Source organism: Mytilus californianus, unplaced genomic scaffold (assembly GCF_021869535.1).
Source record: "Mytilus californianus isolate M0D057914Y unplaced genomic scaffold, xbMytCali1.0.p SCAF_5, whole genome shotgun sequence".
In the NCBI taxonomy this organism is placed as follows: Eukaryota; Metazoa; Mollusca; class Bivalvia; order Mytilida; family Mytilidae; genus Mytilus; species Mytilus californianus.
The window spans coordinates 44,741,043-44,813,131 of record NW_026262701.1 but is presented as its reverse complement, the minus strand read 5'-3'; the positions used below and the strand labels follow the sequence as shown (position 1 = coordinate 44,813,131).

General features: G+C 32.1%; 1 long non-coding RNA gene across 1 annotated transcript; it reads right to left on the bottom strand.

The window, feature by feature from the left end:
- Positions 1-35,225: 35,225 nt before the first annotated feature.
- LOC127702306 (uncharacterized) lies at positions 35,226-45,128 on the bottom strand. Its single transcript, XR_007982364.1, has 4 exons — positions 45,075-45,128; positions 38,228-38,314; positions 36,488-36,622; positions 35,226-35,889 (listed from the first exon to the last, which is right to left on the bottom strand). It is a non-coding gene; the product is annotated as an uncharacterized LOC127702306 (long non-coding RNA).
- Between the last annotated feature and the right edge of the window lie 26,961 nt (positions 45,129-72,089).

Genomic DNA, 72,089 nt, shown 5'->3' with positions numbered 1-72,089 from the left:
ATTGAAATCAAAGAGAAACAAAAACCTGAAAAAAATAAACAACTAATTTGACGTATTTGACATCAATACAATCAGACAAATATTATTCACAAAACTACAAAACAAAAAACATGCTTCTCCTTTATTTCAATGTTTGAAGAAATTAACAGAAAAACACAAATTAAAAAAAAAGAACTTAAAAATCCAATTTTTTTACATGTTCACCTATTTTGTCTGTTTGTTTTGCTCACATATTGTTGTCAATATAATGGATTATATGCAACAATCGTACAAGTGAGAGGTTTAGCTATCTATAAAACTAGATTTAATTCACCATTTCCTACATAAGGAAATGCCTGTACCAAGTCGGGAATATGACAGTTGTGTTCCATTCGTTTGATGTGTTTGAGCTTTCGATTTTGCCATTTCATAAAGGATTTTCCTTTTTGAATATCCCTTGGTGTACAGTATTTTAATTATTAAGGGTCGTCAAGGGGTGTTACTACCTTTGATAGTGTATATTAAATTGTTTATTAAAATCGCAGTACTAGTTGGATTGCTAAAGATTTAGCGATTAGACGATATACAGGTAGTAAAAGAAACACCAAAATGACGAAACAACTTTACACGTTAAAAGGTTATTCTAAAATTGTCAGAGTATTGAAGTACTCATGAGTATATTAACCAAATACACCAGCTCAACCATAAACTGAAATCCCTAGTAGATGTAGTATAAACATTATATGTCGATTTACCTGAAGGAAAATAAATAATAAAAATTGATGTTATATTGGCACTCAGTTACAATTATTTCTTAAATTGTCATGCAAGGTTACTCTTGTTATATTTCAGTAACTTTAACATAGACAAATAGTCATTTATGTTTGCACTCAGTTACAATTATTTCTTAAATTGTCTTGCAAGGTTACTTTTGTTATATTTGAGTTACTTTAACATTGACAAATAGTTATATTTAGTTTCCTGTAGAATTGTCGACAACAAGAAATTGTTGATTTATATCTTCATCAGGTGCGCTTGTAATTAGGTTTACCAATGGCTGTGCGTTAATGTTTCGATATTAAAATTAAGAATGTGTCAGCCAATACTAGTTTGTATCTTTAATCCTAACAAAAATTATACTTTTAATCTCAAACGTGAGTACGTTGAATATTTACAAATAAGCAATCGTTCATAATTTATGCGGCAACACAGATTTACATTCAAGTCATTTGTTATTTATTCCTATTTTGTTGTCAACTGCATGCTAGTCATACTCATTTTAATGTGTCCATGGTAACGTTAGTCCGATGCCATTTATTGTATTTTGTTACTGTGTGTTAAATATATCAGTTTGTTTATCTTTCTTATGTTAGGGACTGATCTTTGAATGCTGTTCAGCCGGATTTTACATTTGGTAACGAGATGGTTTTCCCGTGTAACCTCTTGCATTTCGTTATTTATATATTTCAAACAATAAAATTAAAAGTACCTTTATTTCTTAGCTATTATGATGATATATTTGTGCATATTAGACATCTTCATAAAAAGACATTTGCGGAGACTGTCATATACCTACGATTAGGATTACAATTACACTTACAGGTAGCATTTAAATCTTGGGACGTTTCAAAGTGTAAATATAAACCCTCGGTTCAAAACAAAGACTAACTCCTGTGATTTTTGTCTGTATTTGAACAAAGGGATTTCAAAGAACATGAAAAAATATGGGTAAAAAATGTCAACTTAGCAGCTGGAGGTGGAATCAGGACAACTCGGACAAAAGGCAAATCGGATTAAGACAACTCGGGCTAATTTAAAGACAACTCAGACCACTTTTAAAGACAGCTTGGACTAGTTTGAAAGACAACTCGGACCAGTTTGAAACACTTGTCAGACCAGTGGCTCTTCGTGCTTTTTACGTTTAATATGAAATTTGTTTGCTTTTATCTAGATTTTTTTCTGCTTAGTTTAACCCTTACTGACCATCTTACTTTGCTGTGAAAACTTGTCAGTTTGAAGCATTTCAATACGTTCTGTTTCTATGAATTGTTTTATGACGGCCTAACGAGATCAACTAGAAAACAAAACAACAAATATCTTTCAATGCAATGAAAATATAAAGCAGAGATATATTCGTCTTTACATATACGAGCCCGTGTTGTAATAAGCTATTATAGAAATCTTTCAAGATGGTTGAAATGCCTTTTACCGTTAGGCACCAAATGGTAATTTTCGGCTATCGGTATTGTCAATTTGATTCAATTTATATTGTGATGTGTCAAATTATCCTTATTTGTTAGAGTACTCAATTATTTAAACGTTGCTGTTATAATTGGAAAACATATACCATGATTCGCCAAAATCAGTCGATTTTTTTGATCGTCATGGATAAATGAACTCAATGTTTCTTTGTGGATTTTTTGTGGACTTTCGTTGGTATTTTTGTCGTGTTTTCTTTTGATCATGGTGGAGACTTTTTTCTTCGACTTATATGGGTTCTTAATGCCCCTTTGCATCGTTTCCTCGTTTTAAAAAAAATATAAGTACCTCAAGTTGCACTAAACATAAACATGCATTACATTTTGAATTAAATCATGCATTTTCAAGTATAGACCGATAGAATTTCATTATATATACTAGTACTTAAAGCACTCAAGTTGGTTTTTAAAGTACTCGGATGTCTGTGAACCTAATTTTAGATTTAATGAAAGTCATACAATTTTTTAAACGATAATTTGTTTTTAATATTTCTTAAGAAATAAAGTAGTTATATGTTATCAAATAAAACTATATTACATCATTCTAGACTTGAATGCTCTTTGCTTGTATAGATATTTGAGTACACACAAATAATAATTGGATCCGAATCTTAATCAAACACATGACACATCCTTTGTAACGAAATATTTTTATATTTCATTAGGAATAAATCATAATCTAGTATTTAAGAAAAATCGCCAACTCGATATTTACTACATGTAATGTATCTTTAAGGTAAAAAATAGTAGAAAAATACCGTTTACATTATTTGGCAAGATTTAAACGTTATTGTTAAAAAAATCACACACTATTTAAGTCGGTTAGGGAGCAGTTGCGGATGCAAAAGTGTAATCGTATAAAAGATGCACGACTCCCAATTACTATATACCGCCCGCTTTTGTAAAGCGAGTGGAACTTTTAATACGAAAAACATGAACAAATGATAAATGTATTTCGTGCATTTATTTTATTTTCCCCCGTTAATATGGATGAAGAACACAGATTAACCATGGTAACATTACATTCCTGATGCAGACTCCACCAGATGTCATGGTACGCATTTCCTTCGTCATCTGATTCTAACCCAGGTAGTCATAGCTTGACCACCGACAAACAAATCTTTTACAATTTTATAGACAATGATGTACACTTTTGAAATGATAGAGATGTGTTCTCTTGTTTTGCAAGCAAACGGTATTCCTTTTACAGGTGAAACTCCTGAACAGTTACTTGAAGTTCTAGCCGATGTTAATGATCTATTCAGCGAGAAAACCTATCGGGATCATAAGCTTTCATCAGGGAAAAGAATTCTTCGTTTATGTTATGGTTACAATCGTACCCGTCTTATCGTATGATTTCTGAAATAGTTGACGTTAGTGCTTCGACTACCAAAGATGAAACACATACATGTATACATATTTTATATGGTGGGTGGCCAAAACTTTCGTTTGCAATAGGGCTATCGACGGAAAGTTTGTGGCCTATAACGGACCCACACAAACAGTATTTATCAGGACACAGACATTGTCACTTCATTCACACTCAAGTTGTTATATTGAACAAAGACAGGATATGTAGATATGTTTTATTCGATGCGGATTTCTTTGGCATGGGCAATATATGTTGATGAGAAATATAGGACAAGAATTACTTTTCCTGACTGAGCGGTTTTTGCTAGGCGACGAAATATATCCGAGCTGCTATCCAGTATTGACACCTTACATGAGACAAACTCCAGAATTATGCAGAGGAAATATAGAAAAAAATAGACATATTACACACTATAGAGTAGAGGTTGAACACGCCATCGAAGAATTGACAAAAACACAACGTTTTGGATACTTTGTGGCGATTCATATTTGTTGTGACCATAAGTTTCTGCATTTGTGTGTCGTCCGAAAAGACTTATTTACATGAAAAAAAAATATCATTTCATTTTACTATGTATCTCAATTGGGTTTATTTTCTTTTATTAAAAGATGACCCCTTGTTTTTCGTCAACTGTAATCGTAAGTCTAGGTGTAATCCTAGGTATAGACCTAGTTTCCGCAAATGTCTAATAAGCCATACCGAAATCGAAACATTTTTTATATTGCAACCGAAATCAAAGATAGTTCAGTAAGTTGAAAATTGTAGGTGTTAATGTTTGTAAGTTTCAATGAACTCAAGACATCTTTTAAGAAGATCAAAGAAGCCAGATCATTTTATTTCACATTCGGATATATTGATGGTGATCTTTCATTTTTGCGAATGTGCTTTGTTTATAGAGTGTATATATGCCATTTTATTTTTATTTTGTTGACATAGTTGTTTGTTTTTATAGTGTACCCCAATTTTTGACATTTTATCTATTATGTCGTTTTCGCTTGCTCACATTGTTGTCAATGTAATGGAATTCTTTGAAACTGTCATACACGTGAGAGGTTTAGGTAGCTATAAAACCAGGTTCAGTCCACCATTTTCTATACAAGGAAATGCTTGTACCAAGTCAGGAATATGACATTTGTTATTAATTCGTTTGATGTGTTTGAGTTTATGATAAAGAACTTTCCTTTTTTAAATTTTCCTTGGAGTTAGGTATTTTTGTTATTTTACTTTTTAACGAATAAAAGGTGCGGATGTCGAAAACGGAATTTTTACTAGATTGTATGGAAAAAATAATCATATAAATCGTAAGAAACTTGAGGGTTTTTTTTTGCGATCAAAGTATGGACTTACACACTCTACCCTCTTATTTTAAATCTTAAATCAAATGTTGCTAAAACATCAATTATACTGAACCTATTCGACAAAAAAAAATGATTTCACTGCATACACATATACATAAGATGTTTACAATTTCAGATGTCGATAGAACTTTATAGCTGATGTACATTAAACATGAAGCACTAGAAGATAAATTTAACACAATGGTTCAACAAGTCCCGGAAAATACAAATGTCAAGTAAGATGATTCAGTGCTGTATGAGTTAATTCTGTGTCTTACAGCTACCCGAATGCTATACTTTTCCCTCAATTCCAGTCTAAAGACCCCCCCCCCCCCCCCCCCCACCCCCGAAAAAAAACTAAAACAAACAAAAAACAAACAAAAAACAAACAAAAGAATACTACAACGTAGTTTTGATAAAAAGCTTTCAGTTAATATATTTTTTTCTATTTCCCTTTCTGTATATAGAGATTATTATATTGATTGTTCAATATTACATCCGCGGACAAGCAATAATACGGGGTGCGATATTGAAAAGACTATATCATATACACTTTATTATAAACCTCAAACATATGGTTTGCACGTGATTCGCAACATGAATTAGTACAGATAAGGGTTTTGATAAAGCATTTCCATAGAATCGATGAAATGACTTCATAATTATAAGGAGTTTGATTTAATGAAACGTTTTGCACCTGTGACTGATATTTACATCATCACGGATGTCTGACACGGCATGATTGCCATTTGTTGAATTACACATGTTAAACATACATTTTACTTTTGTATTTACTACAAAGTAAATAATATCCATTTTATAAAATAGAGAAATAAAATTGAGAATGGAAATGGGGAATGTGTCAAAGAGACAACAACCCGACCATAGAGCAGACAACAGCCGAAGGCCACCAATGGGTCTTCAATGCAGCGAGAAACTCCCGCACCCGGAGGCGTCCTTCAGCTGGCCCCTAAACAAATATGTATACTAGTTCAGTGGACGTCATACTAACCTCCAAATTATACACAAGAAACTAAAATTACAAATGATACAAGACTAACAAAGGCCAGAGGCTCCTGACTTGGGACAGGCGCAAAAATGCGGCGGGGTTAAACATGTTTTTTGATATCTCAACCCTCCCCCTATACCTCTAGCCAATGTAGAAAAAACAAACGTACAACAGTACGCACAGTAAAACTCAGTTTAAGAGAAGTCCGAGCCCGATGTCAGAATAGGAAACAAAAGAAAATAAACAAAATGATAATAATACATAAATAACAACAGACTACTAGCAGTTACTGACATGCCAGCTCCAGACCTCAATTAAACTGATTAAAAGATTATGTCTTCATCATATGAATATCAGGCACAATCCCTCCTGTTAGGGGTTTAGTATTATACCGTCATAAAATATATGAGAAGAACATAACCCGTGTCATGCCAACAACTGGTTTTAGAATAAATATGCAACAGCACGTACCTGAACAAAAAAACAACCAAAAGGAGATAAGAAAATATTTAACGTATAACATGTGTAATAAATTGCCGCACGCATATACACTTTTGAGTTCTTCTCATTAATTTCAGATTTGAATTATACATGCTTAGTGACTGAAATTAAAATGTTGCTGTATTTAGTTTCTGTTTTTGTACATTCAAATATAGCCATTCACCTTTTTCCATGCTCTAACTGTGGTTTCGGCTGCGGTCTTGGTCTCAGTCTCAGTCTCGGTTTCGATTTTGATGTTGGCTTACTGTGAAGATAGTCAATGTTCAAGAAATTGACCTAGATATACTAACGAATATACTTACATTTCCATTAGAAAGCTTTGAACAGCAACAACAATTGATATGATGAATTCGACGAAGGAACATATAGCTAGGATGGTAGACATCTCAAAAACATTTTTGCGCCTGTCCCAAGTCAGGAGCCTCTGGCCTTTGTTAGTCTTGTATCATTTTTAATTTTAGTTTCCTGTGTATAATTTGGAGTTTAGTATGACGTCCATTATCACTGAACTAGTATACATATTTGTTAAGGACGCCTCCGGGTGCGGGAGTTTCTCGCTGCATTGAAGACCCATTGGTGGCCTTCGGCTGTTGTCTGCTCTATGGTCGGGTTGTTGTCTCTTTGACACATTCCCCATTTCCATTCTCAATTTTATTACTTGTGTTTGTAATCAAACCAACCTTTAATTAGTAAAAATGTTAAATTACACTTTACTTTTGATTCATTTCATCTGGTGTCTCTGCATGTGCACTGTTGGTGTTTCACCAAACAGCAGGTTATTTCTTCTATACCGAATGAAAATAACGATATTTTTATAAAATATTTACAATGATAAAACTAGGAAAACGATTTCAATTACGCAATTCTTCTCACAGATAAACATATCTGATTCCTTATCCTGGCCTGATGACTTTTATTAATATTATCATGTATATCGAATCTGCACCATTGTCATAAAGTTTTCAATTGTTAAATAATGTTGTTCAATGCATCATTGTAGAGACATTATACATCGTCGTCATACGTATCTAAGAATGTAAAAATAATACCATTTAAAGTTATCACATTATATATATTCTGAACTATACGCTCAATATCAATTGCTTGTAACTTAATCATTGGCTACTGGATGGATGGTAAATTGCCCTGATGGCAACAGTACTTGTCATACATTTACATGATTAACAACTTCGAAACACACAAATTCTTGATCAATTTTGAATAAGAGCTTCATACTGTGTTATTAAATGCTATGAACATTTGTTATTGGTACTAGTTAACAAATGTCAGTACTGTTATCACTGAAGGACGCCAAAATGTGTCACTACATTTCCAATGATTTTGATACATAAATTCGTCGCAAAACGAGACAAAACTAGAATGTTATTGACCTTCATGAAACAGTTCATCTGTAAATTTAATTATCTTCAATTTAAGTGTAGTAGTATTTTTTTGTTCATTAAATCCTAATAAGGCTAAATACATTTTTTTCGAAATGCTTCGCAGAATGAATACTTTGACTGTTCATTGGTTCATTGTTTGAAGTGCATTTTTCTAACAAAGAAGGCATAATTATTTTTTACTTTAGTGGTTCCTCTCAACATAATTTAATTATATCATAAACATACATGCACCGATTGGTGTCATTATTATTTTTTTTATAGTTTCCACATTAAATACACATTGATGTTATTCGTGTCTTTCGATTGATTTTACTAATTTGATTTCCCTTTCCGAGATTCGTTCACACATGGTTAACAGATATCAACGCCTGATATTAATAACAACACTAAACAGTACAACTCTGTGGAGCAGGATCTGCTTACCCTTCTAGAGCACCTGAGATCGCCCCCACTTTTTGGTGGGGTTCGTGTTACTTAGTCTTTAGTTTTCTATGTTGTGTTTTGTGAACTGTTGTTTGTCTGTTTATCTTTTTCCTTTTTAGCTATGGCGTTGTCAGTTTGTTTTCAATTTGTGAATTTGAATGTCCCTCTGGTATCTTTCGCTCCTCTTTGATAAAACAATTTAAAAGAAACAGTGAAAATAAACATATTACTAGAAGTATATATTGCATATCTAACTTTTCATAGAATTTGGAAACAAAGCTCTACAATATCATCTCTCTACTATTATATCCTTTTCTTAGAATGTTCAACTGTTAAACATTATTGTTTTTGTCAAAGACAGCATAAGATGATGTTTGAATTAACTCATTCATTTCATGATACTCAAAATACTTACAATGAGTGCTCCGGCAATTCCTTAGCCTACCATGGTGGATGAAAACACAGCTGCTGATATTATGTTGCAACCCATGTAGATCATTTCCTAGCAATAATGAAACACCCTCAATAGGGAGATGAGGACAAACATCCACAGCAACTGGTCCAGTCATTAAATGACTTCAAATAAATATGATTGAGGTGAACATTAATACAACTTAACTCCACACCCTGTAACAAAACGGAGGCACCAACAGAAGTCTCCTCGGGCAAAGGTAACACACTATCTAACAACAAATTTAAGAAGCTCCAGTGTCCTGTAAAGATCTTAATGGGTTCAGGAGTAGTATTATCAATAATAGTAACAAACCCATCAGACATAAAGGGTTTGTTATCCTCCATGTAATCACAAAAACTGGACTTGAAAGCCTGACTCGCAGGACATTCTAACTTAATGATTACACGGGGTGTTGTACAAGCACTAGACTTTGGGTGAATATATATTTCATTTTGTTTCTGGAGTCTAAAACAATTAGCCATCACATGACCAATTTTTCTTACAATATGCACAAGCCAGTGATTTCTTCTCAAAAGGATCAGATTTTGGACTAGACTTATTATAACTAGACTGACTCTTATTCTGTGCAACAGGCTACTATAAGTACGTTTAGTATTTTGATTTTTGTAATTTCCGCTCGAAGTATTAAAGTTTTGACCTTTGAAACTTCTTTTATGTGAAAGGGTATAATTATCGGAAACAACAGCTGCATCTTGCAATGTCTCAACAGTTTTGTCATCTAAATGTGTTTTAAGTCTAAATGAAGACACTGGTTGAACTCTTCTAATAACATGATTAACATTAAATGTCTTATTTTATCAATACTGTTACCTATTTTCTTTGACGTAATAAATTTATCAAATAAATCTTTTTCCCCCGCAAATTCAACATAGGTTTGTGATTCAAGCTTTTTATAAGACCTAAATTTCTCTCTATATGCTTCTGGCACTAGCTCATAAGCTTTCAGAACTTCCTGTTTTACAGTGTCATAATCAGAACTTTTCTGAATAGGAGCTGATTAAATTTCAGCGGCATTGCCCACAAAAATACTTTGCAGCATTGCAATAAGGCTTTGGCCATTTCAAATTTTGAGCAATTTTCTCAAACTGTGGAAATTATTTATAAACTGTTTTTTTCACAAAATTTTGGAACCAAACGTATATTTTTGCTGCCTCAAAATGTTCTGATTTTGACTCTACTTTAGTGTTACTTTCTACTTTGACCATTTCTAATTTATTTTCCCCATCGCTAACCTTTCCCTCATTTCAAGTTCTGCCTGTCTTTCTTTCTTTTTCCAATTATTTTAATTTAAATTCATGTTCTAATTCAAGCTGTTTTAATTTGATAGCATGAACATTTTTTACCTTAATTTTAAGAGCCTCTTCACCAAAAATTTCTGTCAACTATTTTGTCTATTACCAATTTTCTTATAATTTGTTTTCTCATAGACACTCTAAAAGCTTTTTTCAGATGTTAAGCAAGCAACACTAATTCCTCTTTCTTTAATTTATTCAATCCCTCTAAGTCCGGCGTTTAAAAAAAAATACTGGTTTTAAATGCCATTTTGTTGAATTTTATTGGCTACTTCTAATTCAATAAATGCTACACAAACTAGGCCTAGGTAAATAATTACAATCTCATAACGCTGTACCCTTTTTCTATCACAGCTAACTCGAATACTTCTGTGCATTTTTTTTACACAACTCACTCGAATGTAACTGTGCCCTTTTCTGTCACAATTCACTCAAATGTATCTGTGCCTTTTCTATCACATTTGACTCGAATGTATCTGTGCTCTTTTTTTACCACCGCTTACTCACTCAAATGTAATTTCCGACAGTAAAACAATAACATGAAACTTTCTTATGCTAAATTATGAACATGATATTAAAGTTAGATAGCAATTTTCGATACTGTTTTGCCATTTGCTGCTAGAATAATCACCTTATTATGCTATAGTTTACAATTTACGTTTAAGCAATTAATCCACAATTTGTTTTTACATTCTTTCTGTTCTTGCGACAACCGTTATGTCTTTTAAAAAATTGAATGTTTATTAGTTTGAAAAAGTAGCTGACATAATATATTGTAAATATGAATAGGTAATAGAAATATTAAACAATGGGTTATATGACTATTCTTAAAATTCAATAAATGTTTTATGTCCAATCACATGTATCAAGCTACTTTAAAATCGACATCTTTATTATACAATTGTTCTCTCTTTTAATGTACAATTGAGCGGATTTTTCTTGTAACTTTTGACACTTAATTCTAATGTTAACTTTTAAAATTTTAAAGAATAAAACAGAGGCCACAGATAACAAGGGGACATTAAAAAGTCATATGTAAACGCCATGGGAAGAAACAAAAGAGAACGTTTTCATAAAAAACAAGTCCACAAAACACTTAAAACAAACAAAAAAATAAACACAATCCCCAACAAAACTGTTGGTGTTTTCGGGTGCTCTGGAAGGGTAAATAGAGTATGATCCAGTAGTGGCACCCGTCGTATTGCTAATGGTAAGTGACAATTCAGTATACCAATACATGAAAAAGAGTTTGGAAGGCTGTAGGCTCTTAACTTTTAAAATACATACAGAGTGTACATTTATTCCTCACTGTAAACTGCGCCAGTTGTGTAACAGCACAACTTATTACAATGGTATCAACGCAAGTTTTTAAAAGGCTTGAAACATCAGTCAGATGGATGTAAAATTCAGATGAAAATATTTCTACACTCCTAGATAACCATTTGAGTCTCGAAATAATATAATAAGTTATCTAAGAATTTTGTTTTTGATTATTTTATACATTCCAATTTCAAAATATTATATTGAGATTATAGTTTGCTGACGAAGCACTTCATTTTTATAGTAACTTTCTTCTCTCAGTTATAACATGTAATACAGACTTTTTAATGTTTGTTTATACATTATACTAACCCCTACCTTGTCCACGTCCAACACAATCAAATCGCCAACATATAAGCAGTTGTAACAATATTAACGACGGATTAAATGATTAGAAATCATAACTTATTCATCAATTATGCTCTTTACATTTTTTTCTTAATTGTTGTTTTAATACATGTAAGAAAAACAATCACAGCTCATTAATAGTTTAAAAAGGCCTTACTCTAATACAAAAAAATATCATACGATTTTGATGCATTTAAATTATGATTTATCTACTTTATATACTACACATCCACAAAATGTTATCAATCAGACTTTTTTTCATTTGATAGAAATCCCATTAGAGAAATTAAGTTGCTATAACAACCAATGCAGTCTTTATAACAACCTTTCAATCTACGATCCTTTTCTGTAAAAGGTAATGGTTTTATTTAAAACTTTTGTTGTACAGCGTATCAAATAAGGGTTATTCTAAAATATGTATCTTCCGCACTGAATTACATAAAATATATGTTAATTTTATATATAAACCTATTGCCGTAATCATTGTTCTCTTGATAAGTATTTCCCTTGCACTAAATCTTTTTCTTATGATTGTTAACAATTTCTTCCTTCCCATAAAAATTGCGTGTTACATGATTTCCTTAGTCATAGTTATATATCATATATCACTGCCATTTCAGGTAATTTATTAAGTAAAGAAATATTGAAAAAAGCTTAACAATAGGTAATATTCTTTAGATATATATGACTGTTGATAAAATCGAGACAATCTAATAAATTGCGTAATATTGTGTCATATAACGAATACTATTATAAACAAATAACCTGACTTTTTCTTCACGCTTACTTTCACTGACTGCAGAATATCAAGAAAGAAAAGGTAATTTAACTATTTTTTTTCTTAGGATGTAGAAAAGAGGGTTATGGACTTGAATACAGGACAATTCCCCACAGATGTGGGTGTACTTCTATGGTTGAAATATTTCTATATACATTTAATTACTGTAAAACAGAACACAGAAGTATAGCTCGCTTAAAACACTAATGTACTGGCAATACTTGAGAAAACACATTGATTTATTTTTTTCCAATTAATCATTATTTTGTTATGATTGACCCAGAATTAAGAAAGAAAACAATCGATATATTTTGTTCCTCTCTTTTTGATAAGAAGGGAAGTTCTTCCGAACCATTGAAATCTCCTCACCAATAAACCAGTAAAGTCAGCGAAATGAATGGACAAATTTGACAATACAATTAGAGAACGAAATATAAAACATTGTCTCTTTAATTCTGAACAAACATAAATCAGTGTGAATCATATCAAAACACGTTAAAAAGGCATACTTGCTCTAACCCAAAAGACAAAATGAAAAATTTTGTACTTAAGTAAATGCGGTCTTCACACACAAAAATAAACCTAGATATGATATTTGACACTGATTTATGTTTGGTTAGAGCAAGTATGCCTTTTTAACGTGTAGGTTGACCACATGACAGACACCAAAACAAATTCATCGAAATTATTTTTTTTTATTTTTTCATATAGATAATGATCACCAATGCTCCAATAGGTACAAATCAAACACATCCAGTGCAACCGGATGTACGCATATCACGGATAAGAGCACTCCGGATCCTTGGTGGGGCACAGATCGGTCTAGGTGTTGTATGTGTTATCCTTGGTATTGTTGGAGTTATTCTAACTAATACCAAAACGAACAGTCATTGTGAAAGTTATAACTACTACGACAGCTACTATGGTTATGTGTATGAAAATTCGTACTATCATTGCAGGGATACAAGCAATATCATTATATTGTATTTAATTTGCATGGCTTTTTCAGGTTGGGTAAGTCATATTATGAAATTATATTGCTTCTTTCATCCTATATTTAAACATGTTGCAATGCATTTTTAAAATATTATGGTAACTAACTTAATCAGATACTTTAGCAAAATGTTTCAGGGAAACGAATCACAATTGGAAGGTTTCAGAGGTCATTTACTACATTAATAATTCCAAAGGTGTGTCTGAAGTCTTGTTTCTCTTGTTAGCGTCATGTCTAATAAAAAGACGTCTTCTACCAAGCAGTAGTGATCTTTCACCTGAAATAAGTTGAAAATATCTATTGAAAAGATAGACATATAGGACCCTATTTGAATATGAAATAAGTTTGTGATTTATTGCATGATTATTGATTATCGTATTGATCATTTCGAACGTACAATGTAACGAAAAAATCGTAAAATAATATCAGGACTGCAACATGTAAAATACTTATGGAAGCATTTTTTGTGTGTTTTTTTTTTTTTTTTTTTTTTTCCCATATATGGACAATACAGTTAACATTGTTTGCCGTAATTTGAAGTAAATACTATGCTGAAATACTCAGTCTTCAAATTCTATTACGTTCGTGCGTACAATTTTCATTGAAGGAGAGATCATAGAAGAATACGTGTCAAATAATTAATTCAAAAATACCAGGGTTATAATTTTGTTTTTACGCGCGTTTCGTCTAGAAAAGACTCATGAGTAACATTTTCCTTAATTATACTTATGAACGTTTTGAAGATAGGGTATATTGACATGCATTAGAAGGCAAAAAGACTTACATTTTTTTTTTCATCTAGGGACATGCCATGATATATAAGACTAAAATAAGCCCTATGCACAGCTCAGCGTAAAACAATGACCCTGTGATAGATAAAGTGGCACTGGCTTCTATGCCTCTGCTCATCTTTTTACTAATTGATATAGGGAGTTACTGTGATGACTTATGAAAGATAATTTGTGATTTACTCTTGTAGATTAAACTTCTTTCTAACATAACAATACCAAATGATAAATATTTTCAAGATATTGACAGATATTTGAAATGTATTCCCCTTAACTCTCTTTTTTGAAATCCAACGTTAAGATGATTGTCCTTTTTTCTATATATTTTTATTTCTTGTGGTAACTTCAAAGAAAAATCATTATGCGAAACCTGATCATAAGGATGACTCTTTTTTTAAATTCTCCCTCAACTGATGGTTGCTGACTATTGATCCTACCATGTCCGATAAAAATTCTAAGTTAGTTCGATGTGCGTATATTACAATTACGCGCTGATTTAAGTGTAAGCAATATATTCATTACAAAGGGAAAGGCGGGAAATAACAAACGGATATTCAAACGAACAAGTCGAAAACGAACTAACAATATCATGGTCAATATTAAAACAGCCAAAATATAAACAACAGTCTACAAAACAAAACAAAGAAAACTAAAGACCGAGGAACACAAACCCAACAAAAACCGTTGGTGATCTCATATGCTCCAAATAATTAAGCAAATCCTGCTCCATGTGTCCCCCGTTAGCAAAATGATATAAATGTGTCCAATGTATTACATGAGTTTAAAAGTAATCAAGATTTATTGTTGAAAAAGGACTACGTCGGCAGACATCCAACGGCGAATACCGAATATAAAAGGAAATTTGTACGGTAATGTTGTTTATAAGACCAGTAAATTTTAACACGATCATTTGCATTAACTTATTCCTAAAGGTTATCAAGTGTAAAATCTTTAAATTAGTTGTATGGGTACTAACATTGATTTTGTTTTTTTCTAATTAAAACATAATTAGATAATATATATTGATATGTATTTACAGTTATGCCAACTCATGATCATACAAAATGTTAATACTGTTACTTATATGTTGGCATTTCACAATGTCATAAGTTTGTCAGACTGTTTATGTCTTATTAGCACCAAATTAGTTGTATGTGTACTTTGATACTTTGGTCTGGGAGAACATGATTTGTTTATTAGTTGTAATTGGCTTTGCTGTTGCACCACTGATCCATGTTAGCGCTGACAAACATTTTTAACTCCGCCACATTCTTTATGTGCCTGTCCCAAAAAGAGAACTTGTAGTTCAGAGGTTGTCGTTTGTTCATGTCTCTCATATTAGTTTTTTTTGTAAATTGTTTTGTTATACATGTTATAAATTAGGCCGTTAATGTTCTCGATTGAATTGTTTCACATTTTTCGTGTCGGGGCTTTTTATAGCCGACTATCCGGTATTTGATTGTTCTCAATGTTGAAGACCGTACGGTTGCCTATAAATGCTTATATCTACTTCATTTGAACTTTGGTGGATAGTTGTCTCATTGGCAATCATATCACATCTCCTTATTTTTATTTTGAACTAGCTGTCAGGAACTGCGATTATTTTATTTTTGTTCACTCATCGTTGTAAATATAATGGAATTTGATGCCACTGTCATACAAGTGAGAGGTTTAGCTAGCTATAAAACCAGGTTCAATTCACCATTTTCTACATTTGAAAATGCCTGTACCAAGTCAGAAATATGACAGTTGTTGTCCATTCGTTTGATGTGTTTTATCATTTGATTTTGCCATTTGATTAGGGACTTTCCTTTTTGAATTTTCCTCGGAATTCAGTATTTTTGTGATTTTACTTTTTTTGGTGCTTTGTGCCTATTGTTTTTATGTTAGTTGAGTTTGTGCCAATTGCAACTCATTTGTACACTTTGTTCTTATCTTGTGCTTTTACAACAATGTCTTAGGTAAGTGGTCGTTGGGCACTTACAAACATGTTTTATCCCGCCACATTCTTTATGTGCCTGTCCCAAGTCAGGAGCCTGTTGTACATTGGTTGTCATTTGTTTGTGTTTGTCATATTTGTTTTTCGTAAATTGTGTTGCTATAAAAAAAAAGGGCCTTTAGTTTTCTTTTTTTTAAATTATTTCACTTTGTTAATTGTATAGCCAGCTATGTGGTATGGTTATTTCCCATTGTTGACGGTTGATTGATGGTCTATGATTGTTTATTAACACTTCATTTTAACTCTTGTGGGCATTTGTTTCATTGGCAATCATACCCCATCTCTTCATTTTTGTATTATAACATGTACATACAATGGTTTGTATAGGATCTAACGTTCACATTGTTTTCAAACGATCGCCTCTAATGAGTCTGGTTTCGATGATACGATCTTCTTGCGAACAAAATTATCAACTGTGTACATGATGTATCTTTGATGACTATTTTTATCTGTTAAGGTGGTACCCAACACCTTGACTAATATTAATTTGGCTCGTTTAATTTTCATAAAATTTTGACAAAATGTTTACTTTGACCCTTTGACAAAAATATAAAAAATTCAAAAAATTTGAACCAACCACTTTATCAGAAAAATTTCGTTGGTTACATAGCAGTTTGACAAACACTAATTTTGATCATTGAGAAGCTTAATATTTCCTTAACAATACAACGTAATTAAAACGTTTAGCTGATTTTTACAGAGTTATCTCCCTGTAGTGTTAGGTACCACCTTAATTTAAGATGTGTCTTTTTAAATATACTGCATAGTGTGGGTACATCTTTTAGTTGTTCATGTACATAAGGCATACAGATTTCAATATCAATTTGAAATATCCGCCATTTTGTATGTTGTGATATGTTTTGAAAGTCTTTCATATAGATAAGAATATCTGTACGTAACAGTTGATGTTATGAATTTAATGTTTCCATTACTTCGGAGTAAGAAAAAAAATTTCTTTAAAATGGAGTGAAATTGTTCATGAAATTTCATTTGATGCAACCACTTGATACCAGGCTAAATCAAGTACCATTTGGAAGATTTGTAACTGCATTTAATTTTTGCTCGTTCGTTAGATATTTATACGTTGTAGTTTCAATAAATAAAGTCAAGGAGGAACGATTTCTGATTTTTTATGATATCAGAATCATTTCATATTCTGTTTTTTTAATAATAAATTTATATATGAAAAAAAAAAGAAAATAAGAAAATCTTCAGATAAAAACTTAACAATATCCCTTTAAACGCACTTTACAATTTTCAAAGGGTATTTTTAATAAACAGCGACTTTCCCCCAATATATTCGGTTACTTTGAAGCTAAATATTATAAAAACAAAAGAATTCAAAAATAGTTAACATTTTACGGTGAATGCATTTTGTTTATAAAATTATTGTATGTCATCTATACAAACGTATTTTCGTTTATATAAAACTGAAAGCTTGGCCTAGAATTTTCAATTCATGTTAAATGCACACGGAGATTGCTGGTTGGATACACAATTCTTATATAACCTTTGTTATGTAAATAAAGATCTGGACAAATTATGTTTTACAGTTATAATTTGATATCTTAAATGCTACTTTTGTTTCATCCAAATTAACAATCAGGTCATCATCATACACTTAACAACAGAAGAAAAGTGTAGATTTTCTTAATTTCATATGTTTATTTATCGTTGTATTTTCATCTGTTATTTATTTTCAGTTTATACTAACAGGTTGTTTTCCGTTATGCATGACTGAACAACGTCAATCAAGCTGGAGATGCTTAGTATGTTCTTTATATACATGTATTGCCAATTTTATTGAGAAAATCTATTTTTTAAAAGACTTTTAGCGAAATCCCAAACCTTTATAATGTATATAACTGTTTGATGACCTTTTTTAAAATCAGGCTCATAATACAAAAAGTCTCCACGAACAGAGCATGTATTAATCACTGCTCTTTAAAAAGAAATTGTAGCTTTTTCGTTCTGTTCTTCTGATGGAAATCTGTTTTATATAGAATGTTGACCAATATCATGGTAGTATTACAAAGATTGTTAAAGGCTATATTTCCCAATCAATCTCCATTGAAATACATTGTACTAGATATTTAAAGTAATGTGCATCAGTCTATAAGCAGAAATATTATATAATGTTGGGGCATTTCGATCAGATTTTTAATTTGTTTCGTCAATCAACGTCTATCTCAGATAGAAATAAATATTGATATTAATTAAAGAGATGTGGTATCATTGCAAATGAGACAATTATCCGAAAGAGTACAAATGAACTGGATTTAAACATCTATACATCAATGTACGGCCTTCAATAATAAGTGAAAGTAATCCCATACCGTATAGTCAGGTTGAGAAGACCCCGAAATGCCAAATGGTGAAACAATTCAAGCGAACAAAACCATCGGCCTGATTTATAACAGACATCAACGACAACAACTTAACTTATAAATGACTTTTTTTATCAGTAACTATGAATATCGTCTGGTTTGTTATATGTCTGTTTTAGACAATGTTCGATCACGTCTAATCAGTCTATTAATATTATATTAAATTTGTAGACCGTAGCGTTTCTGGTTTGTAACATAATATCAACGGTTGTGTTTTCATCCACTGTGTTCAGCTTAGCAATTATCGGAGCCATTATAGTAAGTATTATGAAACAAAATGACGTAATACATGTAGTAACAAAATTAACATGATTAAAACAATATAATATTGCATTTAAAAAAATTAGTAATGAAAAACATGCAGTGTTATATTCATAAATCTTGTTAGAATGACAGTGGGATGATATTGTAGTTCCGTCAAAACAACTATATCTTTTGGTCAAACGTGAATTTTTAATAGAAACTTTCAATACTACTACATTTACATTGAAGACAATAATATTTACAGTTTATAAATTAACCATTTTCGTGAAGGTAAATAAGGCCCTTCTTTCGTCTCGCTTGCGACAAATATTACCAATCGAAAACTTGGAAACAGGAGTGTCACTTTTTTTTGTGGCGTTTGTGATAGGAGGATTGACATGTGTTATACTGTAGCTGTATCAATCGTTCGTGGCAGTTGTGTACAGATAATTTTGCTTTTAGATTGTGTTCCTCCCATAAAATACTTTGTATTGAAATTGTTAATCTATAGAAAGAAAGATTTAAATTTCTTGCGCTTTTTAACATCCATCAAGTTACTTATGCTTCAAAATTTAACAACTCATATTGACTGTAAATTACAGTCTAGGAATAATGTAGTACAATGACAAGTATTTTACGTTTCTAGATACACCTGTCGACTTATAATATCTCCTGAGTGATGTCCGATGCCTGACAAGTAATCAGAGGGATTGATTTGAAATTCATTCTTTAAATAGACTCGGAAGATTAAATTGTTAATGTATCTTAATACAACAACAGAGACATCATCTCTGTATTGATAATAACATTACACAGTACAAATAAGACTGCAACAGATGAAATGAAATAATGTTATGATTGAAACGCTGTTTTATTTCATATTTTCCTTGACTAATTATTTAGCGATTCATTTTAGGTTGATTTTGATACTGGAGGTGTTGTAACAGTGTTTGCCCTCCTAGCTATATTTTCCTTCGTCGAATTCATTATATCCATTGTTGCTGCATCACACTGCTGCTGTTGTTCACAGCTCAATACTGGAAATGTCAGTATATTCATTTTCTTCTCTAAGTTATATCATTTAACGTAGAGTGTTAAAATATGTAATATTCTAATATAACGTTTTTCTTTTGCTTTGGAAACAATGCCATGTTCTTATTCTTATAGAGTATAAGCTGCGCGTAATTGACGCCTCAGTTGTATTTTGAAGAACGCCGAAAATCTAATATACATTATTGTTGATGCTGATCCCTAGAAAATTAAATGCAATTATTTTAAAAGTAAATGTCCATGTATCTCCTAATTTTTTATCGTGACACTGCTAATTGTTTTATAACGTTTTGGCTTCATTAATCAAAATGGATGCTTTTCGAACGTGCATTATAGGTCCGTTTCGAAGTATAAAAGTTCTTAATTGTTTGCTATTAGAATCAGAAAAGTTATATCTTACCATGTTCTATGCTCATTTTAACATGGGTAGGCATTATATTTTACAACATTTCACACTTTGCGAACGCTCGATATAACAATATTGACAAATATATACCACTAAAGGAAGAAACCGATTTGATTGAGCTGCATGTTCTCTGAAACCATACCAGGTCAGAAATATTGTGATATGACGTATAAATGTAGTGTTTTGTACTTCCTAAATTTGTCTTTGAAACAATCTTTTATCCACAGAAAACGCCAATTTCCTGAATACATCAACATTTAAGTTAAAGAATTAATATATATATATATATATATATATATATATAAATAATAAATTGGTCACACGTGCAAACAATCATGTTACTCAATATAAAGTCATGTTGTTAAATCTAGATGATATGTCCCAAACATTCAATCGATAAACCATGTGCTAAACATAACAATTTCTCTTTTTTGACGGTGATGTTCATTTAGCACTGTCTTACGGTGTTTATATATCCCAACAAGTTCGCTATGCTCGTGTCCGTAGTGACGTTTTGGATTTCAATGTATTACTAGTAAATTATTAAGTCAGGGATTTCTTTACCACAAATTACTTAAAACCTTTTACAAAATTATTCCATAGATACAAAGATCTGATCTGCAAGTTTTGATGTACCTTAACTTATTTCAAACGGAATACCATATCCTAAACTTTACGATAATGTTGTAAACCGAGTCCGTAAATTTTGATACGATCCGGGTATTCTTATCAATCCTTTATATAAATTTGTTCTAAAATGATACCTATTCAATACTATAAATAAATCTTTGAATATTGTTTTTATCGGTATAAATATTGATTTTTTATCAGTTAATTAAAACCATTCTAAAACCAACAATCTGTCGATACCTATAGTTTGGCATTGCACAAAATCATGTTTTTCTCTGACGATTTATAACTTCTTTGCACTAAATCCATTGGATGTTGAATGTGTACTGATTAACATTTTAATCTTAGATACATGATTTTTTCTTATTAGTTGTTATTGGTTTTGAACTAGCTGTCAGTAACTGCGAGTACTCTCATATCTGTACTTTTTTGTGGGGATGTATAAGTACCCGTCCACGTCCACTGTGTTTTTGTTAGATGCATTTCTATTTGTATCGATCTGATGAGTTAATAAAATTGAGAACGGAAATGGGGAATGTGTCAAAGAGACAACAACCCGACCATAGAACAGACAACAGCAGAAGGTCACCAACAGGTCTTCAATGTCTTTTTCAACTGATTTTTATAGTTTGTTCTTATGTTGTACTGATACACCACTGTCCCAAGTTAGGGGAGGGTTAAGCGCTCACAAACATGGGTATCCCCTCCACATTCTTTAAGTGCCTGTCCCAAGTCAGTAGCCTGTAGTTCATTGGATGTCGTTGGTTCAGGTCTGTCATATTTGTTTTTTGTAAATTGTTTTGTTCACTTATAAATTAGGCCGTTAGTTTTTTCAATTGAATTGTTTCATATTTTTCATGTCGGAGCCTTTTATAACCGACCATACGGTATGGGTTTTCGCATTGCTGAAGGCTGTACGGTTGCCGATAATTGCTTAATCCACTTCATTTGAACTTTGGTAGATAGTTGTCTCATTGGCAACCATACCACATCTCCATTTTTTTATATTTTCACTAGATATATCTGTAACATGCGATTTAATGTATTCATACATTTTTTCAGCAACAAGGTGTCATATATATCCACACAGTACAATCTGGATTGATGAATAACATGCCAAACACCCAAATACCTACAGATAACCGGCAAGGATTCCATCAAATATGGAAGCCTGAAATGCAGGGATATAATGGTCAACAACAGGCAAATATGCCGTGTAACCAACAACAAGCAGGTCATTCACAAGGAAATCAGTTGCCAATACAAGAACACCAACCACAAGCATTTGCGATGACTAATCAGCAGCAAAACATAAATGTACAGCAGATGGTACACCCACCTGAACCTGCTGCATATATAAACCAGCCATATCCTATTGCTAACAATTCAATAAGAAGTTAATGAATTTATTCGTCAGTTATAAAGTAACTCAATAATTTCTTTTTTTAAGTATCTCATTGCTAGTTTTCATTCACATATTAAGTAAAATTTATTGTTTATGCTATTAACTCAGTACACAATTGAAATACTCGCTTGTATTCCAATACTAGGATAACATCGATGATAGAAGTTGTTAATTTCCTTGTCATTATGTCCTGTGAAATCTACATACCGTCAGAGTAAAAAAAACGTGTTTCATAATCAGTTATATGATTCTCAGCACTAGGGATTTAATTTTTGCCTATTCTGGAAACACAATTTGGTCAATTCGAACTCACCCCGCTTATCTATCAAGTGTAGAGATTTACAACGTAGGCAGTCATTGATTCGTTTTTACTATAGTTTTACATCACCTATTTTTTTGTGCTATCAACGTTGACAGCTGTGATCACTTATCATTAACGATTAAGGGAAATTATTTTTAAAACACCCCCCGGATATATTGATGAGGTGAAAATATGCACTTCACTGTTCCGAGCGAATAAAGGAGAACTTTAGTACTCGTTGCTACCACTAGCTTATATATATCGACAAACCACGTCCCTCACTGATGCATGTGATTTTTTAGATTTTTAAAACTTATTTCAAAAATTAAAATTCAAAGAGTAAAGGATGAGATTTCTAGTTCCAAACTTCTAGTTCAACCCTGTTGTATGTTCATGTGCTTGTCCTATATCATGAAAATTGTCCATGCTACTCTTTTGTTATATCTTATTAGAGTTTAGACATTTAAATACATGTAGTTTGGTATAATAGCAGATCTTTGATTGTGTGTTTAATTTATTTAAAACTGTTCTTGCCTAGGGCAATTACGATGGTGACTTATTGTATGAAAATTTGTCTTGACTGAATTTGAACATGTTGAAGCTTTGTTGCACACTACGAGCTGATCCCATACAAAGGTGTTCATTTTTTTTTTATAAATCGTACAAGTCGATGTCTTTAACTATGCACGTGGTACGACATCGGTACAATATGATTGTAATAAAATTGTCAAATGCATTGTTTTAACAAATAACACGGATAAGCGAATTTGTTCCGGTTTAATTTTAACCACGTTTTTTTTTATATAAAAAGGATACATTGAAATGTGAGACGTTCACAAGTACTCAAATACTCGAATAGGTTTAATTGATAACATATGTTTTGGTTTCCTGTTATAACATTGTTACCTTCTTTTCTTAATGTTAATTATAGAATTTAATCCTGTTTTTTTTTTTAATTTATTCTAAATGAAAGCAAGTGAACATCACATGTTGCATAAAGCATGGTTACGTAAAGCTTCCCTTTAAAAATATAAAAAATAGAAGTTTTTGGAAAATTTGGCACATGTCTATTATTATTGTACATATATATATATCCTAAAATGATAATTTATTTTTATTGTTTTCTATTTATTTTAATTATCCATGTTCCAAGATATTTTGGCTACTTTGTTTTCAAATGAATTAACTTTGTAATTATTTAAAAGCAAAATAGATGGCACAAAGTTCATAAACAATGTCAAAATATTGATTTGTTTTAATGAGGTAGGCGCAGTTATCATTCGGTAATCCATACGGCATGGGTTGTTTCCATACAAAATGAAAGCATGTGACAGAATATGACACTTACTCTAAATATTGTCTTGTGAACAAACCTCGAAGAATTTAATAGTTTCGACTGATTAATAATAGTCAAACTGTGACATATGCTAATTTGTTGTTTAAAATATCCCGGAATGCTTGAGTTTGGAAATACTTACAAAGTCCCGATATATGTCTTTTTATTGATCGGCTAGTCACAAGAATAATGTTCTTATACCTGCTCCTCTGGCTTAAAGGGGTTTTAGCAATTTCCATCAATTGGTACCGTCAGAGTGAGAATATTCGTCTACAGAACTGTTAGTGTCACAGTTACGTTACGAAAATGAATATCATCTAGAATAGTTGACACGATGATATTTCTTAACAAAAACAAATTCATCGCTTCCATACCTTCTGTAAACAATATGGTTGGCTTCTTCACTAGTTTCGCTCAGTTTATAACAAAAAAAAAACATATATTTGTGAAAACTTATGCTTCCATACCATAGTCTGTGACAAATGAACAATAAAATAGGCATTTCTATTGCTAATCTTGATTCTATCATCTTCTTATTGCAAGTTCATTCATTGGTTTGTTTTTGTGTGATTAAAATAAATTTCATAGATGTAATTGGACACTGAATCGTCAGAAGTAACAGTAACCTTCGAGTTTGAATATGTAGCTATCGGAAATTAAGACCAGGGTAACCCACGTAGTGATAGAAATTTTACGATCACATGTTTAGCATTTAACAATTATGTTGTTTCTAGCAGAAACAGAAATTGAGCAACAACTACATGTAAATTAAACAACCTTCCCATAGCTGGACAACACTAAGTACAGATCTGAGAGTACTCGCAGTTACTGACAGCTAGTTCAAAGCCACTAACAACTAATAAAAAAATCATGCATCTAAGACTAAATTATCAATCCCAATCCATACACATCCAACATCCACTGGATTTAGTGTAAAGACTTCATAAACAGTCAGAAAAAAAACATGACCTTGTGCAATGCCAAGGTACAGGTGTCGACAGATTGTAGATCCATGAATGTGTATATGTATATAACAATAATATTTAGTTTGCTTTTAATTTACTGATAACAAAATCAATAATGTTCATATAATGACCCTTAAGTTGTTCGATATGTTGATAGTATGCGTATTATACTTAACGACAAAGGGGAGAAGAGAGAATTAGACAAAATTCAAAAAGGAACAAAATATAACAAAAAAAATGAACTCCAAGGCAATTTAAAAAGTGGGAGTCAAAAACAAAATTACGCTTTCAGTCAACAGAACAAGTGAAAAACAACATATTCCTGACTTGGTACAGGCATTTTCCGAAGAGAATGGTTGGTTAAACCTTGTTTTTATAGCTAGCTATACTTCCCACTCGTATGCCAGTTGTCCAAATGAAAAACAACGACAAGACAGTCCACACATCACAACGTGAACAAGTAGGTTGATCATTACAATTACGTCAATGCACATTGGTTTAACACAGGTACTCATTCCGTAAACACGTTCGTGAGTTTTCATTGCATCCTAAACCCAATACGATTCTATAACAACACAGAATTTGACATGCAACATTCAGTTGAAAATTACTTGACTCAATAGATCAAAACTGGAAAAAAAAACAAGAAGCAAAATGACAAACACACAAAGAACCAATAGCTAAGTTAAAATATTTTATTGCAGTAATAGTTGTGAACAATATAAAATTATGCCCCGTAGAAAAAGGGAATATCCAAAATTGTCAACACGAAAATGTTATTTCACTGAGGGTGCAGCCCGAATTGAAATAATTTTTTAGGGTTGACAATTTTTGATATTCATCGCTTCTAAGGGGCCACAATCATTTATTATACCGAACTAGCAATGGAAGTGCCTTTAGAGCTATTAAAAAGCATTTACCTTACAGTAATAATAAACTCAAGTTAACGTTCAAAAACAAGTTTGTTTCTTTGAATTGTTCGTATGTACAACAAAGGTAGAATCGTTTTGTAAAATATGGGTGCCCTGAAAAGGGCCTTTTATAAGATGTATCCTCCGCACTAGATGCATTTCCAAGACTTGTTTCTGCGGAACACAATGGGTTTCCCGTAACGTTAACGTTGCCATTTAGTGTACTCATGTCTATGACGTCATTATTATTTGAGATAACTCGTGTACAAATCAAGAAACTCAAAAGGTTTCATGTTTTCTGAGTGTAATAACTAGCATAAAATCTGATCCAAAGACATGAAAATAAAACGACGTGGGATATATACGTGAATGAGAAAACAGTAAACCCACCTACACAAATACAAATCATTAAAGACATATAGAGGTCAACATGTACCATTTACAACGGTAAACAGCTGTCGGACAATACATGTACTTCTGGTTTTATAAACCACGAGTGCAAAGACGTTGAAAGTAATTAAACCGAAATGAAGAAAGAAAGTGATATGATGTATACGTGAACGAGTAGGATGAAACAGTATTATTTCGATGTTTGAAGCTCGTGGATCATTTTTAATAACAAATTTGAATAGACTGAGGAAATTGAACTCGAAACAGATCGAGATCTGGTTAATTGAGAGTTTAAACGTGCATGCATCACCAGTCATACTATTCCATATTCAGTCATTGGTTGAATAGGCAGACGACTTTTCTGACATTTAAAGTTCTAAGACCGCACTAACATGTTACAATTGGTTGTGATCAGCTTAGTCACTTTGGCCAACCAGTTCATGATGTTGACTGTAAAACTTATATATCATCGATTTCAGTCTTTCTTCTTCATAACCCTGCTTGAACCGTTAATTTTGTGTCAGGAACACATCCCAGGTAATAAAGTTTTCATAATGGGAACACGCACGCGCGCAGCGATGTACACACCTCACTATAAAGCAGAGGGCATGATACTGCTGCAAAATAAAAAATTAACAATTGGAAAGCTGAAATAATCACGTATGTTATTGAATATAGTTTGTACATACCATACTCACATGATACTATTAATCAGCGGCATGTTACTGCTTAGAAATAGATTGTTGACAATTGGAAAGCTGAAATAGTCAATTGTGTTGATGAATGTAGTTTTAAGTTCGTTCATTTGTGTCAACACCTAAAAATATCCAGATATGGAGTAAACTTCTAGTTTCGGTAGCATCCTTATCATCTCAACATACAATTCACTGGATATAGGAGACGCAAGTTCTGTATATATGAAATGGGAATAATTGAGGGACATGAACAGGACATCATCAATATATCTGAAAATGAAATTCAAGAATTTTCTAGATTTGTTTAATCCTGTTTATAAACATTCTGATTATATGAGCACAATAAGCAATTCGGTAAGTAGGGGTTTCCGGTAAGTATCAATTTGAATACCGATGTTTGGCACATCCTCAAAACAATCAGAAAATAAAAAAGGATAACACAATTAAGAAAATATGGTTTTTGGTCTTTGCGACAGCATTAAACCAATCGACACAAAAAGACATCGAAAGTTCGATAAATATCTCTTCAACAATTGCATTGTGTACAAAAAAAAATATAACGAAAATAGCGAACTCAAAACTGAACAAGTGAAAAAAATGCCATATTTCAAGCTTCGTACATATAATTTCCGAACAAAATGGTGGACTTAACCTGGTTTTTTTTTTAGCTAGCTTAACTCATCACTTGTATGGCAGGTTTTTATAGTTCATAAACAATAGGAAAATCTTTAAATCATTCCGAGTTTAAATACGTTGTAAATAAATTCAACAATGAATTGTGAAAACGGGATCCGTATTTCTTTTTTGGTTTTCAGTGACGACGCGACGCGATAAAATAACAACTTTGAGTACTTGGAAATTTGAGTATTGACTACGACTAGTGTCTTAGCATGCAAGTCGTACAAAAAATATACAACAATAAATTTAAGAAAGTGATTTAAATTAGAAATGTACCTCACACATCTATGTATCGGACTAATCGTCTTAATTGGGCTATAGTTTCTTTTTTTAATTATTATTACAGCTCTTTAACATGTTAATAGTCTTCAGATTTTCAAATAATTTGGCATCAACCATTACTGAAGAGACTTTGTTATGCCGACATGCACATAAAGAAAATTAAAATTAATACCAGTTAATTTCATTACATTATTTAGTGACATTATGCATTATTTGATACTGAATAATTATCTACTGTGTGGACCTAAAAAATAGTTATCTACAGTCCCATTCTAATTCTGGTGATGTCATTTTGACATTTAATTAATACAGTCGTATTGTAATTTCTAGTGATGGGATTTCTTCATTCAGTGAATACAGTCTTAATGTTATTCTAGTGATGTGAATTCAACATGTAGTGAATATAGTCTTATTGTAATTCTAGTGATGTTAATTCAACATGTAGTGAATATAGTCTTATTGTAATTCTAGTACTGCGAATTTAACAATTAGTGAACACAGTCTTAATCTAATTCTAGTGATGTTAATTTAACATTTAGTGAATACAGTCTTATAGTAATTATGGTGATTATAATTCATCATTTATTGAAGACAGTCTTATTGTAATTATGGTGATTATAATTCAACATTTAGTGAAGACAGTCTTATGGTAATTCTAGTGAAGTGAATTCAATATTTAGTGAAGACAGTCTTATGGTAATTCTAGTGAAGTGAATTCAATATTTAGTGAAGACAGTCTTATGGTAATTCTAGTGAAGTGAATTCAATATTAAGGGAAGACAGTCTTATGGTAATTCTAGTGAAGTGAATTCAATATTTAGTGAAGACAGTCTTATGGTAATTCTAGTGAAGTGAATTCATCATATCGTGATTTAAGGTCTTATTGTAATTCTATTCTGTTAGTTATACGACATGTTGTCCTTGTGTAAAGATTGCAAAATGATAACATACGTCAATGCGGAATCTAAATGTTTGAATACGGTATGTGTTTTACGTTTTATAATATGATATGTGTATTTTGGTTCGTTTGTCAGTGAAGGTTTTGAACTCAAGTCCGATTATAATATATAAAATTTTAAAATAAGAATGGTGGTATAATATTTAATATAATATTCTATAATAATACTATCAACTGCATGTTTCGGGACCCTTAAATGCATTTGCCTGGAGAGGTTTGGATTTGTGCGATGTTTCAATTATCATTCACATTGGGTTTGATTTGATTCGTTGATTTCGTGATGTATAGATATTGGACCAGCAAATTCCATCATGCATGTAGCAGCTTACACAAGACGTAAAACCATTTTTTGATTCACCTATCGTTGAAAAGTAATTTTAGTCAGGGCACTCGAGATAATAAGAGTCAAGGATTATCTGTGTAAATCATTTTTTACTGTTTCAAGTTAATGGTGTTTTCAAATAACTAGTTGATATGGAGATAAGTTTGAATTTTCATTTGTAGTGAAATAATGAGCAGCCGGATCGACATGGTTATAGATAAATGGTAACACATAAACTTCATCAGTCAGTAAAATCTTTGCTAAAGTTGAGCGTTCGTTTTTAGATGTATACATAAAAACCAAATGCAGGTTGTAATGGGGATGTTAACTTTAATGATTCGTGTACAGTTTGACTCTCTCTGCACATTACAGAATTCTTAGAAAAACTGTCTGAGACGTCCGTTATCATTATTTCTGCACCTAACCACCATGCTCTTATTTCCCAGTGTTAGTCCAAATGTCTCGCCCTTCATACTAATCCAGTTACCTTGGAGAACCTACCTATAGTATTAATTTTTGATATGATATGCATAAACCCCGAACAAGTATTTTTTTTTCTCTTATTATTTTTAGCTATAACAGCAAATATACACATCTTACCCTTCCGGAGCACCTGAGATTACCCCAAGTTTTTGGTGGGGTTAGTGTTGCTTAGTCCTTAGTTTTCTATGTTGTGTCTTGTGTACTTTTACTTGTCTGTTTGTCTTATTATTTATTAGCCATGGCGTTGTCAGTTTATTTTCGATCTATGAGTTTGACTGTCCCTCTGGTATCTTTCGTCCCTATTCTATAGTGTACATGTTTCAATTGTTGTTACAAGAATTTTTCCTCTTTTCCAGATGAGTTATCACCGATAAGACGTATTACGACGTGTGTCACATGTGGAGCAGTAACCGCTTTACCTTCCAGAGCACATGTCAATACCCAAGATGTTTGGTGGTCTTTGTGCTGTTCAGACTATTCTATGTTGTCTTTTGTATACTGTTGTTTGTATTTTGATGATTTTTCTTTTTCTCTATAACTGCATCGAAACGTGGGATGATCTCATTTGCTCCGGAAGGTTAAGAAAATCCTGCCCTACCAGTTGATCCTGTCGTGTTACTCGTAAATGCAAATTTCGGTGATAAGTCTCCTTCGGGAATGTCACAATTGACGAAAGAAAAACTGGGTTTTGGTAACGACAATTGTATCATATCCTTGGTCGTCTATTATACAGATATTCTATAATGGTAGCCTAATTTAGGATGGCGTCCATGAAACTCTCAAAGGAATAACGTCGAACTCCTGGATCCAAATTATTGACACATTTACCTATGATGTCTGTTTGGTGTGCTTACCAAGTTTTGTCAATATATCGGAACTATAAACCACTGTTTATGTAGATATAAAACCAGGTTAAACCAAACGTTTTCTTTAGAAAATGCTGTACAAAGTTAGGAATATGACAGTTACTTTTGACTCGTTCCGTTTATTTGTGTTTGGGTATTACCTTGAAGTTCGGTATTTTTGTAACACTTTTTTGACGAAGTAGATACGTTCACAGAGTTATCAATATTAGAATTAGGTACATAAATACTCTATGTATTTATAATACATTGTACGCCAGGAGACACAAAAACCTAACAAAATAAACAATTAACTTGACGTAGTTAACATCAATGCATGGGCGACGCATATTACACTTAGTCTTCAGATGTATATAAACTATAATCGTTACAGTACAAAAATATATAAGTTCTTTCAAAGCAAATATCTTGAACAATAAACTATTATTTAAAATAAATGCTGGATTCATGGCATTCAGAAATTACATATCAATTGATAACCTCATCAGAGTTATTACTTTCAGTTTGATAGCTTTACAAATCAGTAGTTAAAACAACACAGGAACAAAATGATAAAAAAAAACTTTTGACAATTATACACAGTCCGATTTACTTAAATACTATATACAGTAAATAACGATCATGTGTAACACTGCGATAGTATATTCAAAAACAAACCACACAATCGAATATATATTATTTACAAAACTGCTAAACAAAATACATAATTCTACTTTATTTCAATGTTTGGTAAAACAAACCGAAATATACAAATTGCAAAAATAACAACTAAAACACTAGATGTTTCTTTAAAACTGTTTAATTTGACAACAATATTAAACCAAGGAAACATGTGTTTTCCCCCTAATGATATCAGATTTAACACATCACGACAAAAGATTGGCCTTGATAGCATGCTCCCTCGAAACCTGTCTTTTTGAAAAAGCATCTTAGTTTTCCGTTCTCTAAGGTACATGTACTATCTGTTGTATCCTTTATCTCAAGTTCGATGAGATAGATGCGTTCATCAAATTTTGAATTACAGCCCTTGGAATTTTGCTAATGAATAAACGATTTCTTGTGGCCATGATTAAAAGACTCTTAAAAAACGTCAGTGTACTGCAACCGAACGACAAAAAAAGGAAATCATATTGTTTTTCAATACAAGTTAATATACAATATGTCAAGATCTAAATCTCCACAGTCAAGAAAAGTTATCGATAGATTTAACAGACAATCAAATATATGTTCTCATACCAAGCTATCTAAATAACGAAAAAGATTTAGCAAAAGACTAGTATATTGACGAGACTTGCGGTCTAGGGCATTCTCATTGTCATGCGGCAGGGTAAAACTACAATTTTGTGATCTCAACATCCCCCCTCTTAATTTAGATTAATTGAATCAGTGTGATAGCTTTTAAATGAACGCACATTTATCGATTAAGGACGTTTTGTATGCTGTTGATATGTAAAAAAACTATGGATGGCAACGACTACTTGAACTTAAACAGTACAAATTTACGTTAATAGCACAAATATCGGTACATTAAAACAACTGGAATTGACCGAATAGTATTTTCTTCGTAAAAACGTTAACAGAAATAATCAATGCTTTGTTTTATTGGTTTTTGTATACGTTTTTATATTCGGTAAACGCTTATGCTTATGTTTCAAACTAAGCAGAATTAAAATAAAGTCTTATGTATATCTGTATATCTACCTTTCTATCTAAATCAACTGAGGTGAGCCTCAATCGACTGACCATTAGAGACTATAACGGCGGTGTACAATGACAGTTAATGTGTATAAATACCTTTGACAGTGTGAAAATTCAATTGTTTAATAAAAAAAGCTTACAGTTATATTACTCAAGGTTACATGTAAGTGATTAGACAATAAATAACACTTTATATGGTTGTTCTTTAATTATCAGATTATTCGGATACTTGAGTTCCACTAAAAAACTGCAATACCAAAGCTTTTGATAATTTATTGTTTTCTTTGTTTCTTAAATTGTCAGGAAATGGTTGATTTATATCTTCATCAGGTGCACTTGAGGTTACCAACTGCTGTGCGTTTATGTTTTGTTGCTGATTATCCATTGTACAGGATTGTGGTCGCTGCCTATTGTTTGAACTGAAGTAGTGAACAATTGCCATTTAGAATAGGTTCAAAAGATAGTCTAATACTCAACTACAACTTATTACAGTAACTTTAAACGAAATTCATCTCCGAGCGCATATGTTCACATGTAGTCATTTATTATTTTACTTTTAATCATAATATTAACTTTGTAATTTGTTGTAGAATTATCGGGAGTAGGGAATATTTGATTTACAGCTGAGATGCACTTGGATATACCAAGTGCTGTGAGTTTATGTTTTGTTGCTGATTATCCATCGCGTAGCCATGGGATAGCTGCAAATAAATAGTATCCTTTCATTGGCATCTGATTTCCTTGTGAGTTGCCGGGTTGTGGTTGGTAATATTGCACATTTACCGACTGTTGACAATCATATCCCAGCATTTGTGGCAACCACATTTGATTGTATCCTTGCTGGTTGCTTGAAGATACTTGTGTGTGTGTTCATATTATACATCATTCCAGATTGTGCTGTGTTAACATATATGACACTTTTGTGTTGTTAAAAATATGCATAGATTATTGTTTGGAACCTTTCATCGCATTTGCATCATGTTATACAATTTTACAGTGAGTATTCTTATCGGAATCATATACATGTATTGAGTAGTAACTGCTCGCCTTTCAACACTGACTGAAATTGAGGAATGTCAATCTGATTCATATGTAATAGTTTGACCTTTTTCTGTTATGTATTACCTGTATTTAAATACTTTTGAATCGTTTCCATTCTTTTTGGTTATTTTCCATTTGTTGATGGTGATGTCACTTTCAACTTGGTTAATCTGATGGAGTGTACATTTGGCAAGATGTTTATTATGCACAGTTTTGCCGTGACTACTTTGGTTTTGATGAACGTAATATTTTCAATACCAAAATATGTAAACAGCATTAATATAAAAAATCACAAACCTGTCAATATTTTATTTAGTTGATATTAAAAACAAAATAAGCTTAATTATTGAATTCATTGAAGATTTATCAGAAAGTGGTATTTTGCATTCAAGATTTTAGTGTCGACCGAATACCACACTTTCACATCCAAGTACAAACTGGTTAGTCCACAATTTCATTCTCTGTGAATAAACAGATAACCATTGCAAACACATACACAAGGGAAAACTTAAATGAAGAAATAGATTGTGATCAGAGGTCCTGTGTCGAACTAAAGCAAGAGAAAAATTACGATAAAAAGTTAATAACAGAGTATTGCAGACCGATGTTTTTGATATTTTATATAGTTAATTTTGTTTTTGTGTACCTTATTTTTATATACATGTACAGTGATGTGAATTGTTAAATCATTGACTACAACATGGTTTATATTTATTATGTAGAAATTTGAAAACATGAACATTACCAATACAAAAAAAAAGAAAATGCTCAGAAAAGAACAGTCCATGTAGAGGTGTTCCGTTTGTGGGGATGGTTTAGCGACACAAGGGGCATTTAATGCACATGTGTTCCTATGCTGTCTGAAGAAGAGGCAATCTTTCCGTTTAAAATTCTATTATCCAGAGAGTACGTATTCTTCTTGTATGACGATAGACCTTTACCGCCACACCTCGCGCAAACACACTGAGGTTATGTCTGATTTGGAGGAAATTGTAGTACCCGCAATTAATTCTGTCAACGTCGAAAGCAGTCACTTTTTACGTCAACAAAGACGTCTTTTAAGGTGATATATTAGGAAAATTGACTCTAGCCGTTTTACAAAATGTTTTACCCGAAAGCTTAATCTATTTTGTTCAAAAATGGCAAAGTCATAAAAAACTGCAAAATGCATAAGTCTTCGACATTTATTGAATTTCTTAATTGTATGCATGAAGTTTTAAGTATCTTGAAAGAAAAATATTAACTGGAATAAAATCTATTAGGCATGTTGTTTTAATAATATATTCGAATTTTCTATTTTAAACGGACAATACGTTGGAGCTTACTAGAACAAATGATAATCATGATTGATTGTGACTGAATGAAGTTTTTTCATTATGCATGCTTCTTCAAAAGCAATATAAACATTTCATATTTTCATATTTTCAATAATGGGTATCTACTACAATTTTACCCTAAACTAGAATACTGGTTAGGAGATTATAAATAATTAAGCATATGCATATATAAAGAGCGTATCAGTAGTTTCTTGATCTGTGCAAGGGTCACATACAAGGGGGATTGTCTCTTGTTAGTAATACTGATTTTGACGTTATGACTGAGTGTGGATTTGCATGACTGGTGATACATGCATATTAGTAGACGCTTACAATGTCGATAAACTCGTTCTCGTTCCTTTTGACGTTTGTGCAATTCTCTCAGTTTTTGTTTGTTACAAGGATTTGCCAATTCTTCATTGATTTACGAGATTTAAAAAGGATGAAAGTACTGTCGCATTGATTTATGTATTTATGCAATTGTTAGAAATGTCCTCCAAATGTTTTTTTTCCCCTGTAAAATGACTACACAAGTAATCGAAAAACAATTTTAGTATAGAAGATAATATTGTATAATTGACACAACAAAACGGCCAGTTGATTACAGAAGTTGCAGAGTTAAACTTTTTTCAGTAATCAATAGTCCAATAGATTACAAATATCAATTTTTATCAAGACGATAGATGGATAAAATAACGAGACAACTTTATCTGACTTGAACATATTTAACAATTGAAATTCACTTTTACGTGAAGGAAAACTAGCAATGAAATATTTGAAAAAAAAGAAATTACAGGGATTTCCTCACTCGGTTCAAATTATTTCTTACACCGAATTGTCATACAATTTCATGTCATAGGGCAGGCCACTTGTAGTATTTGAGTTATTCTAAATTTGACGAATAACTACATTTCACTTCTAATACAATTGTCGGCAACAGGTACTGGTTGGTGTTTATCTTCAGCAGGTGCAGTTGGGTGTACAAACTGCTGTGCGTTTATGTTTTGTTGCTGGTTAGCCATCTCAAATGATTGTGGTTGCTGTCCATAGTGTGCTTGTAATGGCATCTGATTTCCTTGTGAATGACCTGCTTGTTGTCGATAATTAGGCATATTTGCCGGCTGTTGACCATAGTAGCCTTGCATTTGGGGCATCCACATTTGATGGTAACCTTGCTGGTTCCCTGTAGGTATTTGAGTGTTTGGCATGTTATACATCACTCCTGATGTGTTCATAAATATGACTCCTTGTTGCTAAAAAATATGTAATAGAAAATAAAAGGATATGGAGTATATGTACATAGGACAAAATCGCACACAATACATAAAAAACATAGAAAATTATCAATGAACAGGGCTTTATCTTGTTCTTCATCGTGACAGTTGATGTAGGGTCTTCATTCATACCCTACAACAAGGTAAAGACGGCCTCTCGAGTCGACTTAATCGGTACTATTGATAAAAAAAACACATTTCACCTTCTTGCTCCCCACCCGCCTCAGAGTGCCAACTTTTGCGATGCTTGTGTACTAACTACATATAAAATGTATATATTTTCCACATATATCTAGCGCAAGAGTCTATTAATTGTATTATGTTACTGTTTGTTACGTATAGCATATGGTTGTTCTGTTGAATGTTCGGGACATATAATTGATTGTTATTGAACAGGATTTTACTATGAGTAAACTGATGATTTTCACGAACGTATGACCAATTACTTTTTGATATAATTATTTCATAGAGTAAAAAAAACAAAGTTGCTTTATTCCTTACCTTTCATGTTGATATAATTATTATTACATATTTTAACATTCAATGTTCAAGGATATAGCTAAAAGAATATACTGACATTTCCCGTATTGAGCTGTGAACAACAGCAGCAGTGTGATGCAGCAACTATGGATATGATGAATTCGATGAAAGAAAATACAGCTAGGAAGGCAGACACTGCAATAACACTTCCGGTGTTTGTATCAAAAACAGCCTAATAGAAAAATCATTAAATAATAAAAAAATGTTAAATAAAACATTGAGTAATTCTGTTCATATGCTGCAGTATAATTGATTAAAACTGACTGGATGTCTTTGCTTGTGTACTAACATACCTTGAAAGTTTTAACAAGCCCAGCCGATACTGTAGCTTAGTACGAATATGAAAGTACCGATATTGCTCTTATAAAATTTACAATGATTGAACTAAGAAAAGATTTGATTAGGAAACATATATCTTGCATCCATAGCTCTGATTACTTGTCCTGAGTCTGATACGAGACTGTTTCACCATAGGAATAATTGACCTTGGCTGTATGTGGCAAAAACTTTTGAAATTTTTTGGTCCTCAGTGCTCTTCGAATTCGTACTTTATTTGTCCTTTAAACTGTTTATGCGAGCGTCACTGATGAGTCTTTTGAAAACGAAATGTGCGTGTGGCGTACACAATTATAAACCAGGTATCTTTGATGAGTTTGGTTGGTACATTTGTGTTATCATATCAGCTCCTCAAAGTCGATTTTCAAATATATAGGCATTGCGTACCATTCATGAGACATTATTACTTATCTAGGAACGTAACCTTAATACCTTCCAATCCGATTTAATTATTTCTAAACCGAAATTAACAACAACGTGAGTTGTTTGAAACTGACGCATACAAATGTAGGTTACTTGGTGGATTGTAAATTGTCCAAACTATTTGATATCTTTCTTTTGTTTTACATTAACATAATTTACAACTTCAAAACAAAATATTTTTCGGGAGTGACATTCAATAAAGGCTTCATAATCTGTACACAACTGCTATAAACGTTTGCTATTATCGCTATACAATAAATATTAATCCTCCTCTCAATGCAAAAAATACGATGGGCTTCTATTTCCACGATTTCGATATGTTTTATTCGTCCCAAGCGAGCCAAAATAGCGCTTTCTTGACCATTACAAAAAAGGTTAACTTATAATCTGTAAATATTATTGTTTTTAATTTAAGTGTAGTATTATGTAAAAGTTTCAATTTAAACTTCACGTTCTATAAAGCTGAATATTATAGTCTCGCAATGTAGCTCAAAATCTCATTACACCAACTTTTCATTGATCAAAACTTTGAAGTTCAGTTTAATGAACAAAGAGGTTGTTATTTTTGTGGACTAAGACAAAATAATTCTCTTGCTTTTCTTTTGTTTTATTAATTTGAGCTGTTCTCCTCAACCTGATTAAATTGTATCATAAAAAAACATGCATGGTTTCATTTCCTAAACTATTTTGAAAAATTCGTAGTTTGTAGGTTGATTGACAAGTGAAGTCAATGTCGTCTTACAAAAACTCCGCCTATTTGTTTTTACCTCTATTTGTTAAAAGATTTGTAAGACTAATAGAAATAGATCTACAATTTGATAGAATAAATTCAAAAACAAGAAAACAAATGAATTAATAGATATTCAATATTTTAGAATTTGTCATTATAGTACCACACTATCACCTCATGTTTTATGTATATACCACTGTCGTTCATTTACTTTTTGTCAAAAAAATAATTAAATGGTATTAACTGTGTATTTGGATGTACTACTTCCTTTTGGTTCATTTAACTTACGATAATGGCTCCGACAACTGCTAAACCAAACACAGTTGATGAAAACACAACTGCTGATATTATATTACAAACCAGAAACGCTATTGTCTACAAATTAAAAAAAAAACATAACTAGACGGATTTGACCTGATCGTACTTTGTTAAAACAGACTCATACATAACGGAATATTCTAATGATAAAGGTAAATATTCTAAATATGCTTACCGCAGGTATGATGAGATGATTGAAGCTGTTTTCCTTCTCTATTACGGATATTATTTATGTACGTTTCGGCTATAAGGTTATCGAAAATTTGGAGTATTCCTGTTGGCACTAATTGTGCCCCTTTAATAGCAGACTTGTTTGTGTACTGTTATGAATCAAAGTTTATAACCATACTCAGTAAAGACCCGTTTAAATTGCATTTAATTGATAAATTCAACAACACCTACCGTTATCTTGATGATATTTTTTCGTTAAATAATCTAGAATTTTCTAAATACACTGCCGAAATTCAACCAAAGGAACTTACTTAAAATAAATCAAATATAAACGGTAATAACTGTCATTTCCAATATTAAGATATTTCAGTTTTACACGGGAATCTCTACACTAAAATTTACAACAAAAAGGACGAGTTTTCGTTCACTTTTGTTAATTTTACTTTTGTGGACGGTGATGTTCCTTGGGCACCATTTTAAGGTGTTTATATATCACAGCTCGTTCGCTATGCCAGTGTCTGGATTTCAATGAACGTAATTCATGTATTACTGGTAAATTATTAAATCAGGGATTTCGTTACTACACATTACGTAAACCTTTATTAAATTCGTTCTTAAATATCAAGATTTGGTTTTTAAGTTTAGTTGTATCTGTTAAAAACTTATTTCAAACGGACTAACACATCTTAATTTTTACGGAGATGTTGTTTATCGAGCCCGGAAATTTAGATACAATATGGATAAACTTATCGATCCTTTAAATAAACTTATTCTTAAGAGATTACCAATTCAACACTATAGATAATTAGATCTTTGAATATTGTTTTATTGGTATTAATATTGATTTTGTTATCAGTAAATTGAAATCAAACTGAATGTTATTTTATATTCATATTCACATTCATTTCTCAACAACCTGTGGATACCGTATTATGTTTGTCTTTTTCTGTTTATAACGTTTTTACACTAAATCTATTGGATGTGCACTGATATATATTTTAGTCTTAGATGCATGATTTTTTATAAGCTGTTATAGGTTTGAACTAGCTGTCAGTAACTGCGAGTACTCGCAGATATGTACTTAGTGTCGTTTTGTTGTGTGGATGTATAAGTACCCCGCCACGTCCACTTTGTGTTTCTGACAGATGTATTTCTGCTTTGTACCCATTTGATGCCCTTTTCAACAAAACATTTAAAGTGTGTTCTTATGTTGTACTGTTACACAACAGTCCCAGGTTAGGTGAGGGTTGGCGTCTTCAAACTAGTTTAACCCCGCCATATTTTGTATGGGCCTGTCCCAAGTCAGGAGCCTGTAATTCAGTGGTTCTCGTTTGTTGCTGTATATCATATTTGTTTTTCATTCATAATTTTGTTCATAAATCAGGCCGTTAGTTTTCTCCTTTGAATTGTTTTTTACATTTGTCATTTCGGGGCCATTTATAGCTGACTATGCGGTATGTGTTTTACTCAGAGTTGAAGTCCGTACGGTGACCTACAGTTGCTAATTTCTGTGTCATGTGATCTTTTGTGGGAAGTTGTCTTATTGAGACTTATACCACATCATCGTCTTTTTATATATTCATAGTTGCTGATAACAAAAGTTATTTAGTAGTAAGTAAGTTGTCGTTGGTGTCTGTTAAATTAGGATTTCATTTATTGTTTTGAGACCGATGGTTCTGTTCGAATGAATAACTTCACCATTTAGGGGTCTATTTTAGCTGACTAGATGGTATGGGATTACTTTTGCTTATTATAGAAGGCCGTACAATGTCTCACTTGCATGTTTACCATGACTCCTTATTTTATATTAATATCTATTTCTTCCTGAGTTTAATTTTGACAAACAAAACAAATTTAAAATCTGAGCGAAATGCCGCAACTATCTACACTGTTTCTGCTATGGACTGATGAATTGTACTTACACTATTGTTGCAGATAAGGGTGAGGGTTTGGTACCATTTAAACGTTTAAACCCGCTGCAAAGGGTTGAAGACCGTACTTTGACCTATAATGGTTTAATTCTATAAATTTTGACTTGGATGGAGAGTTGTCTCATACCACATCTTCATATATCTATTGAAATATCTAGTATTTCAATGGAAATTGATAAGGAAAGGAGAAGGTATGATAAGCTACGTGATCGGCCCCCTATTTTAGTGAAAAATTAAAGACAATTGTTTTTATGACATTTATGACAGATATCAAACTAACATAAACACCATTTAAGTCCGAATATTTCAAACTTTTAGCAATCACAAAGACACGTTTTTCTTTGCCTAGTAACGCAAAAACAACAAAATGGTCATTACCAAACTGTAATATCGAATGAATTAAATAGGAGCGGAAGCTCACCCCAAAAAGATATTTTCAGATATTGTCAAAAATGTAATGTTGTGCCGTCTTGCAAAAGGACTTTTTAGGGCGAGCGTCCGCTCATATTGAAATTAAAAAAAAACTGCCGGAATTTTGCCCCAAAACTTACTTTCTTACCGGTTGACAGAATGAACTTGGATTTTCCCCGCATTTACGTACATTTTTCCAAGCTCATTTTCATACACGTAGATTAAGTTTAAAGACTTTTGTGGACTTTTCCAGTGATTTGAATACATGGACATCAACTATGAATTTTATATAATGACCTCGACCAATCAATAGTTCAATTTGAACCGCCGGATTGTAAGACTTAATTTGTGACTCCGTTTCTACCGGAAAGATTTACCTGACACGATATTTACATTAGCAACCTGTACAGCTGAAAAATAGAGGGATGTACAATATTTTCAGATAAATTTATAGATGATTAAATTAGAAATCTATTATAAAACAAGTGTATTTTCCAACAGAGCAACAAATCACCGATACTGAAAGTTTCAATGAGATGAAGGGGAAGCGGCAGACGATCATTGATCAGCACAACAGTAAAAAATATTTCTGTTGATGATTCTATGCGGAAAAATAGACGTATGTTTTGTTAACTTGATATTTGTAAAAATATCTAAAAACAAACCAACCCCGAATGATTGAGTTTTTATTAACTAATCTTGGAGGAAAAAAACACGTATTATAATTGATAGAAGATATAAGTATATCTAAATTACCTGGTTTCAACTCTAAGTCGCAGTGGCGTAATGGTACAGATCGCTGCTCTGTAACAGAGAGGGCCATCAATCCTCAGATATTTTTGATTTTTTTCTTTTTCTTTTTTTGAATGAAATTATTAAAATTATATTATATGAATGTTATTTTTAATCTGTAATTTCACGAAATAACAAACAATTAAAATTGGGGGGGGGAAGGGGGGTCGGACCTTTATCGGGACTCCGGGATCGGGTGTTTTTAAGCTCAGGATTTTGGGATTGATCCTTTCGGGATCCGGGAATTCTTTTTTCGAATTTCGGGATGTCGGGATTTAAATTTCTTTAAATTCGGGACCTCGGGATTTCGGGATCAGGACCCCTCCGAAACAACAACAACAAGCAAACAATTAAAGGATAGGTTTCCCTGTCACGTTCACTCTGTGGATTTTTCAGAAATATATCTGCTTTGTATCCATCTGCCACGGATGAGTTATACCATTTTCAATTGATTTAAATACTTTTTGTACTGTTACACAACTGTCCCAGCTTATGGGACGGGGGGGGGGGGGGGGGGGGGGGTGGAGGGGGGATGCGCATTTAAACTGGTTGTTAAAATCCCTCCACATTCTGTATGTGTCTTTCCCTAGTCAGGAGCCTGTATTTTAGTGGTTGTCGTTTGTTGCTGTATATCATTATTGTTTATCGTACATTGTTTCGTTCATAAATCAGGTCGTTAGTTTTCTTGTTTGAAATGTTTTACATTTGTCATTTCGGTGCCTTTTATAGCTGAGTAAGAGGTATAGGTTTTACTTATTGTTGTGGACCGTACGGCGACATGTAGTTGGTAATTTCTGTCTCAATTGGTCTCTTATGGAGAGTTGTCTAATTGGCAATTATACCACATCTTTTTATTTTTATACGACTTAGTTTTAAATAAGGCTTCGAATTAGCTTAATTTTTCTATGAAATAAAACAGCCTTGCACTGTTACAGACAGGCTGCTGGAAAATCTTTGCTTATTTAAGTACATAAGGTGTCAACCTTAGAGATTTTTTTCACCAATTATATGATTATCTAAAACTAAAAACATGGAAAAAATAGTTCACATTTTTGGGTCATTGCCTTTGGTTGCAACGAAAAGAGTGTAAACAACGTAAATAATAGATGAGTTTTTAATGAACTGTTTTCTTTTTTAGATTCAAAATACTTTTCTGAACGTCACAACAGTCCCCACTGGCTAGTTTTATTCACGCATGGATTGTCCTTAATACAAAAAGAAGGAGATGGTTGTGAATAATTGAATTAAATTGAAATGTAAGTTGCAAAAGTATTATTGATACTTGAAATGGCATTGACTACGAGATATGAAATAGAATAAAAACACATAAAATGTAGATACATATTATCGAGTCCACGAATTGTTAACTGTTTAATTTAGACTTCTTATAATTTGGATATACGTTTTAGTATGTTTTAAAATAGAGAATCTAATAACAAAATAATTTACGAAAAACAAATTTAACAGACACGAATAGACGACAACCACTTGAACCGTGCTTTGACCTTTTAACAACAGTGTTCAATTTACTCAAAATTAAAAGTACAATTTGATAAATGATCGAAAATGTTGCATCTGATAAAACACTTTAATTCTACATGCCATATTCTTTTAAATTTAATTTCCAACAAGAGGCCAACTCACATAGTTATAGGTTGCAATTTCCCATAGGAGAAAATTGAGAATGGAAATGGGGAATGTGTCAAAAAGACAACAACCCGAACTTCTTTTACGGCTAAAACTGTACCATTTTTACTATGAAGTTTTGGAAAAAGGATATATATCCTAGAATTGAAACCTCATATGAACAACAATTTTTTCAAAGGTCAAAATATAGGGCTGTGCGGTATATTTTTAACATTTATATGCCCGAACTTCTAAGAGTTTACATTTATACTTAAATTCTGTACTACCCGACCTACCTTTTTGGTCTACCTCAGAATTCAAGGCAGCCCCTAATTATGTTTATTTATACTGGTAACATTCCCAAGTTATGTCTTTGAGAAGATACAATGATATCATATTTGGGAACCAGTACGTAAACAGAACAAACTATTTATGAATATTATAATAAGCTGTGTGGTTTGTGAAACAGCTGTTTTTACAAAGTGCAATACAAAGAGGTTGATTGTTAAAGGAGATGCGTTTATCAGAAGTTTTTAACAAACGTGTCCTGTAGTCTTTGATATTTGTATTATTGGCAATCGTTCTACATATTCATATATTTACATTTCTGATAGGTGCAGTATGTTATCTGATATATGCTGATATTTTTTTACGTTAAACATTTATTGATAATATTTTTTACACTTTTTATAGGTGGCTGATGGCTCAAGACTACATTTGTACAAGTGTATGGTTTGTGGGAGATGTCATCTTTAATCCAGACGTTCGATAACTACTAAAGCACTGAAACAGTTTGTAAGAAAACGAATTGAGCGAAACCTTCAAAAAAATGAATTGATATGTGAGAAGTGAAGATCAATATACAGGAAAACACTAAAAAATGTAAACAATGAGCAGAAAGTTTCAAACTGTCTTTCCGAGTGTATTTCAGATGACAATGACTCTGAGTTTTGTTATAAATACAGAAGAAGCCGTATCTACGAAAATATTAAGTCCGAAACAAATTGAACTGAACATTTCTTCCACTCACACATCACATAGATTCTGCATTGTATGCAAGAAGGGAGGTACCAGTAGAAATAAGTTATGCAAAGTTCCTTTACATGCAAGAACCCAAGCATTCATAAAAATGCCGTTTTCATAGATGTAAATACACGCTGTTGCAAACATCATTTATCTGAACATCTTTTCGACGACACATCACTGCAAGCATTAACTGCAAAATACACTACAACAAATATGAATAGTTCTGATATAACTTTATTATTAGAAAATGTAAGAAAAACTTTGGCAACCTCTCATATCCTGAATTTTGACAATCCATTATCATTATCTGATGGTGACTATTACAACCTAACTGGATTATCAAGGCAGCAATTCAATGAACTCTCCGCATATATTGTTTCGGCACGTCAAACCAATGTAAGGTCTGTACGCACATGTATAGCTGTCTTATTAACAAAACTAAGGACAGGACTTCCAAATCATATACTTGGAACAATATTTTCGTTAACCAAAAGCCAAGTCCAAAGATGCAGTCATAGTGCCAGAGTTTCCCTTATGCATGGTTTTGTACCACATTTCATTGAGTTTCAGCACATAAGCCACGAAGATTTTGTTTGGAATCACACCACTCCAATAGCAAAAACTCTGTTATACAACTATGATATAGTCTAAAATTATAAAAAATAAAATCATAATTCATCAGTAGTATTGGTTCAAAAAGAGTAGCGAACAATTCAAGCTATAATCGTTGCTACTTTTTGTTTAATGGGTATGATTTCAGCAAGGGTCATCAGTTTTCTTTACTTATTATATACAGGCTAATAATGCAATCTGTTAAAATTGATTTTCTCTATAAAATAAACAATATTTTAAGTACGTACTAAGCATCTCCAGCTTGACGCACGTTTTTCTGTCATGCATATCGGTAAACAACCTGTTAGTATAAACTGAAAAAAAAGAAATTAACATACAAAGGTGAATGAAAAATTAAAGTGAAGAAAACTTAAATATTTCTGTCTGTTGTTTGTCGGTGTTTAATACAAACCAGGTTGTTAGTTTTGAACAAACAAAAGCAGCATTTGAGATATCGAATTAATACTATATAACAATAAAATCGATTCATGATAAAAACTGAGTGAGATGAAAACCCAAAAAGAATATGTTCATATGTCTAAACTTTGTATCAGTCACGAAGTAATGGACCTGTTAAACCTTCCTAGAATGCTTCATTAAAAAGAACAGTTCCTAAACGGAACTGGTGGCAATTATAAGTCGTAGTATAACAATTTTAATCGGTGATTTTAAAATAATATTCAAAGCAGCAAACAAAGTCAAATTTTAATGAACATTCAACATTATCCTTATTTGTGAGCGTCCATTGTAAACAAAAATTATATTGTTTCCGTTATATCAAGATCAAAAGAAAATAATGAAAAACAAAGAAGTGTATATTTTGATATGATACATTAAACAAAAAACATATGAAAGATCAGCAGCGTCTTGTATAAACTTTATTTATATTTAAATAGTACATGTTCAATCCAATACACGGAACTACTTCCTTTTATCATGTTTATTTGACGTTACGCTCATAAATGAAAAAAAACTTAGCACACAACATTTGAATTAAAACTGTAGATAATGACATTCGAAATCTTGAATTGTGGTTCTTTTTGTCAAACTTTTACAACAGCATTTGAAAAAGATGATTAAACTATAATATTTGTTTACAGCATTGGTTCGATACTTCTGCTGGTGCACTATCAGTCCCCGAGGGTATCATCAGCTCAGTAGTCAGTATTTCGGTACTGACATGATGTATAACAAACACTTCTAAAATTGTCCGTTATTCTAATATTACGTGCTTCTTTCGCTTTATGAATAGACCCATGCTCTAAATCCAATAAAATTTGTTTGCACATGCGTATATTGACTACTGCAGAAAAAAGAATTTTATCAAATTGGCATGCATTTAATATATTTTATTAACTTAAATAACACTTCCAAACTCTTAAATGATGCACATGTTGTTACTATTTCATTTATTATGACTGTAATGTGTTGCATTTCCAAATTGACATATTTGACCTAGATACGACAACCGTTCATGCTGGCTGTTCAAAACTCCTCCCTCTGAAAAATCACAGTTGTTTTTTTACAAACAAAAAAGGAAGGTTCATGGCAGAGCCTACAAACACGCTCTACACTTATACACATCGGACATAGAAATTACCTTAATTGTCCTAATCAGAATCGAAATAATTGATACAAGCTATACTTTATTGTAGTTTTAACATGGGTAGGCATTATATTCGTGTTATTTTAGCCCTCACTATCGCTCGGGCAAAAATAATCACGAATATAATGCCTACCCATGTTAAAACTACAATAAAGTAAAGCTTGAATCAATTATTTCTTAAATAAATTTTGTAATTGTTAGAAACAAATATTTCAACTCCCTCAGGCAAAGTTGACCTTAGATGGATTTGGTTATTTTGTTTAGGTACTGTTTGGTTATATAGCTCTTCAACTGTTTAAGTTCTTATACATCCTTAGCTGTCAAATATTCGGTTTTGAGCGTTCCTGATGAAGGTAAATCCAGAAAATCGCTTCGGACGCATGACATTGATAACGTGTTGTTTTCCACTTGAAACATACTCCTAGGTGTGGATTTGAAGCACTATGACTTGATGAATATGACTTACCCAACCTGAAAATGCCATGCCAATTAAATCCATTATAAGAATAGCGTTTGCTTCACCACAATGATAGTACGAATATCCAATAACAATATGACTGTATCTGTCATACGTGTAGTAGTCAAAATTTTTGCAACGACTGTCCATTTCGGTGTTACTTAGAATAGCTCCAACAATTCCAAGGATACCACACACAACACCTAAACTAATCTGTAGTCCACCCAGTATTCGAAGTGCTCTTATTCGTGATGTACGTACATCTGGTTGAACTTGGTGTGCTTGATTTGGACTTATTCGAGCATTGGTAAACATTATCTATGTAAAGAAATCATGCAGACATTGAAATATTTTATTTCGAAGACTTTGGTTTACATCGAAATATTTGTTTGACTCTGTCATGTGATAAACCTGCCTAGATATGAAGTTATGCACTTAAATATTATATAATTTTGTTAATAGAGATTTTGTCGTGGATCCAGTTTCAAAAGGTAACATCAATGATCGTTTAAGTTAAATTTGAAATAAAAAATATAATATATTATTTGAAATATTCAATTCGTAGCTAATATTGAGTTTTCTAAACATTGATCGGTGATTGTCATCAATTTAAATCAAATTTTCTATAACTGCTGTCTATACAAAAAGCCATAGTGATTTTTCACAGGACAAGTTTCACATAAAGACGCATACATAATTTGGTAATAATATAAATCGAAGTCTCAGTAAACTTATGACGCGTGTGAAAAAGGACGATATGATTGTTATTGTGGTTAATGTTTTTATCAGATTACAAATAAAACTGTAACCAACTATTTATCTTCCCACACTCAAAAATGATATTTTGTCAGTAAAGCGTTTTCCATTAAACCAGCATCTTGTATTGAAAATCTTCTTTGTAGCAGTATGACATTTGATCGTTTGTTTGCATAGCTTTCAGAGACAAATCTTTCTGGATGATATATACCAAGAAACTCCTACAGATTCTTCGTATAATTATTGCATTGCTATTTTAAATATAGCAATCGTTGCTTTTTTCGGTATTGTTGTATAGGAGTTAACATCCCTATGTCGATGAGAAATAATTGCGTATTATAACATTCAACAAAGCAGAATGAACACCCGCAACAGCATGGTCTTACATTATAAAAATGAGAAGATTGCCAATGAGATAACTATCCATGAGAGACTAACGGATGCCGATGTAAGCAACTAAAGGTAACCGTATGGCCTTCAGCAATGAGAAAATATCAGACAATAGGTCATAAAAGGCCACGGCATGACCACAATTTTGGACGAATCAAAATCAAAAGTCAGTTCTATGCTACATGTAACTGATAAACGAAAATCAGGTATGACAGACTTTGAACAGGCATTCAACTGATTTAGTAGCAAGAACAAGTAAATTTTGTTCACGTGTTTTGATATTTTTCATTCTGAAACTTACTCTTAACAAAGGAGAAACTGTTTCAAGTTATTTTCTTTGATTATGTTTTTGAATTTGCTAAGGAATTTTGGTGTCAAGGCCTTTGATACTGCCTTGTTTTGAAATCATTGTTAATTCTTCCATTTAATTTTTTTTTAAAAGTGATTCGGTTCAACATCTTCTCACGTTACACTTAATTGATGTCAATAATAGAGTTACACCCATACCTCTGGGTACTTGTCCTCTATTGACGTTGCAAACCCTTACTGCCTATGAAGAAAACTAATTTTAGATACCTTTTTTTCTTGTTATTCCTCAGTCAGTGAAAATAAACGTGAAGAAAATTCTAGTCACTTGCTATTTGCTGATTACATTTGATAAATTTAACAGGTAAATTGTAATGTATTAGATAGTTTGATTTTATCAACAGTTACAGCTGATATGTTTAAAAAAACATATTTACTTTGCGATTTGCTTTTTGTTACTTTAATCTATGCTATACAAACTATATGGCATTGGTATATAATATGTATCTATGACTAAGAAAATCCGGTGTTGTTGTGCACCTTTTTAATTTAGGTTTGAATACTGTATGCACTAGATATTGTAAGATTTGACAAAGAAGTTGTTTAATATTTTTCTGAATAGGATAATGAGTTTTTATGGGGAGGATGCAAACGTTTAATACTGCCAGAAAAAGAAGTATTGCAAGAGATATATACAAATCATATTATGTGGTGGTAAAAGTGGGGGTGCTGGATGATTATCCTACCGTATAACCTTCATCTTTCAATAAATGTTTTACGTTATGATTTATAAATTTTTTACCTAAATGTCTCTTTTGTCGGTCATTTTTTAAATCGAACATCAATACAGTTTACGATGCTGTTGTCGTCAAAAATCCATCAACTGCTACAAAAATATGCTGACGGTTTTTTTTTAGGGGGGGGGTGTTAGTTTAAAGCTGGCTTGATTGACAAAATAAGTGAGTGGACTGACCTTATTTTTATCATAAAAAAAGCAATATTGTAAGTTTAGTCTTATGTCTGAAAATATCAAAATGTGAGTAATGTCAAGAACTTGTAAAAAGTCGCAATGATGAGTTTCCGTTGTAGATATCTACTCTGTCTACATTGAAGAAGAAGAGAAAAACAATGTCATACTTGAAATGCATCAGCACTATGCAATAATATGCTCTTAATAAGATACAACACTATTTGACGTATATGCTTTATTGATATCGACTGTGTCCTAGCTTTTCATGTTATTGTCGATCAGGAATATTTATCAAAAAACTACAAGTATACAGGTACGATCAAAGTCGAAAGATAAGTTTTACTGACTGATAAGTTCACACTTATAATTTATGTAAAAACCAGAATAAAAACAAATCTACATATAGAATATTTCAAACTCCTACCCCTCTTCTGTTTCCTTCAAATAAATTGAATCGCCAACTCCTAAGCAGTCATTACAATGTTATCGACTGATGAAATGACTTGTGAATCATAATTTGTTTAGCAATGTTGGTCCGTGTATATTTGCGTCCATTCGTTTTTCGTTTTGAAATATCAAAAACAAAAAACAAAAAACGAAAGTGTTTTCGTTTTTCATTTTTGATTTCTCGAAAACCAAAACGGAAAATGGAAGTCTTTTCATTTTTCGTTTTTGATTTTTCAAAAACCAAAATGAATATCATAAGTTTTTGATTTCTCTAAACAAGAAAAGAATCAACATTTGCATTCGATTTCTGCATTTTGCTCTATTTAATTCTCGTTTTACGTTATACAATGTTTTGCTTTCCTTTTTGATAGCCATTGATACCCCGGTGTAATTACTACTTAATGTAGACAGAATAGACCGTCTGACTTATGATTTGAAAGGTGATTAATGAATCAAAGACTTTCAAATTTCCTTGTTTTAATCTATAAAAAAATATAAAATTATTATATTTAAATATAAAATGAATCACAAATTTGAATAATACAATGAAATATTATATAGATGGTGAAAATTAAACGATTAATTACAACATCACATTAACAAGGGAGGTTACTACTTATCTAAAAGGAAAACTAGCCCTGTCATTAAAGTATGCACAGCGGTTATCCAGATCAATAGAATTTTTTAATTCGGAGATAATGTCGACGAATGGAAAAGATATTATCAATCTGAACAATAAGGATGCATGATCATTACTTTTAAGTTTGAAAGGTTGGTTATGTAAGATTATTAGAATTGCATGATGACTGAGGCCAATCAGCCAATATTAGACATATTACACGAACATTCAAGACGATAATATGTATAAGTTATTTAGATTATTTAAAAAAAAAGGCCCCACTCCAAGTCGTCGTTTAGTAGGCCATCTTATGAGTCACTAGGAAGCAGTCCAAAAGAAGATGTCTATCACGATGCTCGGCACATTATTGTACTTCTCGCCTTACTTGATTTATATCAAAATATAAAATATGTGATAAAATTGCTACGACTTCGTAAATCACAAAACATAAGGGTTGTGAGACTTATTGAGTTTGATTAGTTTCTTATTATTTTGCCTCAGTAATTGGAGGTTTATTTTGTTGGTTTCGACTTTGCGTGATTCGTTAAAGATATTTTGATAATCATTCATAACCGTGAACTTGTTTAACCATTTTTTTCAAGCAGTAAAGCATCGAAACCTAATTGTTGGCAGCAGGTAAGGTCAATCACAGAAATAGCCAAAAGCACAGGAACTTGATAAACATTTGGCTTTCTTCCAATTTTAAGGGGGAAAAAAGGAGGGGGTCTTTGAAAGCGACGAGGCCAATTTTCACTGGACTTATAAATTTCACTCATAGGGTCAAAATCTAAAATTGGTCTGCACATTGAAAATTGTAGATGACGTTATATATTGTAACAATGTTTTACATATTCCCCTGAAATCAAAATACTATACTAAATGCTATATGTTTCTGTTGAAGGCATTGTAATACAAAATTGCCAAGGGTTAGAGCCTAGTTCTCAATATCTTTTTTTCAACTCACAGGGCCCAACATGTGTTTTTCATACATTTATCATACTTGAAATGTAATATTAAAAAGTTTAAATTATATATTTTAAAATATCTTTTTTGAATTTTAGTTCATTTATATGTTTCGCAGTTAGTGTGACGCCCATTTTCACTGAACTAGTACACATTTTTGTTTATGTGCAAGCTGAAGCCCGCCTGCGGGTGCGGGATTTTCTCGCTGTCTTGAAAACCAATTGGTGGCCTTGGTCTGTTTTTGACTCATTGGTCGGATTGTTGTCTCTGACACATTCCCAATTTCAATTCTCAAATACTTTTTAACAATTTTACACATAAATTTCCATAAACTCAAAATGCTACTCAGCGTTACATGTTGCATGCATGCTGTTGAAGATACAAATTTGCTTTTACATGTTTTTGTGAAATTTTGCATCGAAGGCCGTTGATAGGCAAAATGAATTAATGTCCGAAAGACAATAAATAGCTTTACTTCTAACACAATTTTTGTTTTGGTTAATGATGACCTTCTTATTCGTTTTAGGAATAAATACTAAAAAGCAAAAATTTGCTTTCGGCTTTTATAAGTTGGTGGTACGTTTAAAATTTAGCGATCATAATAATAATATAATTATTGTAAAACCCTAAGTAAACTTTAAGATTGAAAGACTTTTTGTAAATGGCCCTGGTTTGAAATAAATCAAGGGGTAATCGGCTCTACCCTTTTTAAATGTTTTTGACTTTTACATCGGCAGGCGAAGCTAACCAAAATGAAATAATTTGTATCCGAAAGACAATACATATAATAGCTTCACTATGTTTATATCTATTCTATACAGTTGAAGATGACGTTCATTTTCTCTTTTATTGCACAAAATATAAAGAAGACAGACACCATTTATATCACATTATTTCGGAATCATGTCCCAATTTCATTAACTTAAATTCCCAAGAGAAATTGCTATGGCCGTTGTCTTGTGAGAACTCGCCTGTATTAAAAGAGTTGTGTATATTCCTGATGAAACACTGCAAATAGCAGATTTATATGACATGTTTCGCATAATTAGCAATAATTTTTGTTGTTATTTAAAAAATCATTTGTTAATGACTGGATTCAGTTTCTCTATTTATTTTGTTCATCTGGTTCTGATACGGGGAGGATTGCTGTTATTGCCTATCACAATCAACAGTATATCTTAGAGCACCGTCCCTTGGTGTCTCCTGCAGATGAACAAATTTTCCATCTTTAAAGATAATAACTTAAGTATGTTCAAACTTTATTATTATTTTTTTCTTTAATTTTTAATTTTAATTTTATTTATATTTTTTATTTGTGCACTGCTGGACATAGAAATAATAATAGTATTAAGGAAGGAAGGGAAAAAATACTCAAGAGTACTTTTAATGTATTTTTTGTTTTGTTATTAATACTTTTTTCATTTGTCTATTATAATATCAGTCACGTTATATACTGTACAATGTCTCATGTTTGTTGCTTATATGATCATTATTGTTAATTGTAAATGCCCCCTGTTGGACTCTGATTGGAATAATAAAAATATTTGATTTGATTTGATATAATTGCCAATGAGACAACTATCCACCAAGGTTCAAATAAAGTTGATATAAGCAATTAAAGGTACTAACCATAAGGCCTTCAACAGTAAGAAAAACCCATACGATATAGTAGGCTATAAAAAGCCACAACATGAAAAATATGAAACAATTCGGTTGAGAAAATTAACGGCCTAATTTTTAACAAAACAATTAACGAAAAAAAACATGACAGACAAGAACCAACGACAACCACTGTACTACAGGCTCCTGACTTTAGACAGGCACATACAGAATGTGGTCCAATATCCAAAATCTAAATACATTTGTACAAGGTTAGATTCAGTACCAAGAATTTAATCTACTAATATTTATCAATGGCCAATAACAGGTAAGTATGTCAAGTGGTTAGCTTCATAAAAAAATTATATATATATATATATATATATATATATATATATATATAAAAGTCTAAATTGAAAACAACGTTCAAACCTATGATTGCGTTGGATAAAAACCGCAATTTTTATACGTGTGCATGTAAAACAAATTTTGTGGTAGAGGGGTCTAAATACAGCACAAACAACAATTTCCAAAAGACCAAAAAAAGTGAAAAAGTCTATTTTAACAAAACGCATTTGACTAACAGGTCGAACAACTGATGTTCTTAAACCCTGCTGACTGCCATTGGCGATTGCCAAATAAATTGATCACCAGATCTAACAAAATGGATCTTAATACTAATTTAATACCAAACAGAAAACAATAAACTTGTGGGAAAGATGGTGTACCACAAACATGAGGTGCAAAAATTTGTACACCATATCCGGATTTCGACAATTAATGTCTCTTCAGTGATGTTAGGGATCGAAACGGTATTTGGAAGGCCATATAATTTACCTCAATTTAGGAAAGACTCTTGAATTTTAAAGAGTCGAAATAGGATGAACGGATCATATAAACCCGAAGGAAAATATAATACAAGCCCAAACGAAAAAATATATAAAAGTCTAAATTGAAAACAACGTTCAAACCTATGATTGCGTTGGATAAAAACCGCAATTTTTATACGTGTGCATGTAAAACAAATTTTGTGGTAGAGGGGTCTAAATACAGCACAAACAACAATTTCCAAAAGACCAAAAAAAGTGAAAAAGTCTATTTTAACAAAAACGCATTTGACTAACAGGTCGAACAACTGATGTTCTTAAACCCTGCTGACTGCCATTGGCGATTGCCAAAATATATATATATATATATATATATATAGCATTTCTGAAAATCAATTTATATGGAATAAAAAACAAACCTACCACCAAATTCTCAAAAATCTTTACAGAGGAAATGAAAAAAAAGACAATTCACAAAATATCATTCATCATTAATACAATATCTTTTTAAAAAAATCCATAAAACTTAGTACCTTTAATTATTTTTTAAAACGATCTAATATTGAATAGAAAATATCAAACTATACCTATACATAATTTCTTATATCAAATTAAAATTTAATGCGGTATCTATTTTCAACTGTAAATTTACTTACACTTTCTATTAAGTGTGCAATACAACTCTGAATTTTGGTTGTGATCAAATATGTGACATATCATAGGTTTCCGACACAGAATGAATGTGGTCTAAGAACTTACAAAATGAAATTGGATATTTACCTATCATGATCCAATACCCAAAATACAAATACAGGTGTAGATTAAGCAATTAAAACACCCCTTGAATTCAACTTTTTTTTTAAATCAAACTAAAATTGATTATGAACGCGTTGGACATTAATGTGGGTCAATTTGAAAACCGGGCCCAAAATCAAAAATAAAAATACACGGTTAGATTCACCACAGCAAAGAACCTTAATAATCTCTTTTTTTGTTAAAATCAAGCAAAGTTTAATTTTGGACCCTTTAGATTTTCATGTGGACCAAATTGAAAACGGACCCCAAAAAAAAAAAGAATCTATAAATACACGGTTAGATTATGCATATAAAAAAACCCAAGAATTTAAGACTTTGAATTAAACCCCATTGAAATTGGTCAAGAAATGAGCAAGTATGCAAAGTATAATAAAAGTATTGTTTTGAGCCCTTTTTAGCTCACCAGGGCCCGAAGGGCCCCATGTGAGCTTATGCCATCACTTGGCGTCCGTCATCGTCTGTCGTCGTAAACTATTTAAAAAAATTTCTCCTCTGAAACTACTAAGCCAAATACCTTCAAACTTTAACTAAATGTTCCTTAGGGAATATAGTTTATAAATTTTATCCGAAGTCTTGATCCATCGATAAACATGGCCGCCATGGCTAAAAATAGAACATAGGGGTCAAATGCAGTTTTTGGCTTATATCTCAAAAACTAAAGCTTTTAGAGCAAATCTGACATGGGGTAAAATTGTTCACTTGGTCAAGATCTATCAGCTTAGAATTTTTTAGACGAATCGAACAACCCATTGTTTGGTTGCTGCCACCAAATTGGTAGTTTTAACAAAATTTTGCAGTTTTTTTGTTATTATTTTGAACACTATTATAGATATATATAAACTGTAAGCAGCAATAATGTTCAGCAAAGTAAGAGCTACAAAAAAGTTAATATGACCATAATTGTCAATTGACCCCTTAAGGAGTTATTGCCCTTTAAAGACAATTTTACACAATTTGTTCATCAAGTTTGCCAACATTTAAAAATCTTCTCCTCTGAAATACAGGTAAGCGATTCAGGCTCTTGAGAACCTCTTGTTCCTAAAACAATTCATTAGACTTATACTTAATTTATTGTCCGGAAACCAGAAAATCCTAATTTTTTAGTCCGTAATTCTTGAACGTTTAGGGTCATAACCCCCAAAATCAGTCACAACATTTCTCATGAAGTATGGAAACATATGGTACAAATTAATAGAGATTCATACACTTATAATTAAGTTATTGTCCTGAAACAGGAAAAACGCTTGTAATTGGTCCTTCATTCCTACAAAGATGGGACAATAACCCTCAAAATCAAGTCCAATTCCTTTTGTGGTACAAAACCTTGTGGTACAATTTCATAAAGATCCATACACTTACATGTATACTCAAGTTATTATTTGGAAACCAAATGTCTTCGGAAGACGACGACAAACGTAATACTAGTACCCTTATACGACCGCAAAATCACTCTTTTATGCAAGGTTGTGCCTGCGGTGGTAACAAATGATGGCTTTTTAATATCCAGTGGCAAATTAAATGCATATTCAGGACGATAACATGTTATTTTAATATGAATTATGATCCTGCTTTGTATTAGATCAACACACTGAGCCGGACGTGCTAGTTCGCGATGATATAGTTCGCAGGAAGACATGTCATCCTACGCGGATTCATTATTTTGACTCGGAGCCGACCAGTCTCTGATTTTACTTATTAATGCCACGTGCTTGAAGAGAAGCAGCACACACCAATTTTAAAATCTTTGGTTTGACCAGACCGAAGTTCCCATACCCTCCGTAATTTCATGCACATCTTCACATTACAGGTTGCAACACTATGCAATGTCATTGGGTTCCAAAAACGTTTAGAAAATTATGTCAATGTTCTTTCTCATAGGATTCCCACTTTAAAAGAGTTGAGGCATTGAAGGCCAAATAAATTTGCATATTTCACATTCTTGCGGGTCGAATTGTAATCAGACCTCCATTGTAGAGTTCCAAGAAGTTTATAAATTAATTTAATACAAAGGCAAACTTTAATGAAAAGTTTCATTGGTGAAATTAAGGCGGCAATACAAATAATTATTATGATAACAACAACAAACATGACTTTCGTTCGGAGTAACATGAGCAAATCCCTGTTCAATCAATCAATCAATCAATCAATCAATCAATGTATCCAAGTTGTAGTTATTGCATGAATACTGTATTAATTTTTATATTTGTTTTGTTTTTTACCTTCATATTTTCTCGATCATTTATACCGAAGTAACTATTAACCATTGTTTTACGTGCTTTCATGTGAAAGACAACTGTGTTCTTATGAACTGATTTTTACACCACCCAGGTATGAATTGGGGAGTATCACTCGAATATATTGGCCTGTTTGAAGTCAGGAGCCTTTAATTCTCACGGGTGTCTATCGGTATATCGAGAGAAATTATCGTGAAAGAATACCTTACGGTGGTCAAGCACTGCGATCGGATCGTGAAAGATCTGGTATAGGATCGTGAATGTAATTACTTGAAATTCTACTTCAAAATCTGTGAAAAATCTGTTGTATTTTAAAAATGCGGAACAAGTCCGAAAAAAAAGTAATGGCAGTCAAAATGATTCAACTTTCTCAATAATACTGTGCAATAAGATAAATAAAATATGCTGTACTTTATGTAAAAACACAAAAGGCGCAATACAAGTATATGGAATTCATTAAAAAAAAAAGAACACGTTTTGTACCTATAATGACTACATTCCAATATATAATGATATATTTGAAACTTAATCTTTAGTGTGACAGATAATACAGTAAAATAAAAGTGTTTTTCATTGAAACCGTTCCTAGCTTTAGGTTGGCCTTGAGCTTCTTAAAACAGGCCGTAAAGTTCATAAACTCAGTACATACCTGTACAAAATAAAAAATCATCTTGTCCCAAATTATCTACATTATTCCATCATAACACCGAAAACTATAACTTTAGACGACATGCCAACTTGATATTTATCAGGTCAAGAGCAGTAGCATACCATAATTCATTTCTTCTAGCTACGATTAGAGATTGGGAGAGTTTGTCAACTGAACTAATTTCAACAACGTCTTTGGCGAGTTTCAAAAGGTTATCAAAGAAGATTCTCAATTATGTGAAAAAGATTCATACTAGATTACGCTTAGGGCTTAGTGCCCTTAATGACCACTTGTACAAATATAATCTTACATTGAATAGGTTTTGCTAAAGGACATTTGCGCTTTTAACTTTGATACACCTGAACAAAATTATGGAAGCGTATATGGTACACCCCTTGTAAAGTTATTCTGTTGCAAATAAGTCGGAATTATTAGTTATGTTGTGTGTAATAAGCTGGAATCAAATCATCATGTGGAGTCAACTTGTCGGAATGATGAAGAAAAAATTGCATTACAATGCCGACTTGCTAGAATAAATGTAATGACAAAGTAATAAGAAGTCGACATGTTGAATTCAACTTGTTAACTGATTAAGTCGACAACTTGCTTATTTGATGATGAGGTAAAACCACGTGACCATTTTGGAAAAACATAGGTTTTTTTTTAAGTCGATGTCCATATCAGTTGTTTTTTTAATGTGCTTCGGGTGTTTGAAGCTATCCATTGAGTTCAAATTCAAATTAAAGTTCGAGTAAAAGTAAAGTAAAATGGGGAACGGCAGTCAAATAATAGAAAAAAGTCAGGCGGTCTATTCTGTCTACATTAAGTAGTAAATACACCGGGGTATCAATGGCTATCAAAAAGGAAAGGAAAACATTGTACATAACGTAAAACGAGAATTAAATAGAGCAAAATGCAGAAATCAAATGCAAATGTTGATTCTTTTCTTGTTTAGAGAAATCAAAAACGAAAAACAAAAACACTTATGATATACTTTTTTTATTTTTTGAAAAATCAAAAACGAAAAATGAAAAGACGTTTTCCGTTTTGGTTTTCGAGAAATCAAAAATGAAAAACGAAAAACACTTTTGTTTTTCATTTTGGTTTTTAAGAAATCAAATACGAAAAATGAAAACATTTTCGTTTTTTGTTTTTTGTTTTTTATATTTCAAAACGAAAAACGAATGGACGCAAATATACACGGACCAATGTTGCTGTTTACATTTCCTTTCAATCATTGCTTTTTAATAAGATTCAATCATTAGTATTAAATCAATTCAATGAATTGAAACTATCGTCTGCAAATCAAAAATTAACTTTCATTTAATTTTTATGACATGAGCGCCTTACTTTTACTTACATGATATTTTCTAGTTTATAAGCGGCATTTTTGCCTTTAATTGGTATAGAATTCCATGTTTTTCGTGCTTTGTTTAGAACAAAGTATAATTTAATAAATGATTCACCTTGTACACATATATAGTAATCATTGATTAGTATCAAATGAAATGTTTTACTACAGGTAATATGTTAATTTATGTAGTTTATGATTTGTTTATTATTGACATGCGCGGATACTTTTATTCAATTACACGTTATATCTTTCTAAAGTTGACTAATTGAAGAAAGTAAACCGTCAATAAACGATATTTGCTTTTTTGTAATCAAATGCATACTATGGATTTATAGTTATGTTATGATATTTAACTTCAATTGCGTAAATGCATTAACATGTATTGACGTATAATTAAGATACCGCTGTGTGTATAAATACATTGTATTTCAATTTATTTAACAGTATATTCAAATATGAATCAGGATTTTAAGCCTTGATGAAGATATGTAATTTGTTTATACATAAATAATAAAAGTTTATAACAGTGCTAAGAGGTAGAGGGAGGCGTCCTCGATAAGACCAGGTTGAACAATTGCCACAATAGTTTGTGGGGCACAAAAACAGCTAACAGTTACTAGAAATTTGAGGAGACGCCCTCCTTTTGATGTTGAAGAAGCACCACTAGAAACATGAGAAAGGACACGGCGGGTTTACAATGAACATCAGTGCCCTGAAATAAAAATTTAGTTGGATGAACTACACTTAGCTGCCCTGCACCCTGACGTTAGAATTCAGGTGAACAAGCTCCAATAGGTTGGCCGCGGTGAATGAAATTTTTGAAGAGTCACTAATTTTACCATGTGTCAATGAGATTGATATATTAATAAGTCGACCGCTTAAGGATGAATTTGAAATTTTGAGTATATTGACTTGTCAGTTATGTAACGTAGCAACTTCAACAGTCGAATAAATAGTGAAACAAAAACAATGGCTTTAATGAGGGTATGTTGGTTATACAAAACAAAGTTAGCAAAAACTTATACTATAAATTCTGAGGAATATTGGACGGATTCTTCTATTGCATATTTACAGCACCTAACGACTCTTGCTGCAGATAAAAAAATCAAATATTTCCGGTAGCCGACAATTCCACAAGAAGTGAAATGTAAATAATCGTCAAATTTAAAGTAATTCAAATATTACAAGCATACTGCTCTTGGAGATGAAATTGTATCACAATAAGGCTTGGGAAAAAATTGTTACCGAGAAAGAAAATCACTGTATTATTTTGTTTAATACTCATTCCTAGTTTTCCTTCATGTAAAAGTGAAATTAGATTTTGCATATTTTCAGTTAGATAAGTTGTCTCGTTGTCGATTTGTCTTCTTGATGAAAAGTTATTTATATATGTATTCTATTGGACTATTGATTTCTAAAACCATTTAACACTATCAGTTCCGTAATCATCTACCTGTTATGTTTCGTCAATTATGCGATATTATTTAGCAGAAAACAAATAATTTGTGGAGAACATGTCTTATAATTACATCAAAGACAGTAGTTAAATGATGTTCAAATCTCGTAAATCAATTAAGAAGTGACAAATCCTTGTAACATACAAAACCTGAGCAAATTGCACAAACGCCAAAAGAAACGAGACCGGGTGAATCGACATTGTGAGCGTCTCCTACTATGAAAATATCACCGACATGCGAATCCGCACTCAGTCATAATGTCACAATCTCGAATAGGACGCACTCAGTCAAATTACAGATCAGACGACTATACGGGTATCTAAAGTTCAGAGACTGCTTACACATGTCGCTAGTAAATTGAGACACTTACATATCGTATCGGTCAACAAATATGTGATGGTGACCGTTTAACTTATAAAGGATCTAACTTCAATTTATATTTCCATAGTTCTATTGGAGCAGTTTTTGTGTAATAACATAAACATGATAAACGGTACCAATGTTACTGCACCAAAAGCGCATTTCGACAATAAATTTATCTTCAGTGATGATAGAGGCAAAATACTTTCCAAACCATCTTGAGAAAAAATGAGTTAATAAAAACCAAACACTACAAAAAGTATAACCAAAGTCGGGCAAGGATTCAGAGCTTTGCACGAGTGAGATATTCCTTAATCAATATAAAACTCAAAATTTAAAAACAGCAAATTCCAATAACACAATATCTGTATTTTCATGCCAACACATAAGTACTGGTTACTGGGCTTGGGATACCATCGGGACCTGATAGTCAACCAGCTTATGTATCGAATAAAGGCAACAGTAGTATACCGCTGTTCGAAACTCATAAATCGATAGAGATAAAAACAAATCCGGGTAACAAACTAAAACTGAGGGAAACGCATCAAATATAAGAGGAGAACAACGACACAACCAAAACACAACATTAAAAATGTAACACACACAGACCCAGTGGTAGTAATAACATACATGGTACATATTTTGCTGACCAGATGTGTAATGATTACATTTCTGTTAACGAAGTCCGTACATTGGCGAGCGTAACGTACTAAGAGATGTAAACGGCATACGATGGAGCATAAGGGCGTGTAACTGCTGAGAAATAGGAAATAGACAATTGGAACGTTGAAATCATCACGCTTGTCATAAGTCCTAGTTTGAAGTCCTCCGTTGTAGTCAATATCGAGGAAAAAATCAAGATATGAATAAGAATTTTCCGAATCTATCCCATCTCACTTGAGATAAAAAAATTGAAAACAACACGTTTAATAATTTCATGCGTCTGAAGCGCTTTTCTGGATTTACCTGCATCAGGAACGCTCAAAGCCAAACATTTGAAATCCGAGGGATGTACCGAAACAGTCGAAGGGCTATATGACAAAAATACATAAAACAAACAGCCAAATTCATCTAAGGTCAACTTTGCCTGAGTGAGTTGAAACCTTAATTTATAAAGGATACAACAGATACAGTTAAATCAGCCTCTAAAAATCTAGAAATTGACGATACGGGTCGGTTAAAGACAAAAGAGATGACTTTTGTTTCCCAATTTTGCATTTCTATTTCTATTGAGTAACATTCCAGTATAAATCTCCCAGTTTATACGATATTTCGGGGATAGTATTTCTTATCATGATTACTTTGAAAGAAGGTTGTTGATCACAAGAAAACTATTAAAGCAAGAGTTCTACGTGGGGAAGGTGACATAATCCCTTCGTAAATTTTACGGACGCCATCACGAATTGGTTGACCAATATGAAATATCTATTTCACAGATGATGACTGATATGTTCAAAAGGATCTGCTTACCTTTCCAGAGCACTTGAGATCAACCCCGGTTTTTGGTGGTGTTTGCGTTGCTCGGTCTTTCGTTTTCTATCTTGTGTTTTGTGTAGTGTAGTTTGTCTTTTGGTATGAGTTTAAATGTGCCTTTTGGTATCTTTTGCCTGTCTTCTACTTTCAAAGGTATCCTTAATTAAAATCAAAGCTTTTTTTGTTGAGAAGGTTCTGTATGAATTTTGCTTTGTATGAGTACAAAATCAAATCGTCCAGTAGTGGCGTAAAATAAGAAATCATTGGAACATCGACTGCCTGCTGAAATATCAATCAACCAAACTAAAAATATATCTTATTGATCAACAAATCCAGCATTTTCATGATATTATCATCGGTGTTTTTGGTTGTGAAAACCAGTGTGTTTCTGTAAAAATACATTTTAATTGAGCGTTGAGTTGAGTGTACATTGTATGATTCCAAAAATTTCATGTTTATCGTCAATCTTTTTTGGCATCCCTCCGCTCGACAGTAATTAATAACGTTTTCTGGAATTACGCAACCCCCCAACCCCCCCCCCCCCCCCAAAAAAAAAAACCCCAACCCAACCCCTAACATTATCACACACAAATTCTGGATGCGTTCTGGATACGATTTTTCAATCATCATAATTTTTTTATACTAAACTTCTGTTACTTCTAGGTTGATAAGAAACTTTAGCGTCGGCCCATTTGATCTCATTGTGCATGTCGTGTCGTGCAGTGGGAGGGACGTTTTGAAAAAAATCTAAATCGAACAAAAAGGATTTTCATTAATAAAAACTTATAATGTATCAAAATCAAGATGTTGACGACATTTAACTTAGAAGACGACCATTTGATTTTCGAGGGGAGGAGGATTTTGAAAATGAATAACTTGGCCTGGTAAAAACTGAAAATAAATTACTTTGCACAAGACAGCACGAAAATAAACATTCTACTGCATGAAATACACGATAGTTGAGAATACAAATGTGTAAAACAAATAAAAATAAATATTCGCGCGGCAATAAAATGAGAATGCGTAGCAACATATGTGAATGAAAGATCAATCCGCAAAAATTCTCCTGAGACTTCTCCCATTCCATTGCAAAACCTCTGCTAAAAGGGAGCGACCCTTTGGCTATACGGGATGTATAAATGCACCTGTACGTTCGATACAAATGGGGTCGGTGATATCCGTCTTTATATAGGTGGTATAGAAAAATCTTTTTCACGGAATATGATAAAATCTTCTATTTGCCAATCGTGTTTGAATTGGAATTGGAAGATAGTACAAAGGGCAGTAAATCTTGAATACAAATGACACATCCAAATTAACACCGCATTCAAGTTCCAGCTTCTATGAAGATTCTTAATTATCTTTATAACTAACAGTCGTTAATCTATTGGACTGTGACTGCTAGCAAATGCTAACACACAGTAAAGTATTATAGAAACACAAAGGATATGGTGTACCCATCCAAAATCAGTACATGCACAACATAAAACACACAAAAAGCATAGAAACAGCGCTTTTATTGCTGTTTTTCATCTCAAAGTCAAATTGAGTCCTTCAATACGGAGCAAAAAACTCTCACCTCACTGCAAGTTTGAGACGGTTCCTACTTATATGTGCAAATATCAAACTATGTAGAATATATTTTAGTGATTAAGGTACCTAAAGAAAGGTGAAGGACTGGTGAGCCTTGTGAAACACATATTGATTGGTAATTTTTAATAATACAAAAATGTATGAATGAATTCTTAAATTGAGGGCATATATTGGCTGTTTCTCAAATAAGAAGTACCTGGTTTGGTGTATCCGAAGTTCCGGTAACCAATACGGTCTTATATATTTGTTTGTTTGAAATCTTTGATAACCTACTCAGAAAAATACGCGAACTTCTTGAAGTGAATAGCTCATAGTTATCGTGTTTACATATCACATAACATATTCTTTTAAACAGTTTTTGTCTCTAACAGATCGTATGCTTGCATCAACTTACCCAAGTAAAGCTTTATTTAAATCCAAAACATGTAGACCTTGTTTTTTTTTTTTATTCGTGCCGGTTTGTTTAAAATATCACAACCTCCTGTTAAGATTTGACTTATTACCAATATCTATATCGTCAGGGGTAAAATCGCTTCACTACAGAGTATGCAATTGATTAAAAAAAACATCGGTTTTTAATGGTTTACTTTCTTCTACTACCCAACTTTAAATAGATATAACGTGTATTTTAATTAATTGATCCGTGCATTCAGAACATACGCACTTATTTTCGTCCGATGGAGAATCAGAATTTCCCTTCTAAATTTAATAGGACATGGCTTTCCATGCACTACAAAATTCTTCATATGAATGACGTTTTATATCAGATTATTTATGAAAGTAATATCTTATTAACTACACTAACAAAATGTACAATCCCCAGCGACAATTTCCAGAGAAAAAGAGCAAAAGAGTACAATTATTATAAATGAAAACTAAAGAGTATAACTATAAACACATTTTGAATATTGCAAACATTTATACTGGTACATATATGAAAAAACAAAACGAATTATTAAAGGTCATAGAGTAGGTAAAATAATATTTAATCTATTTTTTTATACGAGACCTTAGAGTCAACGTATTTTTAAGAAAAAAAACGACTATTTATATAACGCAGCAGAAATTTTTGAAAGAGAAATACAATATATACATCTGATTTTGGAACGATCGTAGTTTTAATATTTATTGATTAAGTTTTATAATTATTCAAAAACATACAAATTTCGAACAGCTGATTTATATAACACTGTTTGCTTTTTAAAATGAAGAAATTTAAAATAAATAAATATTAAATTTTACCTGAAGCAGAAAAAAAATCCATTTTTGGAAAATTTATACATTTAGCTCTCACAAAATTAGCTCAGTGCTATTTCATTCCATCTGTTGAAATGACCGTTAAATATGATTTACTTCCCTTTTAATAACCATGTTAACACTTGAACTCACAGTACTAAGGTTTGAATTTTCCAATGGGAAAGGATAATTTTGTAATATCACTTGAAGGTGTTAATATGTTCTAAATTGTTCAGACAATACTTGGTGATGTTGAATGGACATTTAAAACCATTGGCTTCGCTTCAAGTCATGTATTGTCTAACGTATAAGTAAACGATAAAAACAATAATACACTTTACAATTACTTGTTCACTTTCACATCAATCGAAAATGAACTAACTGCAGTAGACATGGCAAAGCATTTTATTTGACACTAACCAATGGTTGATATATATGTGCACAATGTGACTTAACTATAAAGCTATAGTTTGTTCAAAACAATATGTAACAGGAAGCATTTATGATTCTACCAACCAGCAAGATATTGAAAAGCTTTCAACGACAAATTTCATTCTGATTTTTACGTAAATTATATACGTGAAACTAGCAGTGCTTTATTTACTTTTATTCTAATTTCATAGTTATATTCAAGTTATTTAATGACAATTTTTATGCATACGAGGAAAACTATTAGTTTGTTTGGAAATTTACATTTTTCTACCCTATTGCGGAACCCCTGCATTACGCTCTTTTGGCTGGATGACCATTAGTCAGTAGCATTCCACACAATGAATCTTATTACACATTCTTGCTGATCTACAGATCGATATTTTGTAAACGAGATTGTTATTTGGGATTTTTATAAATTTTTATTCGTTATTTGGACTTTCACACGGCCTTTATGGTGTAGGAAAGATTTATTTCATTACATCTTTCCTGATGGTTTAGTTGACCCCTTCCCAGGTCAATCTATTGTATTCTGTATCATTTTTATATCGTTTCATGTTTTTCATTCATTATTATCTTGTTGTACAAATGTATATGTACAATATATATATTATTTATTTTTATATGAGAAAAAAATTGTACTCTAAATAGGTAAAATTTCACAATTCATCTTTTTGTTTCTCTCTTCATTTATGCATTGCCCAATAGAATGTTTAATACATGCGCTACTTGCTGACTCATACAAGTCAATGTTAAACCTCTGGTGGTTTGTTTGGGTGGTAGGAGGAAAGCATAAGGTATTTAGAGGGATAATTTGTTTTAAGAAAACATACTTAATCGACAATAACATGAAAAAAGGACAAAATCGATATTGGATTAAGAAAATACAAAAAAAGAAAATTAATAAATAATAAATGATACTATAATACATGTATTGGGAGATGAAAATTGATTGAGTTCTTATGGTTATATTATAATGTGATGAAGTATTCTCGTTTACAAGGAGAAATATGCTTAGATAAAATATATTCTAGCATGGTCCTATGCCCATTACACATGAATTGTACGTTTGTGTGTAAATTCAATAATCAAGTACTATTTGTTTGATTCGGTGTATTTTATCTTATTATTCAAGCTTCGATTTGAGTGCAGGAATATGTTTTGTATCCCATATCTCCACTTTTTAGTGAAAACAAACATTTAAAATGGTCATTATATTTGGTTTTCAAGACATTTGGTCCTTAGATGACTTTTAATTCGTGCACTTTCCCATACAGTTCCTATGTCACAATGCTTACGTTATTACGTCACAATAAGAACCGATTGTTCAATGACGTCATTTACACTGATGACCTCGGATCACCCAGTGTAATTTATTTCTAAACACAATTCATGAAAATATTATTTTATTCAAATATTGGGCAGGGTTAAGAAGTGATAAGCATTTTTCAAAATAATTCTAAAATTGCTATCTTCTTTACTTTTAAATTTGTACAGTTATCAGAACATAAATAATGGTCAGTTTAGGCAAAAAAATGAGAAAATGATATAACTCACAATAAAGATATTTTAAATCAAAATCCTGAGGCACAGCTATTTTTCAAATTCCAGTGATTGACAAGTAGGAGGAGATATCCATGACAACAACTTTCTGTTTATGTTTATAACGGAAGTAGCATGCTACATGTAGCTTTACTATCTATAATCTAAAGCATGCATTCGTGAATTGAAAATCTACTCACATATTGCAGGGGATCAATCAATTATATAGTCCTTTCAAAGCTTCAGAATATAGATAGTCTTTTAAACTGTAGTGCTAACGAATATTTTAAAAGTATGCTATATCCCAAACAGATGTCACTTATGATAAATTCATTCCCAGAGGTGGCCCATATAAGTAATATTTTCAGGATTTGGATGCCATCCGCTTACTAGTTTAAGGACACACTTAGCAGTGATTAGGCATAATATCTATTTTATGTCATGTGTAATTTTTGAATTTAGGGTATCTTTCAAGAGCAGCTTGTTTTCGCATTAAATATCTGTCATCCTCCCAAGCTTCACTGTGAAACATCATTGTCCTGAAATATTTGTACTTCTCTTTTCGCAAACGATGATTTCTTTGATGTTTTCTTTGAGGTTCACTTTCCCACCACATTTGTCTTGTTTTTTTTTTTCATTATTAATGCAAGGTTTGCAAAAACAAAAGGTACATTCCTCACATTCTTGGTCTTGTTCTATGAGGAATTGGTTTTCTTCAATTCAATCTTCTATCTCCTCATGTACAATGCCACTAGTTTAGGTGGACATAGTTGTACTTTTCGCAATCTCATTGTCACTATCTACTAAATTTACACCCCAATTGTAATATCCACAAAAAACTGTAAATAGTTTCCTTTTGTTCTTCAGTGACAAGAAGTGCTATTTTCTACATTTTGTCAAGTGTTTATTTTTTATCAAATATTTACACGACTTGACCTTTTATCAAACTCTAGCAATTAAACAACAATATTTTTTCCCTCCAAATCTAAGCACCAAATATCTCGGATATTATATTCCCAGTGGTTTTTTACACCTCATATTATAATTAGGTACCTACATGAGAGATCTCATTGATATTTTATATTTTACACTAAAAGATTTTACATATCCGTTGATATCGGATAAAAACTGACATGTTGAATATGTTTAAACATATGTCCAGTACTCCGTTAGAATCCCCTTTCAAATTAAGAGAGGCTATCATGCAGGGCAGTGCATGTAAAGTAAGACTTTAATATAAATTTGTTTAATTCTTTCTGCCCTCACTCAATATAATTCAATATCTAAAAAATCTCCATTGCTGTAATGTTATTGTAACATTATTATATCCATAATATGATTACAAGTATTTGTAGATAAAGATATAAATAAAACAATCCCCTGCCATTGTCCGAACTTTTCTTAGACTGGGTCAATTTACACAACTGTTTACATATAGATCATGTAGATAATCTTTTAGATGTATAATATTATATTGCATCAGTTACTTTTAGTATTATTCACTTGCTATTGAAAATGGAAATAGAAACAAAAAGACCTCCCAGCTTCAAAATTTCTGTTCCTGGAGATGAAAGTAAAAAGCAATTAATACTTTCAAAATTACAAAATGTTCGGATTATACTTGTGCAGCAGCTGAATCACACTGTAAATAATGCTGACATCTTAGAGAAGGTCTTAGACTATTTTCTTTTTGACCGTAATGGACAGACCTCAAAGTCTGATATGACAACGTTATATTTAAATACCTACATTCAGGTGCAGAAAAAAGATGTCGATCAAAAATTATTCCTAACGGGTGAAACGTCACTCCATAAAATCTTCAAAGTTGTAGAAAACCACTCTTCCATTTGCAATAGACATTTCAGTATGAAGAAGTTGACACCAAAAGGACATGTAGCTGCAGTGCGTTTTGATTGTGACACTGATAAACACCATTCTATTCTATAGTCATCGTCACCTAATTTACCTAACGGTGAATACCTTGCAAACTTGAGGACATTTCATGAATATACTTGTTACGGAATGTTACCAGTGCACTACAACAGATTTGTTAATGCTGCTAAAATTGGACATATCAACAAACAAAAACAGCGATACATGTTTCAAAGATACAAGCATCATATTGAACAGCAATACAATAAAAGTATCGAGTAAGCAGTATTAGAATAAATCGGAATGTATAATGACTTGACAGGAATTAACATTATGACGGCTGCTCGACATGGCTGGCGTAAAAATGCAAACGACAGCAGTGTTGTTGACATAGGAGAAAAAATCAACAAAGTTCTTAAATGTGAACATATTACAAAATCTGATGATTCTGTACCACAACGCCATGAAACATTTGGAACACAACAAATATACCAATACTTGGAAAAGCAAGATGTTCAAGTTAATGTACATTCTTATGATCGAAACTTGAGTATTAACAAGCTGGTAAAAGACAAAGGAATAATTACAAATCAGAATGATCCATGGCATGCTATTAAAAAAGTAAAAGTTGCAATGAAAAGAAATTCTGCGGGACCAAAATATTTAAAGGAAAAGTCCTGGTCTGCTCAACTAGAGGACAAGGTGGAATCAGTTGCCACACATTTTCATTGGGCCGTTAGAAATTGTGAAGAAAATCCAAAGGAATTAAATGATGTATTGCTAAATATTGTGGAATATTATAAGAACAACTACCTGAGTGTGTTATCCTGATTCACGGTGTTAACGTGATATAAATTACGAACCTAAGCGGATAGTTCTTTCAATACCAATTGCTGAAAAAACTTCTCCTAGGTGTTATACGGAAATCTACAATTTACACTCACCCTGAGGATTATATGTTAGCCAAAGATATATATTATGTTGAGAGCTTTAACAATACTATGAACATGTTCCAAAATAAAAGAATTGCATTTAGTGATGACAATTACCAAGCTAGAAGTCAGTTGGCAGTTTGTCATTGGAATGGAAATGTTGATCGCGATTTCACATCGATCTGGAACACAAACAGTAAGAAATGCCCCAAGAAGTAACATTGGAAAAAAGAACTATAAGCCTCCAACTTATAATTACAGACAAAGTATTTGGGCCAGGCAAATAAATACATTTTATTAGAGATAATTAGAGAGGAGGTAATATCAATTCATTATGTTTATCATGAAGTAAATATTTTGATTTATTTTTATATCAATTCATGGATGCAACTTTACATTTTTTTTTAACTTTATGCCTCATTGAAACATTCAATATTTCTTATTGGATACAGCAACATTGTGATTCTCTTTGGTATATAAATTAATTGGATTTTCATGAGATAAAAATCGATGTGTAAGTTTTACTAGTTTCTTCATATTTTCTCTTATCACAGCATGCAGTTATGAACATGTGCTGCTATTTACATGATATGATAATTCACTAAAAATAGTCTGTTTCTTATCTAAGCACCGCCCATATCAAAATAGGCTTAACTGCTGTAGGGGTGTAAAATTTTCTAGGTCATCCCCGGTCTTTAATATTAATGTAGAATACGTGACGTCTATCTTGAAAGACGTGCATAATGTCAAATCATAAAAATACAGACTGTTTAGACTGTAAAAAAACTTGTAAGATTTCCGTTGCTATTTTTGCTAAATGGGTGTAATCTGGGTACTCGGTGCAATTTGGGTACCGTGACATTACTTTCTTTTCGGCTGCAAACATTTTCTTGCTCGCTATATAATCAATTTGCCTAGTATTCAAAAGCTTATTTCACCACTGGTTTAAATCTAGTAAAAAACGTAGTTCCGATTTCATACAGTATTCAAACCGAAATAAAAAAGTTGCATATCAACACAGGATTTCCTTAGTCATAGATATATATTATTCATCACTCCCATATAGTTCGTTGAGTACAGTTTATAAGAACAAACATATCAGCTGTAACATTTGATATCATCGAGACAATCTTATACATTACAATTTCTTTGTTTGATATACTAGATTCAATCAATATAAAAAAGTGACGGGATTTTTCTTCACGTTTATTTTCACTGACAGAGGATTATCAAGAAAAACAGGTATTTAAAACTATTTTTATGAGGCGGCGGAACAGACGGTTGGCTACGTGAATAATGGATAATTACCTAAATGTGTTGGTGTAATTCTATGGTTGACATATTCCCCGTTTTCTTTTTTTAACTTATCAAACAGGAGATGTGGGGTATACGTCGATTTAAAAACTAATCATACCATATATTGACCATAAAAAATGCCTTCAACATTGACTCATTTGTTTATTTTAATTAATCTTTAATTTGTTATCCGTGACCAATATTTAAGACGAAAACTACCAATTTTTGTTGTATCTCCTTTTCTAAAAAAACAAAGGGAAAGTCTTTCAACGATATAACTTAGCTCCTTAATAAACCAGTATAGTGAGTGTAACGTAATTAAGATTTTGAACCAAATCCCTCTTCAAAAACAATTACAAGGAAAAATATAAAAAAAAATTGTAAGACATATATATATACCGGAAAGATTTTTCAAATGGAGATTAGAGTAACATCAATTAATTATCAAAACCCTATTCTATACAAGAAGTTGTGTCAATAAAATAATATGATTAAATGCAAAACAATTTACTTATAAGATAATATTTGGAGTTTTGGAAAATGAAACGTCTAAACTCGAAAACGGTTTGCGTGTTTTTGTGTTATCTGATAAAAAAACAACATTAACCACAATAGCAATATTATCGTTCTATCAATGTTTTGTACACATGTCGGATGTTTACTGAAACGTCAGTCCATATCATTATATTATTATGTATGCGCCTCGATGGGCGCCTGGTAGCTTTGAAAACTCAATGTGGCTGATTGAATAGAAAGAGGATATTGAAAAAAAGATTTTTAACAAATTTCAATTACCCATTTTATTAATAATGTTAATGTTAACCTTTTGCAACCGATCAACGACTCGCATTCGATCAACAACATAACGCAATGGTGTAGCTCACAACTTCAAATTTATGTAGGTTGACCACAAAACAGAGACAAAAAAAGAGAAAACATCGATGTGAAACAACATCATCCATATTAGATATTTGAATTTCTGCAGGATTTCTTTTTAGAGATAATGAACACCGATGCTCGAATAAGTCAAAATCAACCACACCCACCAGCGAAACCAGATGTACGCACATCACGAATAAG